General features: G+C 49.7%; 1 protein-coding gene across 1 annotated transcript; it reads left to right on the top strand.

Annotated features, from left to right (window-relative positions):
* The first annotated feature begins 15,065 nt into the window (after positions 1–15,065).
* Ky (kyphoscoliosis peptidase) lies at positions 15,066–53,400 on the top strand. Its single transcript, XM_048417469.3, has 11 exons — positions 15,066–15,261; positions 18,051–18,113; positions 21,613–21,675; positions 29,907–29,981; positions 32,504–32,566; positions 34,672–34,754; positions 35,986–36,094; positions 37,191–37,308; positions 45,436–45,624; positions 46,623–46,813; positions 49,211–53,400. The coding sequence occupies exons 1-11, from the start codon at positions 15,126–15,128 to the stop codon at positions 50,104–50,106; spliced, it is 1,986 nt and encodes a 661-aa protein (XP_048273426.1). The 5' UTR covers positions 15,066–15,125; the 3' UTR covers positions 50,107–53,400.
* Positions 53,401–60,362: the final 6,962 nt, after the last annotated feature.

A 60,362-nucleotide genomic window follows, 5' to 3' on the forward strand; every position in this document is an offset into this window, starting at 1 on the left:
ATGTGATGTCTTCCCTCAGAGTCAGGCAGAAGGTTCAAGATCTTCCTTTCCACCAGGGGGCATGCAGAGAGCAGGACTTTTACCCAGCCCACCCCAGAGTGCAGGCCACTGTCTTGCCACCTGTCCCAGAGGATTCTTGGCTTCTCTGTCCTCTCATCTTAAAATCTCACCTGTCTCCATCACTTTGTCTCCAGGTCCTATCCACTGATTCTGCCCGTTATCTCTTTCCTTACTTCTGTTTCAGGGACCCTATCTTTTCTTTCTCCTCCTGACTGCTCTCTCTCTCTCTCTCTCTCTCTCTCTCTCTCTCTCTCTCTCTCTCTCCCCCTCTCCTCTTCCTGACCCTATTCATGGATCTGTCTCTCTGCTCTGTGTGTCTGACTTTCTCCCTGTGTCTCTGAGTCTCTCCCTGAGTTTCTCTGTCCCTGCATCTGCCTTGCTGTCCCTTCCCTGTCTCCTGCTCTGGACGTTTCCAGGCCAGGAACAGATGGCTATTAAGCTTTGGCCAGAGGCCCATGTCATCACTGAGGCTCCTCCCTCAGTGGCAGCCTGTCAGAGACCACCTGGGGAGTGCAAACTGTCCTGCCACAAACAAGTCACTGTCACCAGTGATTCAGGGCCTGGCCCTGTCCAATCTCGGCCTGCCTCGGGTAACCCTGTGAGCAGCCAGCTCCCTGCCTGGCTTGCGCAAGGGCTGCTTCTGGGGCCAGAAGCCAGGAGTGGGCTAAAGAAGGGCATTGGGGAGACTTGCACACAGCAGGCCTTGCCAGGCCCAGAGGAAGCACCTGGAGGCACTGGTCATCTGTGACCTATGGTCACAGTAGTTGAAATGTCCTGGGCCTGTATCCTATCTCCATTCTCCCATATCAGAACATAGACATTGAAACCAGGCTGCTCAAAGTACCCGAACCCTGCCTGATTGATTTCTCCTGGACCTGCATGGTGGAGCCAGAGTGGCTTTGTTTAGGTGCCCTCAGGGCATGACCTAAAGACCATGCCAGTGTCCAATGAGAAGCCAATATTGCCCTACCCATAGCCCTAGCCATGTCCCACCATTCACTCTCCCTCCCCCCTTTTTAGGGTCAGACCCCAAGCAGGCTGAGAGCATCTCTGCAGTAGGTGAGGGAAACGATGTGGCATCCTGGCACCCTTTGTTTACTACCTGGGCCACAATCAGCATCAGGCCAGAATGAATACATCTATTCTTCTATGAGGAAATATGGGTCCAGAGAAATCAATTGACTCTTCCAACATTTCAAGTACCCAAAGAACCCTAAAGTTCAGATAGCCTAACTACACCCATGTAGGTACGCGCGCGCACACACACACAGAGAGAGACACACACATATACACACACACACATATACACACATGCATGTGCATATGTATGCACATGCATACTCCACAGATGAATGACCATAAAGCAATACCTAATCTATACCAGAAAGTAGTTCTCTACATAAACAGACAGGATCACCCCTAGAAGATTCCCTGCACCTTCACCTGGCACATGCTCCTGCACCCTAGTGTACCTGAGATAGCAGAGTGAGATGCTCGTGTGTGGCCTGTTTACATCCCTGCTCTTCCCCTACGGACATGATAGATGTCCTGAGGGTGAGACGAACAACTGCGGCTACATCCCTGCAGTCCTGCCCCAGGCTCAGGAGCAGTCTGATGCTGCCCGTGCCCTATGCGGCATAGAGCAGATGCTCCCCTGCCTCATTTGCCTTTTGTCTAGGCAGTAAGTAAGGTTCCTGGGCTACCTGGGGAGGCTGAGGCTACAGCTAGCCTGGAAAGTGCAGGCACTTCCGCCTTGTCATTCCTGGATAGTCTTTTAGAATACAAAGAGAAAACCCCTACCAGAGACCGCCTGATACAAAGGAACAAATGAGTTCATCAAGGGAACTGGGCTGAGTCAGCCTAGCAGGTCTGGGTTGCAGGAAGCCGAGCAGGCCGGCATGCAGGCTCCAGAGGGAAGCCTTGAGTCCTACAGTGGCCATGCACCCGCACCCTGCCTGCTACAGGCTGCCTGCTCTACTGCAGCCAGAGGCCCTTGGGCCTGGGAGCTCTTCCCCAGCCCTGTCCTCCCCTGTCCCCACCCCAGCCACCCGCCCCCTCCTGGTTGGAGGAAGGACAGGATGGCAGGATGCAGTGGGTGCAAACCCGGCTCATGTTTCCCTCCTCTCTTCCTGGCAGGGATTACATGGTGAGCGAGAAGGACAGCTGAGCTGGCAGGTGGGTGACCGGCCATGCCTAGGGGCAAGTTGGGGAAGAAGGACGGGTGGCTGAGGTAGCTCAGGCCTGAAGGAGCTCCTCTCCCATGCCTACGTCTCCCCTCCCGGCTACCCAGAGGGTATGTACATCAGGGAGGAATCCAAAGATCAAGTACCGGCTGTGCTCAGTCACCTCTCTTGCTGAATTCTGCTCCCTGAATGGGGACTCGCAAACTGCGTAGGTTTCTTTTCTTCAACAGGCAGAAAGACTGACCTCAGAGAATTGAAGACCCATGAGTTGGAGATGGGAAATAGCAGGCGTGGAGTGGGAGACGGGTGTGCAGCCCTAGTATCTCTGGTTAGCACTGACCCGCCTACCTCCCCTGGCCTCCCCCACTACCCTGGAAGAACCTTCTGGGCAGCTGTCGGAGGCATCTGTCTGCACAAACGCAGCCGTGCCCCCACCCTGCTATGGTCCCACAGCCACCTACTTACCTAGCATTTGGAAATGCTCAGCTTTGGGACAGAGGTTGTTAATCAATGACCAAGGACCCTTAGATACTTATTAGAATGGTTGGGGACAGTTTGGTGGGATCAAGCAATCAAGAATAGGTATGGACCTAGAAAAGAGAGGAATAGTTTGCCAGCAGGAAACTGTGACCTGGGTTCAGGCCTGGGTGGTGTCCTGAGGGAAGGTAGGAAGTGAACCTGCCCTTCTCATTCCCACCTCACCCACAGGAGGACGCCCTAGTAAGGCTCGATCTGGAAGTTGGTGTGTGGGTGCCCCCAGATCTGGCACAACATCAGCTGATAAATTCCAGGCAGAGAAAATCTAGCTGATCGCTGGAGCAGATGCAACCACCAAGGGGTACTCCTACCATGTGGCGAGCAGGTACAATCTGGCACCAGCCTCCACTGCTGCGCATGCTCTCAAGCCTCCTTCTCACAGGGTGGTGCTTGAGAAACTGAAAAGCCAAATCAAGACCCCAGAATACTTAGTGTCTGGAAGGCCTACTTCCGGGTTCAAAACTGGTCCTTCTTCCTGTGTCCTTACACAGTTGTCTGGGATACTTGTATAAGAATGCTAATACCACCCATCACCTAATCACCTCCCAAAGACCCACCAGCTATTACTATCACGGTGAAGACTAGGATTTCAATATAGGATTAGGGGTGGGAGGAACACAAATGACCAGGCCATAACTGAAACTCTTCCCAAGCCAGCCTGCCTGCCTGCCTGCCTACCTGCCTGCCTGCCTGCCTGCCTGCCTCCCCCATCTCAGTCCTTCCAGAGAGGTCCAAGAATCCTAATTAGTCCTCACTCATCTTCCTCTGTGTCACTCCATCCAGATTCTTAGTGACCCTCTGGGGTTCCTCTAAACTGTTGCCCTTCTAAGTGGATCTGCACGCTATTTTCTAGGTCAACTACAAAGAGGGACTCATGCACCTTTGTACTCCCACTGCATCCAACACAGGCCTAGAACATGGTGTCTGGTTCCAGATGGAGTAAAGGGGTTGTGATTGGATGGGGAGAGAAGATGGATGGATGATGAACAGATGGGTGAATGGACTGTGTCTGATAGAATGGATAGAAGGGTGGGACTGGCAGATGGGTCGAGGATCAGCGTCTGTGTAGAGATAGATGTAGGGGTGGATGAATAAGCAGCTAAGTGAAATGGATAGAGGTGGATATGTGGTACTCAAGTATTGAAGAGGATGGAGGATGGATAGGCGGATGTACAAACAGATGGCTGCAGTCGCATGCCAAGTTGGCCTGGAGCCAAAGCGAAGGCTGCAAAGAACTCTCTTCAATACTTTCACCCCAATTATTGTTCACATTCTGTCTGCCATTGCTGTCAAACCACAAACACGGGTGGCGGTGACTGATGGTAGCGGGTGTTGGGTGCTGCCTCCTTGTGCAGTTTTGCCCAAGCCCTTCACTTATTGAGCCCTGCCCCAGGCTCCATGCACCACAAAGCTCGGAGGCATGGGTGGAGAGCACACTTGTGCTTCCCTGGCCGCCTGCCCAGCCTCGCCCTCAGAAGTTGCCACAGAGAAGGAGAACTGACCGTCCCAGCAGAGCTTTTGCTGTCCTCACGCTCGACACCAAAGTCTGGACGCCGGCCAAGCGCTCTCCTCCCAGGGCAAGCTTGTATTCCAGCCACACGGAGGGTCAGCTGGGCTGACACTTCTATGTGGCCCTCAGTAAATCCAGAGCTCCTTGACAGCAGGAATGGTATCGTCCTCACTGCCCAGTCCAGTCATACAGTCCTTGACACAGAGTTGGCAGAGGAGATGTGTGTAGGCTACAGAAAGTGAACAGGCGTCCTAGGTACAGCTGGCTATTACGGCGAGAAAGCAGTGGTAAGCGCTCATCCGTGCTAAGACACGCACAAGCTCTGCTTCTGCCCAGATGGGTGACCTTACCCAGTCCCTGCACCTCTTTGACCCTCCATCTCCTCGTCTCTCCACTCATAGCAATGGATGATGCCACTCAGCTATCGTCTGTGTCCGTTTGAATCACACAGGGAACCGAGGTTGGTCTTTGGGAGCATCCTAGCCCAAACCAATGACCCCCAATAGTTCCCGCCCCAGCTCTTCCCCACCAGGGCAGAGCAGGGCCTGTACGGAGGGGCTGGTGGGATGCAGGCAGTGAGCATGCCCGGTTTCCAGGTTTCTGCAGCCAGGGTTATCTATAACTGTCCTGACCCCAATCTTTCCGTGTGAATTATGTAAAGAGGGTTCTCTAAAAAACAAGGCCTGTGAAAAGTTCCAGTATCCCCTCTCCACCCCTCATGTCATCTTTCCCAGCTTATTAAGGACCATGGCTTATTAGCTGTTCCCATCCAGCCCATCCTGTCCTGCGCCTGCACACGTGAGGCTAAAAATACCCATGGCTCCTATTAGACACTCTGCCCCAGGGACAGGCCAAGCCTGAGTCTGCACTGACACCAAAAGCTGGCTCTCTCACAGCCCTGGGATCCAGGCCACTAGGCTGTTTTTCCCAGTGGCACCCTCCTGACTGGCCCCCCGGGGGTCGACAGAATTGATCAAAAGGCTGTGTCTGTAGCTCTGTGTAGACTCTCCAAAGCCTTTGTCTCTACCTGACTCATCCGCCTGTTAGACAGCTTCACCCTGTCCAGAAAATGGTTCTTCTTCAAGAAACAGTTGTCACTCTTAGCATTCCCCAGGCCCTACAGATATCAGTCCAAACCTCAGCTTTCCTGGAAAAGACACATGGGCCTCTTTTCACTAAAAACATGTAATAACAAGTGTGTTTGAGTTTATAGAGAAACGAGGTTTCCCCAGAAACCATGGAGGAAACCCAAGCTTGCCTCTGTGTGTGTTGTTACATGTTCATGAATATGTTTACATGTGCATGCAGATGCACATGAATGTTTTGTACACATGATTGTAGATGTCAGAGGTCAACTCCAGTTGTCTTCCTCGTGCTTGTATAGCAAAAACTTTACTGGCTGAACCATCTCCCCAGTCTCCTGAATCAATCTCATCCTGTCAATAAAATGGACACAGATCTAACAGTCCAAGGGCTAGCTATTGTGGGATAGGCAGGATGAGTCCTCGAAAATAAGAGCACAAGATGTGAGCTCTACCACAGACCTGACCTGAAGCAGGAACAGAGGGTGGATGTGGTCTCTTATTCACAAGGAACATGCAAGGGACATGTCGATAAGTTGGTGACGCATGCTTGGCAAAGCTGAAGAGGCAACCTCTCCTCTGGCTTTCAAGTGCTACTGGATCTCTCTCTTGGCATTGACCAAGATATTTTGGAAATGGTAGTGAGAGACAAATTGATTCTCATCATCTCTATCCCTGGGAAATGGCCAGGACCGTCACAGAGCAGGACTCCAACAGTCAAAGTACTTGAAGTTTGGACCACATTTGCCCATGAATGTATGCAACAAGGTGGGACTTTAAGGAGCTATGGGACAGAAAAAAATACAGGAAACCAATTAAAGGACTCACAAAAGTTAGGCTGACATGAGAAATGACTAATGACAGGCTGGGGAGGCAGACACCAGAAAGGGCAGGAGTGGAGATTGTTTAAAAAAAAAAATCATGCTTTGGCTCTTGGCTGCAGAAAGGGTAGGGCTGTAGAAAGAGGACTAAGCAGTTCTCTGAATGAAGCTGTCCCCAATCTGTGCTCCAGAAGGTTCTGCCAGAAGCCAAGAAAGGCACCTTTAGAGCCACCTGTCCTCATTTAACCTCCCTCCCTGTGCCCTGAAGGTCTGTGAGAATGGTGCAGAGGAGCCACTGCTCCGGGAGGCTCGGTGATATCGCCAAGCTCAAGGGAGATGGGTCTGTCCAGTTTGCTTCAAACCTTCTCTGAGCACCTCCAGCGTGTAGCCCACAGAGGCACAGCGTGTGGGGAAAGCAGGAGGCTGAGGAGCGAGTGAAGCATGAAGCAATGGCCTGGTCCTCGGAGAGATTAAAGGGGTCAGAGGTTTGGCAAGGACTTCAGCAGGGAGTTCACTGTCAAAGAAGAAAGATCTGAGTAGAAGGAAGAGTGTTCTTCCTTCCAACTCGTGTTTAAATGTCTGTGCCATTGCAGTAGGAAACAGAAAGGAAGAATATGAGCCTTGAAGTCAATCACACACACACATACATATGTATATATGTGTATTATGTATGTATGTATATATATATATATATATATACACACACTGAACTGAAGAGATGGCTCAATTAGTAAACCTTGCAACAGAGGACCTGGGCTCAATCCTCAGAACCTACGTAAAAAAGCTAAGCAAGGTGGCTCATGTTTATAATCCCTGCACTAAAGAGGCAGAGATGTGCTTGTTGGCTAGCCAGCTTGCCTACTTGGTGAGTTCCAGGCCAATGGGAGACTCTATCTCAAAAACAGAAAAGAAAAAATGGTCATACTCTGGCCTCCACATACTTGCCCATAGGCAGGGGTGCACACACATAAACCCAAGCATAAATACACACGAATATACACATATACAAAGTTTATTCCAGAGGTAAACAAAATCCAATTAAAATCAACAGCATGCATTACTAGTCCTAATGTTAAAGTCGTATGTAATGACAGCGCCAATGCATGTGACAGGTGGCCTGAGGTTGACACATACAGCTAGAGAGTTTGTAAGTCTACACAATCTTTTTGGAAAGTCATTTGACATTGTATATATCTCACGCCTTAAAATAGTCATAACCTTTTGAGTAAGTGATCCCACTTCCAGGACTCTATTCTAAGGAAGGAGCCAGCCATGTGGCCAAAGGTGTAGGCACACAGACATTGACCGTGACATCACGCGGGGGAGAGGATAATGTGAAAGAAACTGAACTCTTAACATTGGGCAAAGAAGAAACCATTGTAGTCACTGATTAGCCTGTTAAATCATTTTTGAGGAAGCTCTTTGTACGGACGGGAAGAGGAAAAACTGTGACACCAAGCTACGCATAGGTACCAGTCTGTTGTTATTTTTATGGGTTTTATACTCCACTTATTATGTTACAGCAATAGCAGAGGAAAAGTTAAGTAACAGGACACATCCAAGTGAGCATTCCTAAATGACAGGATTTAGGTGGCTAGTTTCTTTCTTGTCCGGTCTTCTGAATTTTCCAACCTGGTCTTGAGTTTGGCAGAACTCACGGGCTTTCTGCTGCTGGAAGACCACCATGACTCACCCAGCGGGGTCACCTTGCTCTAAGAATTTGGCCTGGTCACCTTCCTGTGTCCTCTCACTTCCTTTTACCCTTCCCTGATGTATCCATGGAGAAAAGTACGCTGTGCCGGCAGGTTCCCTGCTAAAAGCATACGTTGTACAGACATCTCTGGGGAAGAGGTAAGTTTTCCTCTTGGAAGCTCAAGGGAAGTAAAAGGGTCCAAACTGGAAATTCTAAAGAGCTTCTCTCTCTGAGGACAAGCAGCAGCAGGAGACAGGACGCAAGGAAACACTCCTCTCAGGCGAGAATTTGTAGCCAGGAGTAAGCTCCCTGCCCCTACTCCATCTCCAAGGCAGCAGCCCGGGCTCAGAGCAGTGTGGGCGACAGCTGCCCATGCCTGCATGCCAAACTGGGAAGATAAAGCTGACAACAAGGCAACAGCCACACATTGTTTGTCAAGAGCACTGTGGTCTGAGAAATACATTATTAAACAAGTTCATCGTTGTATCAGCATCATGCAATATATTTCACAACAAGCCGGAAAAGGCATATCAGGGCATCTAAACCCTTCCCTCTTGTGACCCCTTTTCATCAGAAAAAGTTTTCTGCAATCACAGGTATATAAGTATATAAAATAATACAAATTAAGCATTTACTGACAATAAACCATAAAGAAACATACTTTAAAATAATTCATTATTATATGTGTAATTTTGCCATTTATTGAAGAGGATGGCAAATATTCATACTAATAACATAATTGTTATTTATTTTTACATAAAAAATTAAATTGTGTCTGAGTATTTGTTACTGCAGGACATAGGCTGTCTTCAGTGTTTTTTCAGATTTGACCAGTGTTTGGAGTTTAAGTTTTTTAAGACTCAAAATCTTTTTTTTTATTGCTTTTATTGAGCTATACATTTTTCTTCACTCCCCTCCCTTTCTCCCCGTCCCTTTCTACCCTTTCCCATGACCCCCACACTCCCAATTTACTCAGGAGATCTTGCCTGTTTCTCCTTCCTGTGTAGTTCCATATATGCCTCTTTTAGGGTCTTTTTGTTGTCTAGGCTATCTGGGACTGTGGACTGTAGGTTGGTTTTTCTTTGCTTACAAGTGAGTACATATTATATATGTCTTTCTGGCTCTTGGCTACCTCACTCAATATGTTTTTTTCTAGATCCATCCATTTGCATACCAATTTCAAGATGTCATTTTTTACTGCTGTGTAGTACTCCATTGTGTAAATGTACCACATATTCTTAATTCAGTCTTCGGTTGAGGGACATCTAGGTTGTTTCCAGGTTCTGGATATGACAAACAATGAGCACATGTCCTTGTGGTATGACTGAGCATCCTTTGGGTATACACCCAACAATGGTATTGCGGGTCTTGAGGAAGGTTGTTTCCTAATTTTCTGAGAAATCACCATACTGATTTCCAAAGCGGCTATGCAAGCTTTCACTCCCACCAGCAATGGAGGAGCATTCCCCTTACCCACATCCTCTCCAGTATAAGCTGTCATCAGTGTTTTTGATCTTGGCCATTCTTATAGATGTAAGATGGAATCTCAGAGTTGTTTTGATTTACATTTCTCTGATGGCCAAGGATGTTGAGCATTTCCTTAAGTGTCTTTCAGCCATTTGAGATTCATCTGTTGAGAGTTCTCTATTTAGGTCTGTACCCCATTTTTATTAGATTATTTGTTCTTTTGATGTCAAGTTTCTTGAGTTCTTTGTATATTTGGAGATCAGTCCTCTGTCTGATGTGGGGTTGATGAAGATCTTTTCCCATTCTGTAGGTTGCTGTTTTGTCTTGTTGATTATGTCCTTTGTTTTACAGAAGCTTCAAGTTTCAGGAGGTCCCATTTATTAATTGTTTCTCTCAGTGTCTGTGCTACTGAGGCTATATTTAGGAAGTGGTCTCCTGTGTCAATGCATTCAAGTGTATTTCCCACTTTCTCTTCTATGAAACTCAGTGTGGTTTGCTTTATGTTGAGGTCTTTGATCCATTTGGACTTGAGTTTTATGCATGGCAATAGCTATGGATCTATTTACATTCTCCTACAAGTTGATATCCAGTTATACCAGCACCATTTGTTGAATATGCTTTATTTTTTCCATTTTACATTTTTAGCTTCTTTGTCAAAAATTAGGTGTTCGTAGGTGTGTGGATGGATATCCAGGTCCTCAATACATTTGGATTCTATAACCATCAATGCTGAGATCATGGCTTTGTTTAAACAGGAAGGAACAAACAACATAGGAATATTTAGGGTTGTTTCAGAAATTGTTGGAAATGTATCCTAATTTCAAACAAAAATTTATTGCATTTTTTAAAATGCAATTCATGTCAGCAACTTAAGCAGCAATTTTTAGAATCAAATATTCTGACACATTACAGTAGAAAGGTAAGCTAATTTGATGTTTTTGTCCTGGGGGATAATAGTAGGAAAATATTTTTAAAAAATTATTTTATCTAAATAAACTGTATGTGCAAAATTTGCTATGCACAAAAATTTCAGCACATACAGAAGCATAACAGTTTATTCCAATTTATAATGTACAATGTAGCCTTGGATCTGAGCCAAGATATCTAGGGCAGCCCTGGTTGGTGTCTCGTGGTGGGATGGCATGCACGGTGCTACGTGTGCATGTCGTGTGTTCGGAACCAAGGCTGCAGTGAAGTCCCATAATGCATTAAGGGTAAGCACCGCCAGTAATACCTCAGATCAATTACACATTTGATTTTGAGTTAATTTTGGGTCATTGTACATTAGAAACATTTCATTGTCGCCAGGTTTTTTTTATACCTCACATCCTGTGGTCTCACTGCCCACTTAAGAGCCTTTGGTGTAGCCTACTACCTATTTCAGTTAGACGATATCAATAACCGACTATGTAAATACATGACAGATATTGAGAGATAGAGATACAGGTGCATATATAGAGTAGCCCATTGTCTCTAGGGTTGTGATGAACACATAAACACAAGACTGAATCAAACACAAGGAAAAAAGGTGGCACAGTCACAGAGCACAGTAATGGAGCAAGAAATTTTGTTTTAAAAAGAGTATTTACGTTAGCATATATAAGATAGCATTATGGCATTTTCAAACAAAGTCAGGTTTCTTTTATAGCAAGCTTTTTTATAAATAAGAGTACACCTTAACAAGAAAAGTATAGTGTAGGGAGAGGAGAGGGTAAGTATAGTGTAAATACATGAGTGAGTAAAATAATCTCTTACTATCATCAAGTATGTACTTTGCATAAATATATTGCTATGGTTACTGACAGATAATAGGTTTGCCTACAGCAGCATCAACAGAAACACATGTGTGCTGTGCTGTGTCACAGTTGTTATAATAGTGATCATGTCCCTAAGGCAGCAGGAATTTTTCAGCGCCATCATAATCTTGTGAACCCTCCCTCGTACATGTGGTCCATCATTCTACTGAAACATTGCTTATTCGGTGCAGACTGAATTCTGACTGCTCTGTGTCATTTGGATTCTGAAATTTCCACTTCACTGCAATTTAAATAATTAAGGATTTACCCAAAAATGGAAGTAACCTCTATCTTATCAGACCTAAACCAAGAGTAGAGATTCATTAGTTAGGTTGGAATGAAAATCTTTGGAGCCCATTATTCAATCTGGTATCAGGATGAAGGATGCCTCAGGGAGGAAAACATAAAAATTGAAACGGTAGGGATGTTTGAAACTGGACTGCAGCATAGGTGTATATGGCATGAGCTGGTCCAGGGTGTGAGTTGCAGGCTAGCTCCTTCCGTCTTGAAGATTCAACTGGAGTCAGGATTTGCGCAGATGGAGTGGAACCCCTGCCTAAATGCTGTGTCCGTCGCTTCAGTCTTCCCTTCTGCTCTCCTCATCCCACCCCTTCCTGACTGATCCATTCTAATGTCTCAGCCATCTCAGCTTCTCTATAATCCTCCCTCTCTTTCCAAGAACAGGTCATCAGAAAAGGGATCACAACTGAGTCAACCCAGGCCAAGGGATGGGATTCAAGCAGGGAGAGGGAGAAGCACACTCAGTCCTTCCTCCAAGCTCCAGGCAAGGGGCAGCTTTGCAAGCCACCGAAGTTGGGTCTTGTCACTAAGAACCATGAGGATAGGTCCAAGTGTCTGACAGCACCGGGATCCAGAGTCAAGTTGACATTATTTCAGGAGTTTGCTCTCACTGCAGTTCTGGAAACATCTGCTGACATCTGGATACATTCTAAGCCATTAAGATTGGGAAGGAGGTGCTACTGGCATCTAGTAGGATGCTGCTAAGTAGCCTACAACCCACAGGATGGCTTCCTACAACAAGGAAGATTCTGGCCCAAATCTCTGAGAATGAAAGCCCTGCTCCAAAGACTAGTTTACACACACACACACACACACACACACACACACACACACACAATTTGCCTGGACCTCTGGCTGGTATTCTTCAGCTAATCACTCTCCCCAGAAATGGCTCTGAAAGGGGCATTAAGCTGTATCCTTAAGAGCAACATTTGACATCATGACAGCAAGGGTGCGGTGTGAGAATGTGACCCTAAGCAAAGGGGCTGCATGTCACACCACTGACCTGTGATGATATTTTGTTGTGCTGTAACAAATAAAGCTTGCCTGAAGATCAGAGTGTGGAGCGAGCCTCTTAGCCATAGAGACCAGGCAATGATGACACACACTTTTAATCCCAGCACTCGGGAGGCAGAAGCAATCGAATCTCTGAGTTCAAGGCCACCCTGGGATAGTACACCAGACTGATCTCAAAGAGAAATAGAGTCAAGTGGTGGTGATTCACACCTTTAATTCTAGTACTTGGGAGTCACATGCTTTGAATCCCAACTCTAGGGAGGTGGAGACAGGAAGGGATATGGCTAAGTGGAGAGAGGAATATAAGGTAGGAGGAGACAGGTGCTCAAGACATTTGGTCCGAGGACTTGTAGAGTTGGGATACCCCATTCGGTCTGAGGATTTTGTAGAAGTAAGAACTCGTGGCTGCTCTGCTTCTCTGATCTTTCTGCTTTCACCCCCTATTATCCGACTGGATAATATGGGTTTTTCTTATTAAGACCAGTTAGAAATCACGGTACACTGACCCCCTTCTAGTTGCTCTCAGATAGCGGGCCTGCATTAGTTACTTCTCATCTCTTAACGGAATAGCTGACAGAGGCAGTCTAGAGGAGGGGGGATTCGTTTTCACTCCGTTTCTGGTGGGGAAACCATAGCAGAGTTCCCAGCAGTAGGAGAGGCTTCGGCCCCCTGCTGTTGAGAATGTGGCTGCTTGCTCCCAGCTCAGTGGCCAACCAGGATACAGAGAACTCAGACTGAAAGCAGAGCTGGTGCCAACCAGTGACCTACTTCCTCCAACTAGGCCCTGCCTCCTGAAGGTTCCACAAGCTCCTCCCACATCACCTGAGGGCCAACTCTCTCAACAGTTAACAGGTGGGGAACATTTCACATCCAAACCACAACACTGGCTCTCGAAGGACTAAGGCCACACCGGGAGACAGGGATGCGTGCAGATCTTCAGGTTCCCATGTCTGCCTGAAACAACTTCCAAGACCCCGAGGGTTTGCATAATCCAGTCCTTTCTTCCCCAGCTGGGTGCGCTAGTGTGTGTGTGTGTGTGTGTGTGTGTGTGTGTGTTGACACATATATAACCAGGGAACAGGACTCACTTTAGCAGAATGAAACCCGCCTCAAGTGTCATCTATCTCCCCTGTCCATCAAGAGACTCATCTGTCTAGCAACACCAGTTCAACATTGCTGGAAGCCAATGACAGACACCCAGTTGGAGAGGGGGCAGTGGTGACCCAGTGGGGCATCAGCCGTCACACACACCAAACTGTAAGCCACGGACATTGGAGAAGGATCTTCAGGATCTAAGGGTGTGCTCTCCACAGCTCCACCACTGACATGATTTTCTACCTGTATGCTTCCTCCCTTTAAAACGAGAGAAGAATGACAGCTCCTATTTGTAGACCACTTATGTGCCAGGAACTGTACAGAAATGCCATTCTCACAGGAGCCCTGGGAGGATTTTTATTACCCCAACGACACCCTGATGGTGAGAAATGGAGGAAAATGGCTGTCCCAAGGTCACAGGGCCAGCAAGTGGTGGCACCGGAGCTGGAACACAGCTTATATGCTAGTGGCTGTTGCAAGGACAAGGTCCAGAGCTCTCAGGGGTTGTATACCACGACAGGGTTACAGGGCAAGTCCTCCGTGCAGAGGTGGCGTCTTTCACCTGTGTAAACACAAATTGGGGGATTGTCACCCACCTGGTGGAAGCATGGTGCCAAAGGCTCCCAGGCAGAAACCCATGTAAACACCCTTAGACCTCCAGCCAAACGCCCTGTCTCTGTTGGCTAGGCAGGGCAGGCCTGGCTAAAAATAGAAGGGGTTCTCAGGTCCAGTTCCCTAACAGCCGCAGGCAGCTCCCAGTTCCCTGGCCTCCTCTCTCTCTCTCTCTCTCTTTCTCTCTCTCTCTCTCTCTCTCTCTCTCTCTCTCTCTCTCTCTCTCTCTCCCTCTCTCCCTCTCTCCCTCTTCTCTTCCTTCAGGCAAGAGCTAGGCTTCCCGAAGAAATGGAGATTTTTTTTTAAGACCTCCATCTCAGGCAAAATATGATTGTTAGTTTGATGCCCAGTGGACACGACCCATGAAACAGCTGTTAATGGGAGATGGGGGCCTCACCATTACACCTCAACCTACGAAAAGAACTATCAACGTCCATAATCCACCCAAGGGAACAAAGCAAGGCTAAAAGCGTGGCCAACATTTGCACACCCTGAAATTCAACCTTCAGCTCCTTGTCTTTCTTTTCCAAAACTAATCCAGCTCTGATCTGAAGTTTCGGGGTTGGCCAGTGACTTCTCTTTGATGGTGGAGATGAAGTCAGCTGAAGGGAGAATTTTGCTGGAGCCCAGGACCTGAACTTCCTTTGCACGGGAGGAAGGGTCAGAAAGTCTGCAAAGTGCGGACTGGGTGCAGTTCAGGGCCCGGCCTGGGGATTTTCTTTCAAAGGTGACTTAGAAGCACTTCAGGAGGGTAGCGCCCTCCCGGGCGGGTCGTAATGGTAAATTTGGCAGAGTCAGCGAAACACGGCGCCGGGCGGACCTGGCGGCCGGGCAGCGCCCTCTCCCGCGCCCTCGCCCTCTCCCGCGCCAGGCAGCGGCGAGCACGGGGCCATTTGCAGCGCAGGCAGCCTCGCGAGCAGCCACGGCGCCGAGCCGGGAAAGAGGCGGCACCATGGAGCTGAAGAAGGACAGCAACGCCGTGGCCATCGACATGCTGCTCATCGTGCACTCGGAGAAGCGGCGCGCGGCCCAAGCCACGCAATTGGACTCTCAAGAGGACCCGAGCGCGCTGCTGCAAAACCGAGGAGGTAACGCGCGCCTGGCCCAGGTCCTCTTGAGATCCCGGGGCACCTCAACCACAGGCCCCGGGGTCTGCCCGCCGGGGGGCGCCCCGAACGAGGCCAGTCCAAGCTTCTCCCCCACCGCTGCTTGTGCCGGGACGCCGCCACAGCACCGGTGTCCCTTGGCAACGCGCAGCGGCAGCCGCGCCGTGGTTGTCCCAGGTTGACTCCCCATGCAGGCCTATGGGTGCTCTGTCGTATCAGAAGCCCGTTTCCTCCCGTTATTCCCTGAAGTATGTGAACCACGTTGGAAAACGCTCTGCAGGAAAAAGTCAGGGCCTTAGACGGATCACATGTTGCAGAGGCCTAGTCCCCCGCACAGCATGCTGCACTCCATAGAGCACCAGGGGCCCCAAAGGATCTTGGTATTGAGTCAGACTTTGAGATAACTCAGAGCCTCAGTTTCTCCTTCCAACCCTTCCAGCCTTCAACAAATATAAGGCATGAATGGGTAAAGGGAATATGGGCTGGAGTGCGGTGCAGTGAGTTTGACGTCTCCTGATCGCACTTGAATTTAGCTTCAAGTTTACTGTTCCACAGACTTGATGGGAAAATGAAAACTGACAAGTGAAAGCTTATGGGGTGATTGCAGAAGGTGGGCTCCCCCTCTATTTGCCATATACACAACTTGAATAGAATATAAATGGTGACAAATCCCTGAGAAGCCTGGTGGACCTCATGGCGCTGTCTTAAAGGAAATTTCTGCGGCTAACTTTAGGGTCTCCGAGGCTAACCCTGCGCCGCTTCTTTAGGAGAGATGTACGGCAACTACGCAGAGAAAGATGGCTGCTGACTCCCCCTCTCCTTTCAGCTGAGTTCCTCGGGATGCCTTGTCTTGGCTTTTCTGGCTCCAAAACCTCTGTGTACATGGGAAGGCCACTAGACGGCCTTGACCCACCAGCGGTCAGGCTGCAGGCACCAGCAGTTTGGGAAAGGCTCAAGGCCGAGAGTGTTCACAGTAGTTAGAGTGTAGTAGGGACTGTGGGCACAGGAGCTGCTTAGCTTAATCAAGTCTCTAGTTTTTCTGGGAGAAAGGGGTAAGACCTGCTCTGGGTCTTTGGAGGAGAAAAAAAAATGTCCTCAGCTTCTTGATGGAAATGAGATGGCTGTTGTCGCATGTAACACAATACGAAAGACCGCTCCCCGTGTATAGCAAGTGAGGCCCAGTTCCAAGTCAGGGTAGTCCTCACTGCCCAATAGAGTCCCTTTGCATCATATCTGTCCTAAAGTCACCAGAGAGGGTAGAGAGAGAAGCCCTGAAGTGTTGGATATCAAAACTGCCCTCCAGGTACCCAAAGCCTACCAAAAATGCCCATGACCCCAGATCAGTATACATATTTTGGCACTGAGTCAAGGGTAAAGCACCCCTACTTGAAAGGCACTGGTATTTTTCAACAAAGACTTTTCCCAATGAAGGTTTCTTAAAGATGCCGCACAGTGGAGAGAACCAGGTCCGCTATTCCACACCAAAGTATAGTCCCCAAGGTCTGCCAACCCCAGAAGCCCTAGGCTGTACTGACCAGTGTGTATGGATACTTTGGGGCACAGCCTGAGAGAGAAAAGCACTGAGTCACAGTCCTTGTCCGGAGGCCTCGCACAAATGTGCAAGAACCCAAAAGAGCCCTGTCGACTTTCGGGTGTCTCTCCCTGTCCCCTGCAAGCTAGTTCCCCTCTGAGGTGCAGCTAGGGGAAGGCCTGAATCCTGTGTCAGAGGAGAATATAGTTCCATTATTGTCACAAGGCAGCCACAGCGGCCTTGCAGCAGAGAGGAGTTAGGGGGACACAAAGGCAAGGAGAATGGCCAGGGGTTTAGGCTGCAAGACTGGTGGGGTGTCTTTTCTTTTCTCTGGGAGTCCAGCATTCTCCCAGGTATTTCCTTAAAATAGCCCTTCCCACAAAGCAGACTGTGGGGAGACTTTTGCAGAAAATATCAGGGGAGTGCGGGGAGGCTGAGGAAGACTTGGGGGCTTCTGAGTGGGTGAAAAGTTAGAGAGCCAGCTTGGACACTGAGCTCCCGGGAACACTGCCACAACGTGTGCTGATCTTGTGATGGCCCCTCTGCAGCCACCAAGGTACATCAGACACTTTTCCTGCACCAGAAAATTTATTTTTATTGCAGTGGCTCCCACTGCCTGGACATGTGTCAGTTCTATGCCAGGAACTCGACCTCTCAGCTTCCACTTCCAGCCACGGCCAGGGAGAGAGCCTCCCTTCCCTTTTGCATTGCGTCATGACCAGAACTGAACACAGATGCACTGGATGGGCCATGCCTAGACCACACAGGCCCATACTCTAGCTGCAAGGGAGGCTGGGAAAGCAGGCAGCTGTCCCTTTCCACTCCCACAGGGACATGCGGTCTTTGTCCCATGCTCTCTCGCCCCACTTCAAGACGCCCCACACACAGAATTTGGCAGGCAAAGCAGAGAGAAAGCAATGCCTTCGTATTTATGCGCTGGAGGCATGAGAATGAGTATTGGGCATTTGTATAGCAAAAATTCCTTCTGGAAAATCCTGATAGCCAATCCCACCATCACTAAAAACTACTATTCTAACATCTTAAAGATGTTTTGAATTTAGGAGTCTCATTCATTCCCTCAAATGTGTCACATTCGAGGGCAGCCTATCTCAGATCCCACGAGAATCGGTCCCCACCAGCCTTGTTTAAGACAGATGGGTCTATAGATGGTAGAGCGGTGCATGGCACTCGCCCTAGGGCTGCCTCAACAAAAAGCCTCATGCTGGTCCTTGTTTCACAGGATTCCAAGGTGTCAGAAATGGAATCCGGAAATGGCAAGAATTGGAAAGAAATGGCTTTCAAGGTAAATCTCTTTTTTTTTCTATTTTCTATTCAGCTTTTATAACTCAATACCCTGAAAAATAACTGGAAGGTTGGGTTGTGTTCATTGGGAAACTGGCCGTAACATCTAATCAATAAGCAAAGACGGCTGCTTGCGACTCAGCCAGGCCTTTAGGCCACTGTGAGTCTGGAAAGCTCTCCTGGCATCAGGGGTCCTGCTTTTCTGGAGGTTGCAGCTGGAAAAAAAAAACTGTGGTGAACAAGCACCCATTTATTTGCTGGCCGGGCTATCGGAGAGGATTTGGCTTTGCTTGGGGTGGTGAGTGTGTTTCCACCAGAGGCAGGGCTGCCCATGCCACAAAAACCACACAGGTTTAAAATGGCTTTTGTTTGTTTCTGAATAGACTAGGATAGTGGCCTGCCTTGGAAGAGTATTACTTGAGGCCTGGAAAGAGTCAGTCAAGGGTGCTATAGATCCTTACTGCCCTACTTCCCTGGGCTCCACAATACAATACGAAGTCCATTTCCAAGGCTTCTTCTGTCTGGGTCCAGGCAGTGCTCTTTCATGATAGCCTGGAACTCTCTGGAACATGAAGGACGAGCCAATATAGTGGACCTTGTGTCCCTCAGAGACTGATTACCCTGGCTTTGAGAGGAAACCCATCCATGGTAATATGCATGATGGGAACACAGAATTCTGATAGAAATCAGACCTCTCCTCCCAGAACGTGGTTCAGGAGCTCCTTCAGATCCCAGCCATGTGGGCCATGGGTCAAACGGCTGACCCTCCACAAAGAGGGAGACAAGAGTACAACTGAGTGGATGACTCTGCTTTGTCAGCCTTCAGACAATGGCAAAAAGGAAAAGCAAAATACAAACCTAAACTCATCCTTGCTTATTCCTTCAACTGCTGCCTTTAGCATTTACCTTGTGCCAGGCGCAAGTTAAGTGTTGGAGATTTAAATAGATAACAAGCGGGTCCAGAACCCTGTCCTTGTGGGGTGTGCTCAAATGATTGCACTTTCCCTGTGTCCCTTACCTTGTTCAAAGGAAGGAGTCATCTTAGAGACACATACACACCCGCTAGGGAACTTATGCTTCTGTGGCCTGGCTAACAGATCCACGCAAAGGCTTCCTTAACTGGAGCTGAGAGGTAGGGAAAGACTCCGCTTGGGGCACTGACAGTTGACATCATAGTCAGTAGAGTTGTGCTGTGGGCCAGTGAGAAGCCTGAGTGAGATGTCAGAAACTTCCAGCCTTTGGGATGACCACCCAGAGCATATGCGCATGCCTGCTAGGTCCATGTGTGAGTGTGTAAGTGAGCACCACGGGCCACTGGTGGATGCAAAGAGAAAATCCTGTGGGTTGCAGCACTCTCTTGCCTTGGATGAGTCGCCTGGCAACCGTTTTAGGGCCTTTCAGGAAATACTGATGTCTTCTGCTTTCAGCATCTTCACAGTTGGCTGGGAGGTTGGGGAGAAGTCGTAACGGAATAGTAAGCAACTCTCAAGACAGTTATAAAAGACTCTGGGGTTCTCAGTATCAGTCCACAGAAGGTGATTTAAATAGTCCTTGCAAAAAAAATTCCAGGATTGAAGATGTGGTATAAATACAAGGCTCCTGAGAGTGTCTCTGGAAGTCCTAAATCCAGGAAACACGATGGTTCGGCCATCCCACCAATATGTGTAGTTTCAATGGAAGACTTCGTTTGCATTTTAAGTGGTGGACATGCATAGTGGAAAGAGAACTGCTTCTTTCCATGTTTTTTGATGTCAGGATTCAGGACACTAGCATTGAAACTGACCCTGTCTCATAGGTGCCTTGTCGGTACCCCAGTCACCCAGTCCCGGTAACCAGCAGGCTGCTCAGTCCTGGCAGTTGGAGGAGTTTCATCACAGAAGGAAGTTGCCCCGTGGCGTGTGCTGACAGAGTGTGCACAAATGTGACTGCGCATGGTGCTGACCCAAAGGGGGCACATCTATCCTCTTGTTGCCACCCTGTATACTCCTTGGGCTTGGGTGTTGGTGAGAGGAAGGGTGGGGAGCCTGGAACACTCCAAACTTTTGGGAGCAGCAGGTGTTTGAGCTGAGCCACCCCTCTCCATAGCTTGCCCAGCAACGGGCTTCCCCTGCTGTGATTGGCTGCTCTCCTTGGTCCTGGCTGAAGTCTGCCTAGCAGCACAGTGTCCAGTGCCCTACAGCCCTACAGCTAGAGAGAAACCACTTGTGCAGCCCTGACTATAAATACCCCATCGGAGCTGTGCCAGCCAATCACCCTCCTTGAGGATTCCCTTCCCAGCTCCTGTTTCCTCATGAAGGTACAGCCAGCCATGCCCACAGAAAGGCAGCCTCCCTGTCCTCGCCTAAGTGGCCTAGAGCTCTAGCCCAGCAATGCCACATCACCCCATGTTGACACACAATGGCAGTGGGTCTGGCCTCAGTTAGTCAACCGTGTTCTGGAAGCACTGGGGACCTGACTTCCACCTGTTCGTGGGAGAAGGCTGGAACATGCAGGTTCTCCGAGGCAAGCCCCTACTGTGTGGATCCCAAGTCTAGTCCAGCTCAGTGCCTCACCTACCTACCTTGATCAACTTCTGCTACACGTAGGCATTGAGAGGCCCTGAGTGGCCTATATGATTGGCTGCACTGTTGAGGACAGCAACCCTAGAGTATGCTAGTTCCCAGGCTGAACCACTGAAGTGAAGCTCATAGTGGGCAAGACGGAGGTAATGAAGGGTAAAGGGAGTAGTGGTGCGGGAACTCCCTTCTGCCCTAATCCTGGCCCTTCCCCAGACTCTTCCTACATCCATGAAGAAGAGTTCGGGGGCTGCCTCAGTAGGAGCAGTCAACAGTCACAGAGCAGCCACGAAGCAGAAATGAATTCATGTCTAGGAGAGGTAGAAAAGACCATGGGTCCCCATGATGACCTGTAGAAGGAAGTAGACATCTCTACTGACCCTATGGGCTATAAGGACTTGTAAATGTCCTCAGTGGGTACAGAGAACTCAAACACGTAGGGCGTCCTGTAATATTGCTGAAACAAAACCAAACTGAGTATCCTCCCATCTTCAAGGCTAGAGGCAAGTTGCTGCCTTTGCTCCTCAGAAGGAAGATGAACTAGGAGCTGGGACACTTGAGAGTTCAAGCACTGTGTTGGAACCTCCCAGCTCACTCTGCAGAAAGGTGTAGCGATCAGTCAGGCATCTCTGTGTGAGAAAATGCTTTGGAAATTGTGGTCAAAGTCTGAATTGGTGGTTTCACAGACCACAGGAGTGAACCCCAGCTTGGGCAGGTTTCTGCTGCAGGGGTGTGCACTTGTGGACTCACAGGAGTATGGCTGTGCTAGCTCAGAGATGTGCACACTGTGGCATTGCGCACCATTGGACCAGGCCTGTAGATATGCTCGGCCCCCACCAGCATACAATTGTATTGGGTGCACCCAGGTCCCTCTGTATCCCAACCAGGGAACATTAGACCATGGTCACAGTGGTCACTGGCACCTTCTTTGTCTTTCTTACATAGGAAACTTGTCAGAGAAGCAGTGCCTTCAGCAGCCTCAGGTCATCACTTCCTATGACAACCAAGGTAAGGAGACTCGTCACTAGCTGCCATACCTCCTGTGGCTGCGTGCCTGGCTCTAGAGCCCCAGTCAGAGAACACAGGATATAGAGATCAGGCTATAGGGAGTAACTCCTCTCTGATCCATGGAGGTTAGAGCATCCTTTCGTCTCCCAGCCTCACAGAGGAAGAACTGAGAAGCTGTGTGGTCCAAGTCTTCCCTTCTCCCCTGCCCCTCAGTCAAGAAATGAAGCCCCTGGGTCATGGAACCCCATCCTCATCACTGCCATTGTTACAACTACTGCTAACACTCACTGAGTGCCAGGCATGTGTCTGGGACCCAATGGTATACACATTGAATTATCAAAGCAATCCTACCTGGGTGACAGTCTTGCTGCTTTACAGATAAGGAGACCAAGGTTTAGGATGGTTATCCACCAAGAGTCAAGGTCAGCTCACTGGTACCCTACCCTCCAACCCTAGCAAGGTCTCAGCTGTTAACCTTCACACAGCTGAGCAACTCCCTGGAAACCGATCTCCCGCTGGCTCACAGTATCCAAGTCCTCCTTTATCCTGAGTCACAAAGGTTCCTTGACCTCTGCTGAAGCTGAGCCTGCTGAAACATGCCACTTAGTGCTGAGTCTGCAGCAGCAAGGTGAAGCCACCTGGTCCTTCCTTGAGTGTCCTCGTTTTCCCAGTACTGCTCTGGGTGCTTGGAAGTGGCAGGCAGGGGCACTGCTGGCCAGGCCGAGTCTGCTGTTAAGAACATGAGAAGGAAGTGAGGGATCCAAAACTACTGCTGGAAGAGAACCTGATTAGAAGATTCCTGGAGCGGGCAGTGGGGGAGGTGGTCTCAGGCTCAGCCAAAAAAAAAGGCTGCCATTCCTGATGCCATAACATAAAGGAAACTATGCCATACCACCCAAGGGACACAGGCATGCCTCCTCCTGAGGTCCACGTACCAATGCAGGCCATAATACATCTCTGAGACTGACTTGGCTGCCCAGCGCTCATGACAGAGACACCTTGCTAGAAAGATCATGAATGGGTGGCCATTTGTGGGGAGCAAAACCAAGGCTCCTGCCTGCAGAGCAGCAGGAAAAGACTGAAGGAGAAATTAAAGCGGGAGGGATGGTGGGGGCGGGCTGTAGAACGGTCTCCAATAGCCCACTGGCTAAGAACAGCAAGAAGATTTTTGTCTTAAGCTTCTGGGAGTCTGAAGTCCGAAGTCAGCTCCTCTGGGTAAAAGGCAGGTGTCGGCAGGCTGGGGCCTTTGAAGCTCTGGAAGGGAACCCATTCCTTGCCTCCTGCTCCTACAGGCTGCCAGCATTCCTTGGCTTTATGACTGTCATTCCGGTCTCCGCTTCCATTATCACATCGCCTCCTCTCCTTATAAGCAGGCAGTTCTTCCTCTTATAAAGTTTTATGTGGTCACATTTAAGGCCCAACCAAATAGCCCAGAATAATCACGCTGAGATCTATAGTTAAGGCGCGTCTGCAAAAGCTCCCTTGCAGTCAGAGCGCCTGTGTGGATAACCTAAAAATTCACAATAAGGAAAACTGTCAACAGAATAGATGGGTCTGGGGTGTGGCTTAGCGTTCAACTAGCATGCATGAGGATTTTGGGTCTGATCTCCAGCATCCCCACCCCCGAGAAAAGAGAACAGGTGAGCGATAACTGAGACATACTATCTGAATGAAGAAAGAGGCCGCGGGAAAAACACAAGGGCATATAGGAAGAGCCTTTTAGCTAGAAGCCTTGGTGTGAAGACACCATAGGCGGGCATGTGTCTGGTTGGTGCCGAGAGTGGGTGGCTGTGGCCAAGGGAACGAGGAAAAACCCCGTGAAGGGAAAGACCCTGTCAGTCCCACAACAACTTTCTTGGCAGGTACAGTCACAGCATGGACCAGAGGTAGGACACCAGGAGTGTGCCAGATAGGAAGTTAGGCACCTTTCATGGTTCCTCATTTCTTCCCCTCAGCCACAATCTATGAGAAGTTACCGCCTCTCAAAAATGAGATCCACTTTATGGATGGAAAAATGGAGAAACTCAGGCACAGAGGCATCCAAACATCTTGCCTGAAGTTACGCAACTCGATAGAACAAGTCAGACCCAGGAGTTGAGCATGCCGGTGTACCTCTCAAAGCCAAGTGGGCATAACTTTTGTACCACACTGCCCCGCCCCTGCAAGACAGGGACCTCTCTAGTAGGTTGAATATAACCTCTCTGCCCCACCCCAGCGAGAAATGCAAGGCCCTGGTTCAGAATGGTTCAGCTTTGCCCCTGCTCAGCAGCTTGTTCAGTGGTCGATTTTACACAGCAGGTGATGAAAATCACCTTGAAAGCATGGATCTTAGTACAGACGGGCTCTGGAAGATGGCTGCACCGTGGGCATGGGAGTTGGATGACGGGAACGAGATTGCTTGACGCTGTGACCTCAGTCCCTCAGGGTTGTGGCTGAGGAGTAGATTCTGAAATCACACCCATCATGCTTGTTCCCAGCTTGCACAGCTGACTGACTGCCAACTACTGCATCCTGGACACAGAGAGCATGCGTTTTGGAAGATGTGGCTGTGCATGGTTCATTTGAGAGTGCCCTTAAGATGACAGATGCTTTAACTAAGATTTTCCTGACTTTCGGTGTGACAGAAAAGTATGTCCAAGACTGTATGTCCAGGCTGTGAGTGTATCAGCACGTATAGAAAGATTCAATGGTGCCAAGCGTCTAACGTAAGTCCTGGGACTCCTCTGCACACCTGCCTACCCTCACATGCATGCATGCACACACCCATGCACACATGCTTGCCTGGCAGTATTTGTTAATTGATCGATGCTCCAGGCAACCATTTCCAATCAGTCAGAGTTAATGAACAACACAAAACCTACTTACCAGGCCCACATTAGGTATTCTGAGTAAATTAAGCCTCTAGACAAATACCGATTAAAACCTAGAGCCATTAGGAGAGGTGTCGTGTAGGAGATACCACCTGACTGGGTGAATGGCAGGCCCAGGACAGTGCCCACATGGACTTGGTACCCTATGTGCATCTCTGTTTTTAAAAGAGAGAAGGAGAGTCAGCGCTATTAAGAAAAGGGGCAGCCTGGAAGCCACTTCATAGGACTAACAAGAAATAATCCCTAAAATTCTTTAACTAAATGCCCAAGGCTGCAGTTTCAGGTTATTTGGATGGCAAATGAATTGCTGGGGAAGGGTGCATTGAGGGAGGCCAGTCAGGCCTCCTTGTCAGTTGCTTGGTGGTTAAAGTCGGTTGCTTGGTGGTCAAGGTCAGTGTGATTGGCATCTACTTGTGATCTAGCTGACTTGAATTTGGCCCTAGACCATGCCTCTCTCTAATGAGAGCTGGGAAAGGATTTTTTTTAATTATTAAAACCTGAGTTTCATTTAATCTAAAAGTGAGGTTGGTGCACTGTCTCCCTCTCTAGTGTATACTGTCCATCTTGACACAGAGTGAGGACCCCAGGCTGTTTCTGGGGTATCACAGGATGTCTCTCAGATGTTCTCCTCAATCTCTGGGGGAGCAGGAGGAGCACATGACTCCAGACTCGGGGTGAGAGTTTGACTGCATTCGGAATTGCACAGTAGCATAGCCTAGGGACAGCTGGGTTCTGGGCAGGAGATAAAACGAAGATTTGCAGAGAGGAGAGAGGGGGCCCAGAAGGTGACAGAGCTGCTGGGCCATAGCCCCACTCCATAAACATGAGGCCACCTCCCCATCGGCCCCAGGGAGCCTCAGCAGTGATTTGTTTCTTAGCAAAGAAACATGGCTAGATGAGGAGTGACTGGGCGTACCTAAGTTAGGAGAACCGTCAACCTCGCTGTTGTACCCCAGGTCAACGAGTTGCTCCCTTTCACAGTTCCTTCAAGGGTATGGAGGTCGTTTCAGCCCAGCAATCTCCAAACAACCCTAGATCCAACAGACCTGTTTACTGTGGGGCTGGAAGCACTTTGGGTGACTGCCCACAAAAGAGAAAGCGCGTGGGGGAGCATTTCACACTCCATCTCCCCTAAGACATCTGTAGCCACACATGACCTTGGAACCCCTTCAGAAAGAATTGCATGAGAAAGTGACGAGGCCACATTGACCTGGCCCACAAGGGAATACGCTGTGGGTGATGGTGGCACTGATCCTCTGGCCAGAATGAACTCGTGCCCCAAGCCCTGAAATACCCGGCATCTTCACCACACGATCACAAGGCCGGTGTTCGCTGGCCCTGAATGCACTAGATACTATACTTTGAAGCTGTATGTGGGGCTAGAGAGATGACCGGGAGGTTAAGAGCACTTGCTCCACAGTCATGAGGACTAGAGTTCAGATCACAGCACCCACGTGACAAGCCAGGCGCCCTCTCAAAGGCCTGTGACCCAGCTCCGAGACTGGCAGAGGCCAAGGGCTCTCTGAGTCTTGCTGTCTTCCAACCTAGACAAAACAAGCTCCAGGTTCAGGGAGAGACCCCGCTTCAAAGAAATAGGTATAGAGAGAAGGAAGATACCTGGTGTCCTCTCTCAGCCTTTACACACACAAACATGCAGGCACACGCACACACATGCACACACACAGAGATACACACATTAACTAACTTATTCGTTAATAAATAATTAAATATTTTAAATGAATGTTAAGCCTTTTGGTCTAGGGAGAACACATTCTACTTTTGGTCTCTTTGGCATGCAAAGCAGGCTTTAAGAGTACATAAGAAAATCAATACTGTTTCTCCACAAAAGAAGATAATTGCAATATATTTAACAAAGGATTAATAAAGGGAACTCTTCCTTACAAAATCATTGAGGGAAATATTTTATATATATATATATATATATATATATACATGTATGTATATTTATAATCAGAGCACAAAACATAAATTCAAATAGCAAGTAAAATCTTTTAAAAACCAACTACACTAAAAAATTAAAGAAATACATAAAACAATAAGGTACCCTTCATTAATAAAAATTTAAAAGATTTATGAAAGCAGGTGCCAGTGAGCTTAGCAGGCATGTTTGTGTTATCCACCACCATGGGGCTCAGCTGCTAGCGGGGCTGGTACCTTCCAAGCCTACTGGTCTGCCGGACAATCACTGTCCACGCCATCCCCAGCTGATCTGGGCTCTTGGCTGGGCTGGAGCATGTGCTGGCTGTCAGCTGGTGGGCTGGCTGAAGACCAGCTGGTTTCAGATGGCCTCACCTGAGCAGCCCTGCTCTGCTCCCTGTGGTCTCTCACCCACAGTCTGGTGCACACACGGCGCTGTGGTCGGGATGCCAAGAGTGCAAGCAAGCATTGCCAAGCCTCTCCGGGGCTGAACTCAAACCTTGAATAGTAACACGGCTTTCACCGCATGCTAGCTGGCCATACTAACTCTTGAGGGCTGCCCACGTTCAAGGAGTAAAACAAAGCACTTCTCTTTGGGAAAAAGACAAAATGGGAGCAATTTTTCCATCAACTACAACAAGAATGGGGGGAGCATCATCCCCCTACCCCACTGGTGGAATCATAGATCAGTGGAACCATTCATGGGAAAGCTGACCAGTGTCAAATAAAAGCCTTAGGAAATCCTCATTCCCTTCAATAAGCTGGAGAACTTACCCACAGAAACTGGTGTGCAAAGTGTTAAAGATGCCTGTATCTACACTGGGCAGTGGCACACGCCTTTAATCTCAACACTCGGGAGGCAGAGGCAGGCGGATCTCAGTGAGTTCAAGGCCAGCCTGGTCTACAGAAGGAGTTCCAGGACAGTCAAAGCTGTTACACAGAGAAACCATGCCTTGAAACAAAGATGTCTGTGTCCCAATGCTCACCACAACATTGTTTATCATAGCAAAGCACTTGGGAACTGCAGGGCGTCCTCCACACACCGGGAATCTTAGCGAATACCCCATGAACACGTGACATGATGTGTATTCCACTGCCAGTGTGTGACATCCACCACACCACCGCAGGCCACGCCGCCTGACGGCGCTGGTTAATACTTCTCCTGGTGGCTGATTTTCATTTTATTGGTCGCTTCCATCACTGAGAGAGGAGCGCTGGAACCTCCGACTAGAACATACACTTGTCCGTTCTTCTTTATAATTCTGTGAGTGTTCATCCACGTATTTTAAAGCTTTGTATTCAGGTGAATATATATTTGACATTGTCTCATCTTGATAAGCTGGCTCTTCCCCACGCCTTTATAATACTTCTCTATCTCTGATTCGGTCCTTGCTCTGAGTAGGCCTGTCATTGAGCAAAGTGTCTTGGATTCACTGTATCTGAAAATGTCTTTATGTCATTCTCCCGTGGTGTTTTTATTGAACAGAGATGGTTAGTTTCTTTCAGAGTTTGTTAAAGATTCCACATCCTTTTGACTTCATTTCTGATTTAAAAAAAAAAATCTGTAGCAATCGGAGGTATAATGTATCACTTACCCTCAGCGCTTTCAGGAGAGTTTCTTTTTACTGGTGTGGTTATATCATGTCTGGACTTGAATCTTCTTTTATTTATCCTGCTTGGGGCGCATTAAACTTGAGCCCATAAGTGTATGTCTTTTGTCAAATTTGACGGGTTTGTTATTCTTCAGATACTTTTCTGTCCGCGATTGAGATGTCAGTGACATGAACGATGGGCTACTAACTATGGTCCTGTGGTGCTGTTGGCTTTCCTGGTATTCAGACTGGGCCCTGTGTACTGTTCTCTGGTTCTTTTCTTTGTTGTGGAGAACATTGTAACCTGTCTTCTATTTCAGTGTGAAAATCTTCGCTTGGTTCTTGACATCTTCCATTTCTTTTGCTGAGTGTTGTGTCTTTCCATTTATTTCAAAATGTCTTGCCCCTTACTTTCCAGAGCATGGCTGTTGTGTCATTTTACCATCTTTGAGTTAAATGTGGGTTGTCATGGGACTGACATTGGTTAGTATCTTTTCTTTCTCAAATTGAGATCTTCCTGGGTGTTGTGCAGAGTATCTTTAAGTGGTGGCCTTTGCAGGGCCTGCCTGCCTGCATGCATGTGCCATGCCGTGGCCAGTTCAGAGTGAGGACATTGGTCTTCCCCAGAGTTGTTTTCAGACTGTGGTACAGTACATGGGGTGAGACATGTGAAGGACAGCTCAGAGGTGGCCACAGGAGCTTTAGGGAGTTACACCCTGCAGTCTGCCTTCACCACCACTTCCGTTTCCTCCAGCCAGAAAGCTGGAGCTTTGGTCTTTTCACTCTATCATATACTCTTTAGAGTACAGGAACAATCAGCAGGGGAGATGGAGAGGGAGGGAGGGAGGGAAGGAGGGAGGGAGGGAGAGAGAGAGAGAGAGAGAGAGAGAGAGAGAGAGAGAGAATATGCATGCCATGTATGCCTGACAATTAACCTCACAGCTGCTCACATACCTGCCCATGGGCTGAATCAGGAAAATGTAGGATAAAAGGAAAACATGGCAGAGGGTGTTCCAACTCCCTGTGACAATTAGGTGTCCCATTCTCACTCTTCGAGTAGAAATTGAATTTTTTTTCTTGAGTACTCTTTTACATCCATTGTGGACTTCTGGGTTGGGGATGCCTGAGACCAAGCATAGGTGATGGCAGAGAGGAAATAGAAGCTAAACTCAATACTGATGTCTCATACCATGGCTTAGTTCAGGGTTCTCTCGCTGTGAAGAGACACCTTGACGGCAGCAACTCTTATAAAGGAAAGCATTTAATTGGGGTGACTTACAGTACAGGGGTTTATTCCATTATCATCATGGCGGGAAGTAAGGCATACACACAGGCAGACATGGTGGAGAAGAAAGAGAAGCTGAGTTCTACATCTTTCAGGCAACAGGAAGTGGTCTGTCTCACTCGGTGTGGCTTGAGCATGTGAGACCTCAGAACTCACCTCCACAGTGATACACTTCCTCCAACAAGACCATACCAACTCCAACAACACCACACCTCCTAATAGTGCCACTCCCTTTGGAGGCCATTTTCTTTCAAACCAGCACACACCCTGGTCATTGCCAGCCCACCCCCATTCTCTTATACCACTAACTTCCCAGGGTCTGCAAGTGTTTCTTCCCATGGATTCTACTTAGGGTGATGGCGGCATTAGAAGGGGTAGAGAGAGTGCTTGCTTTCCTTGTTTGAGTTATTCTGTAAAAACCCAGATTATCTACCTAGTCAATACAAAGATCTACAATGAGGTGTGTTCAGTTCTTTGAACATCTGTCACGGGTGGTGTGCCCTTCCTGGCAGCATTTGGTTGAAGATGTCACCTCGCCCTTTGCAGGTACTCAGCTGACGGTGGAAATCCACCCCCAGGACGCCATGCCCCAGCTACTCAAGAAGTTCTCTTTGGCGAAGCGTATGTATCCGTACAGTGCCGCTCGATAGAGGGTTGTCAGGGAGAGTGAGTGAGTCAGACTCCAGCTTGCACATCTTCTGAGAAAACTCAAAAAGGGGCTTGAGCCTACAGCCTGGTAAAAGGTGGAAGCAGGACTGTCCTGTCCAGGCCCGTTGCTTTGTCCTCTTCTTGTTGCTGTGGCCACCTGACGAGAATCAGCTTGAGGGAGGAAGGCTTGGTTTGGGCTCATGATTTGAGGATACACTGCCCATCGTGATAGAGAAGGTCTGGCAGCAGGAAGCTCCATGATGGCAAAGGTGTGCAGCTGGACTCCTTACTGCCTTGCATGGTGAAAGCAGACAGGAAGTAGAAGTAGGCTCTAGAGACTCAAGACCTGCCCACCAGTTACTCACCTCCTCCAGAGAGGCATCTACATCCTTCCAAAACTGATATCAGGTGGTCAAACACATAAGTCTATGGGGGCATTTTATAGTCAAAGCCCAAAAACCAGAGCCTGCTGTTCTGTGTAACATGAGGGGCCAGCTTGTTGGGGTTTCTGTCCCGTCCGGTACCCCAAAGCCAACAACTCCCAAGGAAAATCACAGACAGGACCCCATAAGATTATAAACTGATTGGCCCATTAGGTCAGGCTACTTATTAGTTCTTATAACTTTTGTTACCCCATTATCCCTATCTACATTAGCCACACGGCTCAGTACCTTTCTCAGCTGGGTAGCTTACATCTTTCCTCTCCAGTGGTCTGGGCAGAACTGGCAGAGGGAACTTCCTAGAATACTCCCAGTCTCTTTGCTCCACCTCTACTTCCTGTCTGGCTTTCCTGCCTATACTGCCTGCCTGGCCAATCAGCGTTTTCTTAAAATATGATTGACAGAATACAGATAATTCTCCCGCACCAGTTCTGTGTCTCTGTGATAAGGTCTAGGCAATGTGGCATGCAACCAATGGTGCCTCCCCTCCCCAGACTGTTGCCATCAGTGTTCTAAGATGCCATCTGTGGACCGCCCAAAGCATAGCCTACACAGTGCTTTCCACACCTCAGCTTTGTGACTTTCATGCATAAACTAGTATTCTTCCCAAGAGTTTCAAGCCAGCAAAGTGAGACTCAGCCAGGAGATATGACCATCCAAGAAAGTTACCTAACCAAGAGAGAAAAACCCAGGCACAAACCTGAAACCTCACTTTACCTATCGTGTGTGGCAGTTGTCAATCTGTGTAGGCCGGCAGGAGCACAGTGATACTCCATTCCTGCCTCTTGAGCTGACAGTAGCCATATGAGGAAAGCAAGCAGAGGAGGGAAGGCTGCAAGAGCAGCCAGGCTCAGGTCTCTCCCATGCCCACTCAATGAACCCAAACCCCCTGAGATCACCCTTGTAGTCCTCAACAGTCAGGACCCCAGAAAGGCAGCCTAGCATGGTTCCAGGGTCCACTGTATGGCTTCACTTACCCTTCTTTTGGATTACTTTTTTTTTTCATATAGAAAAGGAAGAAAATAAGTAAATCTTCCTTGCAGGATTATTCTGAGTTCCTAGTAAGTGCTAACTATTTTGAACCCTGTCATTCCATCTGAAGATGGGGGGAGGTTTCCAAGAAAGAAGAAGAAAAAAAGAACCTATTTCTGGGAATGGCAAGCACCTTCTCAGCTTTCAGTTCTTGTATTTACAGCCCTAAGTGGCCTCTAGGGGCTGAAGCCACCTGCCTTGGTGAGGCCGCCCCCAGCTTCACATGCTCTCATTAGAGAGACCGCATCTTCCTGACCTGGCTTGGAACCAGTGGCAAAAGCTCCTTTGCTTCTTTCCCAGGGACTCTCCTGATGGCTACCATCCCACCTTAACCTCCCAGAATTCACCACATCACCACATCACCAGGTCACTTCCTCCGAGGGATACATGACCTTCTGGGCCCATACCCATTACCTCCTTCTGTGCCTCTGTTATCATCCTTACCCATAGTCAGCTCTTGTCTTGGGGTGATCTGGAAGGAGCTAGTTTGTACTCTCAGTGTGTGCAACTATGTTGGAAGATGGCAGACGTAGAGGAAGCGGGGACCACTGATCCAGTGGTCCTGATGGGACATGTGGGCCTGACGAAGGGTATAAAGCACTGAGATCCAAGACCATCTGGCTCAGCTCAAGGACCATAGATCCCATCCCTGTTGTTCAGTTCCTGTGTCCCATCTCTCCTCTGCCCCCATGGACCTCACAGAAGGCCTGGCCACAGTGCAGTGGTGTGCGGGAATGGGAGTCTAGCCACAGTGCAGCGGTGTGCGGGGATGGGAGTCTGGCCACAGTGCAGGGTGTGCAGGGATGGGAGTCTGGCCACAGGGCAGCGGTGTGCAGGGATGGGAGTCTGGCCACAGTGCAGGGTGTGCGGGGATGGGAGTCTGGCCACAGTGCAGGGTGTGCGGGGATGGGAATATGAGGGAAAGCGTGAAGAGGCTGAGCAGCCAGGACGGCCGCCTAGCGAAGCATCAGTGCTTGCTTTTCTGTCCCTTCTGAAGTGTCTCTGACCTTTGGGGTATTGCAGGTTTACAAGGTGACAAAAATGGAAACATGAGACCCCGGCAGCCTGGAGGGAAAGATGCCCATGGTAAGTCCCGGGCCTTCTCTGGGGCCTCTTGAGAAAGCCATGAGTTGGCCTCATGGTCCAGTCTCCAGCCAATTGGTACTGGCTTACTGCGACATCAAGTGTCTGAAACGATCTGTGGATTTGGGAGAGTGTCATGATTGACTAGTAATGTCTGCCATGGACCCAAGTATAGGGGAAAAAAGCTATAATGTCAGATACCATCCCAGTGCTGAAGAACAATCCCTTCCGGTGACAGAGCAGTCCTCTGCAGGAGACACTAACATCCGAATTCAGAGTGATGATAATTTGGAGCTGGAAATGCAGCTCAGTTGGTAGAGTGCCCACCTAGCACATGTGAAACTCGGGTTCAGGCGTCAGAACCAGATCAACTGGGTATGCTGACATACTCCTGTAATCCTATAAGCCTAGCACTCGGAGGACCAGAAGTTCAAGGTCACCCTCTGCTACATAGAGAAAACAAGCCTGAACTAGAGACCCTGTCTCAAAAAGAAAGAAAGAAGAAGGAAGGAAGGAAGGAAGGAAGGAAGGAAGGAAGGAAGGAAGGAAGGAAGGAAGGAAGGAGGGAGAAAAAAAGAAGAAAAAAGTTAGCCTTAGATGGAAGACTTGGAATATAGTCATGGTAGAAAGCTTACCTCCAATGCACAAGGTTCTGGGTTCAATCCCTACTGTCACAAAAAATGCACATAAGTAAATATAATGGAGCGTCAAATATCCATGAGATGGGGAGCATGTGAGCAGGAGGTTAAGGCAGAGAAAGAAACACTGAATGGGGTGGTATGAGGTAATATGTGGTTTGGATTGGAATCCTGCTCTTCCCTCTAATCTGTCTTCCTAGGCCTCAGTTTCCCCCACTTGGTAGGCTAGATACTGTCTACAGCTCCATGTACATCTGCCTATTTTTGCTTTAAAATGAGAATAAGTTAATTAATGCTACTGGTGTTTTAAACGTCATCCTACAAAATCCTGTTTTTCTATTTGAATCTTACATAATCTGCTCAGGAGGTAGATTTAATGAGGCATGAATCATTGTGGGTATTTTGAATATAAAATATCAAATATTGTAAAAAAATGGAGCCAGGAAAGGAGGAACTAATACAATAGAATTTTTAACCCCATTTTAGAAGTGCTACCCTACACAGGAGCAAGGAAGAGCTAAACTGAGTGTGATGTGAAAGACCACTTGGTACCCACTTGTCACTCTGGTGCTGTTGCTGGGCAGTGATGGGAACTATTCTGATGAGAACTCTGAGAAGTGGGGCACTCAGCAGGAATTGGTCAGTTGTCCCCCTTCTGATGGAGGTGGTTGCAGTACGGCTGCCTTTGGACCACAGTAGCTGGGCTCATGGTTGTCTGCATTCATTGAGATATTCCAGCTCCAACTCCATGGGTAATCATGAGTCCAGTGATGTCAGCTCCTGAGTCCTACATCTGTCTCCCTGCACTGACTGGGGCTCTCCCACTGTATCCAATGGGAAACCCTAGGTAGCTGCTGGCCACAAACCAACATCAGTGTCCAGTTTCTCTCTCCCTTGCTACCCCTGTGGCCTGACTCAAAGTTTGATCCCCCACAGGGAGCCTCCTATGGGACCTGGGTGGCCAACTTTGCCAGGCTTTCTTGTACCCAGCATGTACAGCAAGTTCATGCTCATGGGACTCTTCCTGAGTGACAGTGCCAGGGTCCAACAACACTGTTGAATATGTCTAACAGAAAGTTTAAAAAACAAAAACAACCTAAATATCAGAGAGGGAGGGAGGGAGGGAGGGAGGGAGAGAGAGAGAGAACAGAGAGAGAGAGAGAGAGAGAGAGAGAGAGAGAGAGAGATCCGTAATTGTCTGGGCACAGTTGTATTAGCCAAGGTCTTTAGCACTGAATCTTCAGGATCTTCAAAATAGTCTCAAGTTCCTGTGGATCTTCAAGACAGGGATTGCCACAGTTCCCAAACCACTTTGCCCAAAGGAACCCTGCTAAGGAGGAGCAGCTCTTGGAATGAGCGTTTCAGCATAAGGAAAGTTAAACAGCCACATACCCTCCGAGTGATCGTAAGGCTTGGGCTCACAGCCTTCCTCCGCTATCCCCTGATGACCTGGTTTCCCTATGTCTCCAGCCTACCCCTGGGACAGGTCCTGCTTGAAATCTATGCCCCTGGATCTGCGGCACTTTGAGAAGCTTGATGCCTCTGCCTCACAGGTAGGAGAACTGGCCCCCTCGTTAAGGGCCCCAGTGGTGACTTAGAATTCCCTAAGTCATGATGACAAACCCACTTCCAGGCCCCTCTTGAACATGCCCTGAATAAACCAGACAGACGGTTTAGGACTGTCCTTTCACGGCACACGTTTGTCACTTTCCTATGGCTGTGGTCACATAATGACAAGTTAACGAAAGAAGCTTTGCTTGGGCTCACGGTTTGAGGAGCCACAGTCCGCTGTAGCAAGGAGGAGATTGGCAGTGTGAGCATGGGGGGACTAGATACATTGCAACCCCAGGCAGGAAGAGAACAGACAGGAAGCGGAGCTGACTGTAAAACCTCAAGGCCTGCCCTCCAATGACATACTTCCTCCAGCAAGACTATGAATCCTAAATGTCCCATAACCTTCTGAAATGATACCACCATCTGGGGACCAAGTGTTTAGATACGTGAGCCTATGGAGGACACTTCATATTTCAACCACAACAGGATGAGTGGGGAACAGAAGGCCCAAGGATTGTGTTAAATACATAGGTGCTATCTTAGTTGCTTTTTTATTGCTACGATAATACACCATGACCAAAAGCACCTTGGGGTGAAAATGATTTACTTCATCTTAAAACCTGTAGTCCATCATCCCGGAACACTGGAGCAGGAGCTCAAAGCAGGAAGCCTAGAAGCAGGAACTGATGCAGAGGGCTTACTGGCTTGCTCCCCCTGGCTCACTCAACTTGCATTCTTATAGTACCCAGGACCACCAGCACAGAGGTGGCACTGACCACAGAAAGTTGGGTCCTCCCACATCAATCATCAATTAAGAAAATGCACCATAAGCTTGTCCATAGGCTAATCTGGTGGGGATATTTTCTCAAGTGAGGTTTCCTCTTCCCAAATGACTCTAGCTTGTGTCAAGTTGACATAAAACTAATCAAGCATAGATATGCTTTAGTAACTATTAACTATGACCACAGGCTGCTGAAGCTACCCAGATGCCCACATGACTGCCCCAGATGGAAAGAGAAAAGCTGAGGTGGCTCTAGGACCTGACACTCAGCTGGCCAGAGCACACACCCTGTCCAACTCCCCCACCTCTACGCTTACCCCCAGACAGCCTCTGTCCTCCTGGGCCCCACTCCAGCTTCCTGCCTGCAGGAAGAGTGGCAGGCCATAGGAGGCAGTGTTAGACTCCCATACTCCCCAGGTGCCAATGCAGGCTGCTCCTTCTGCTCACAGGTAACAGTCAAGAGTGGTCTGGATGAACTGGTGAGTGACCTGCTCCAGGAAGCCCACAGCGATCTGGAAAAGGTCCGCGCCATCTGGATCTGGATCTGCCACCACATAGGTATACCACCAGGGGGCAGCACTGGGAGCCCTGGATTCCCCTTTCCCCCAGACTCCTGCTTTCGTTGCCTCCTCGGTGTGAGGAGTGAGTTAGGTCAGGGTGAAGGGTTCCCGAGGGCCCAAAGTAAGCAAAGAAGGTAAAAGCCATCCTCCAGACCTGGGCCTTCACCCCAAAGCTGCCTGGATTCCTAGTGAGTCTGCTCTACAGAGATGAGAACCTGGAACAGGCCATCTCCAAGAAGAGTGGCCACAGGCTGAGGAGAACACAGTGGTTTGAACACAGTAACAACACCAGAAGGTCTTAAAACAAATTCCAGGAAGGGCAGGTGCTCACCTCCTGCCTCCTGCTGTCCCATCCTTTTCCTTGGGCGCTGGCTTCCACCTCCTCCCAGGGTTTTCAGAGCCATCTCAGGGACCTAGGCCTGAGCAGCTGCCGACTGCTCCCCGTAGGACAAACTTGGGAATCTCACCAGGTCCTGACAAGCCACAGAGGGGACTATCAGGCTGACACCTGCAAATGGGGACATGGTGACCCACCAAATGGTGGGGTGGACCCTTGGTCCTTTGACATGAAGAACAGGCAGTGTTCCACCTGCCTCTCTGACGCTCTTTTGCCCTCCAGGTATAGTTTAGCAAACGTATTCACCTCCCCAAGGTCTGAACCTGAGGGAGGCTGCCTCCTCCCCTACACCACTGTCAGCTTTTTATTTATTTATTTATTTCAGACAAGGTCTCATTATGCAGCCCTGACTAGCCTGGAACTCTCTATATAGACCAGGCTGGCATTGAACTCACAGGGTTCTGCCCACATCTGCCTTCTGAGTGTTGGGATTAAAGGTAGTCACCATGAGGGCCAGCTGGCCCTTTCTGCTTCAGCCTCGACCTCCCTTTTGCCACCTACACAAAAGGTGGCATGTTCCATATCTGGCTAGGTTGGAGTTCTGTTTCTGTTCATGCCAGTTTCCTCCTGAGCACAGCTGGAGATGGAGGCCATGCTGCGTGAGGGTTCCGGGTTCCGTGGCTTCCCCTTCCTCTCTGAGCTGGCCTCAGTCCACTGGGAGCCCTGCGTGCTCACATCCCCTTCCTCTGTCCTCCAGAGTACGATGTTGAGGCCGCCCAAGAGAAGGACCGCCAGGCCTTCAAACCCACTGACATCCTGAGGACCCAGAAGACTAACTGTGATGGCTATGCTGGCCTCTTTGAAAGAATGTGCAGGTATGAAGGGCAGCCTGTGATTGGCTGGAGTCCCGGGGCTATCTCTGACTGTGTCCTTCTCTTTCTCCTAAAGCCCTCTGTGCCTCTGCCCCATACCAGGCTCCGAGCTTGAGTTTGCAAACTCTTCTTGGGAATCCAAGTGAGTCCTGAAAAGGTCAATTTCTCCCTTTTTAACACCAGCGTAATTGACTTTGAACCATCTGCCGGGCTTCGCCATGCATTAACATAATGGCAGATGAATGCGCAAAGATAATTTGGTTATAAAAGGCCCCTTTTCCGCCTTCTCCCTTCTCTCTGCAGCTGAAGGTTAAAAGAATGGCAGGCCTGGAAGCCAGAGGACAGTGACTACTGATGCCGAGGGGACTGTGAAAGGCTGTCCTTTGGGGAGGGGCAGGGGGAGGGACTTCTAGACGAGTCTACGGAAGTCTACCTGGAGAGACCCATTGGTAGGAAAGCTTGGGAGCCAGGTGGTGGTTCTGGCGTCTTTGGGCCCCATTCTAAGGTATATGGGCTGAGCGTCTGGCACAGCTGCAGGCCTAAGTGAGAGAACGGGCCATGTGACTTTCCAGTAACTCTAGACAGTCTCAAGGCTGGAGGAGCCATACTGATCCCTATAGCTCCCTATGCTCCCCTTTCAAAGTCTCCTGGGTTCTCCTGGGGAACAAGCAGGAAGTCCTGGGTGTCACCAGAAAGTCCCTTCCCCAGAAAGTGAGTAAGTGACTGTGTCTACAAACTTATGTGTGTTATATTAGGCTCCTGTCTCATAGCTTCTTATTTTGGGCGATACTGAAGAATCCAACCCACAGCCTTCCCCCAAAAAAGCAAATAATCCACCACCAAGCTACATCCTTCCTGTGATGTGCGAGGCAGAGTCTAGCTATGTAGCCCAGTCTGGCTTTGAACTCGCCAGCCGTGTGGCCCAGGCTGGCCTAAGTGCTGGGATTATAGGCATACAGCAACTGTTCTGATAACAACTCTTAATATGTTTATATCTCTATCTCGGGGTAGGAGTGCACATACATGCCATAACATCCATGTGAAGATCAGAGGTCAACTTCCAGGAGTTAGTTCTCTCTTTGTAACATGGGGTATTGAACTCAGGTCATCAGGCTTGGTGGCAAGCGCTTTTACCCACCGAGCCATCTTGTCAGCCCATTAATAGCTTTTTTTGAATTAGAGAGAAATCGCTCACTGTACATAATCTGCAAAATTGTACAAACAAGGAAAAGAAAACTAAGTGGCCCCGAATCCCCCACATGTCAATCGCGACAGAGACGCCCTTGTCCTTCCTGGTTCTCAGCAGAGTTATTCTCTGTTCTCCTTTCTTCCTCTGCCTTCCTCCCTCCCTTTCTGCCTTTCCCTGGACATCGAGTCGTCCACACAGCAGGCCTTCGGCAGGCATTTACAGCGCGAAGAGAAGCGGCAGGATATGCCCGGCAGACTTGTGTGTTTTCTTTTAAATAACCGAACACCCAATACGTTTTCAGTGCCTGCCTGGCATCTTTCAGAATATGGTTGTTTTCATAGGAATTTGTAGATTTGAAAACAGTTGGGGTTTTGTGTTTAATTTATTCATTTTTTCACAATTTCATGCATATATGATGCACTTCGATCAGATCTCCCGTGGTCCTCTCTTATTCTCCTCCCCCTCCCTCAAACTGAACCCCTTCTTCCCAACAGGACCCCCCCTCCTGCTTTCACATCTTTGGGGGCCACTGTGTTTAATTAGGATTGTCTGCATGAGTGGGGTTATTAGTTAAACAAGGGCAATTCACCACTGAGAAATATGACTCTCCCTCCTCCAGCAACCATTAACTACCAGTAGCTTCCCAGAAAAGGGTGGAGCCTTGTGAGCCCCGCCCCCGCCCTTGATGGACTGTTGTGGGCTCCTTCCAGCACCACTATAAGACTCTATAGGTAGCCACTAAGTGTCCTGCTGAGCACTTCTGTATCTCACCTAAGCCTCCTGGCTCCCTGTGCCACTGGTACCGTGGCCCAAAAGGCCTGGGCTCCAATCCCTAACTAACCACTTCCGGGTTTCCAGTCCTCAGTTTCCTCATCTGTGTATCAGGAACTGCTGCTTCCATGGTAACAGTAGGACTGTTGGGAGAAGGGAAAGTGCTGTTTGGAGGTGCCCCCCCACCCCGTGGACTTTGCAACCGCTTTTTTTTTTTTAACTTTCCCCATCTTTCATAAGTATAGGAACACTTTTGCAAACTTTCCTACAGAATCCGCCAGCCCACCCACATAGATTCAGAAAACTGACGCTTGTCTTGATTGAAACTGTCAGCTCTCTGACCTGGTTCAGATGCTTAACAATGGCCACATCCTGCCCTGCAGCTGATCATTAAAATACACCCCAACATTTTACATCAGTTATAGACTCAACCGAGCAGTGACCAAGCCCCAAATCCCTTGCACTGTGGGGATGCTGAATAATAGCTCCCAGTTCTGTGAATTCCCTTCAATGTTGCTGTAAAGATCAGTAATCCATTCATGCATGGCTTCCCTAAGTCCCTTCACCCCTGAAATAACTGCCAGACGTTTGGCAAATTTATTAGCGGATTCCTTAATAACTGCAGACACGCAATCCACACTGGCTGATTTAGTCTGCTGGACTGTCAGGGTGGCCTCTTAGAGAGGGTTGTACTCAGAGGCCAGCGCTGTTTCCTGCCCAATCCTCTGCCTGCTTGCAAGGCCTCATTAAAGACTGATTTAATAAAGTGCTTTGGTAAGGACTTAGATATTTCCAGGCGTTACCCGTTTCCCCCCGTCTTTCCTGAGTTTCCAGTATGACGTGTTTTGTTAGTCCCGTTCCTCGCCTGTGCAAATGTTGGTCCAGTTTCCTTCTGACTTTCTATCATTGGACATTAAGTCTCTCTTTAGCCTCCACTGCCCACAGCCTTAATTGATTCTGCCTAATCTCCTTGCAGGGGCCAAGGTTAATTCCCCAGGCTCCTGCCACCGAGTCAGCCTGCAGTAAATTCTCTCCCCCTGCAATCACAGCCCGAGCACCACCAGCTGGCAGGGTTTCCAGAGATTTGAGATAACCAGGAGTTTATTACCAGTCTGAGGCTTTGACACTGAGCAGACTGGTTGTCACCAATCATATGTCAGCAGCATTTCCATCCATCCATCTTCTAGTGTCGCAGAGAGCGAGGACAGCAGCATGTCTGCTTAGACGACTGCTGCTGGCCAAAATGGCCGCCATGGTCATCCAAACCTCTCGGAAATGTGCATTCCCCTGGAGCTGAGTAGTCTTTTTTATTCTTTTTCATCAGTGTCGGAACCTGACCCCAGAGTCTTAGGTATGCTAACTAGCTGAGAACTCTATCCCTGAATTGTGTCTCCAGTTTTTATTTGGAGACTGCATCTCTCTGAGTTACCCAGGCTGGCCCTCAACTCACTCTGTCACCTGGACAGTTTTCCTGCCTCAGTCTCCCGAATACCTAGGACTAAAAGCCTGCACACCCAGGCCTGGCTTGAATGATTTAATTATTGCCAGCTCTGACTTTGTCACATAAGACCTCTGAAAGGCACATCAAAAACTCCCCTTCCTTATAGATACACTGACGGAGGATAAGAACTTGAATTCTGTTACTATAGCAAATCATCTTTTAATTTTGCCATGTATCACTGAAAGCCTTACAAATTAAAACAGAATCTTGGTCCGTAAAAGTCCTGGTGCAATCCTAAAGCTCTCAGACTGGCTTTAGGACTGCTATGCCCCAGGTTTACTTTAGCCATTGGCTTGCTGTGTCCTCCACCAAGTCAGGGACCCTCTTTCTCGGAACCGCTGCTAGACAGGAAACCTCCGTGATCACGAAATGGACAGATATATAGCAAGGATAGAGACATGCCTAAGTTTGTAAGAAATCAAGTATACGTGTTGTGAGAGATGCCATTGCTTCTGCAGTATAGAAAGCACACTTTCTCAACAGAACAAGGAAAGAAAAGCAAGTTTCATTCACCGTGGTCAGAAGCTGCTGTGCACAGACTGTCTCTGCCTGCCCAGCCCTTCCCCCACACTGCCAGTAGGGCCTGGCCACTCACAGTCTATAGCTGCATCACACAGATCCTGTGGCAGGGCCTGGACCATGTCTGTATCAAACGACCATCATGGTGTTGGCCCATCACCTCTCCAGTCAGTACCCAGGAGCACACCCCAGCAAGCTGGCGTGCTCAGATTTTTGTAAGTGACAAGGAAATGCCTTCGTGGAAGCTAAGGCAGTTAGAGAAGCCAGCCAGGGTCACCGGATAATGCTGCCTTCCGTTTGCCTGTATCTCTGCTCAGTGCATATTCGACAGGCCCCAGGGGATGACCAGCTGTGCTTCTGAAATCTCCCTGCATTGATTGGGTCCCTGGGTCCTGGCCCTGATTGGGGCTGAGCTACAGCTTTTCTCCTGATGTTTTGGGTGTCTCAGGAGACTTGCTCATGGGTCTTGCATGCAAGTTGGCTTTGCCGACACCGGTACTGGTACTGTTGGAACTGTCTAAAGGAAGAGGTTCTACAGCCTGAGGTTGTTAAATAGATGGCCTTGGTGCTGGTTAGTCAAGCTATTCACCGGTGGAAACATTTCTCAGCCTCGATGGCTTCTTCAACAATTCTCCCAGCTCCTATTCCAGAGTTCTCAGCACTTTTCTTTCAGTCTGGGGTTCTCAGTGACAGTTCCCAGAACCCCCTGCTTTACAAACATGAGCACTTCCAAGGCAGCTGCTGAGCCTCTTCTCGAAACAATCTCTTATTGGGTCTGTGATGTGTCATGTTGTGCTGTGCCCCGGTACCCACTCCTGTGCTTGGCACACCATTTATACAGTCAGTGGTCTTTCAGTGACATGAACGAGTCACGGATCGTGCTCTGACCAGCAACCAGAGAGGCTGGAGGCAAAGCTACTAGTTCTACAATCATTGTTTTATGCATATGAACTATTTTACTTCCTAAAAGGGCTAAGGATTATTGACAACACTCTACACTGTGACTTCTGTCCAATTCATCTTGCACATGGCTGCCAGATAATAAAATATCCCCATGCCATACTCCAGCAGTGCATAAACTTACAGCTGAGTTCATTTTTCATCTTAGTTCTGCCACAGGCATTCCCCACGGCCCTTCCTCCCTCTCCTCTGCCTGTCAGAGGAGAATCGCCCCCTGGAGATCACTTCATGCCAACCATCCCTTTTGCCCATAATGAACCTAGCAAGGTCACTGCAGGTGACTGTTCAGGTAGGAATAGAGTCCTGATTCCCTGGCTACACCTTGTGGCCGCCCATGCCAGCGTGGAGCAATACAGGTTTGTGTCATTGCTGTCCTTTCTTCCTCCTGGGCGAGGCCAGGCCTTTCCTGCTACTCCACACTCGCTTCTTCAGCTCTTCCCTCTTCTTCTCCTTCGGGTGGAAGAATACCCCCCAGCACACTGTTTAAAACCGGCTTCTCCCAGGAGGAAGTCCAGACTGCTTACATGGGTGCGCAGTTTGCTCCAGCACCCAGAGATGGCGTGGACGCTAAGTGGTCCTCCTTCCTTCCTTCCTTCCTTGACCCCGGTGCTCTGAGCAGAGGGAGCCACCGCGGCCGAACCAAGCCCAGCAGTTCCCCTCACTATTTGCCCGCACTGTGAAAGGGGTCATTTCAAACACGATGGACTTCCCATGACCCTCTGCAGCAGACTGACATTTATACACACAACGTTCTGAGCATCCGTGGGAAATGATTCACTGAAGGGTATAACTTGTGTGTGTAGATTTTCCCAATTCTAAAAGTAACAGAATCATTATTTTAAAATGTTGGTAGGCTCCCCTCCCCTCTTTTCACACAGTACTGGAGATTGAATCTTGGGCCTCATGTATGCAAGGCATCCATTCTCTCCCTGAGCTACAGCACCCCCCCCCCGCCACCCCAAGGAAAAAATTAAGATGCAGAGGAATTTAAAGAAATAAAGCCACCCATAATTCCGTTACAAAGAAATCAAGGATCTCTCCCACGCCCTGTCCTCACTCTCCACACATATACACATTTCACCCAGAGAGTCTGTCTGCAGAGGCTTCCCGCCCTGAGAACCTTCTGCTCTGGGACTCATTTTGGACCATCACCAGCAGAAAATCCTGCCATCCGGGTCTAGCTGCTCTTGGTGTCTGTCAACAGGTTGTCCCCAAGTGCCCCTGAAGTATTTTCTACAGGGCCCGGCTGCTATAATCTTACGAGATGAGCTGGGAAGTAGGGGCCTGAACCCTCTTTGATGCTGTGGGCAAAAGGACAGGCCCCACCAAATATCATCCCCTGCGAGGAGTCTCAGTGTGAGTGGTCTCGGCGTGGCTCTGCAGGTAGAGGGAGGCTAAAGCTGATGTGGTAGCATGTGTGTTTATCCGCATGGGAAGCAGTGTGAGCCGTGAGGGTCTCTTCATCTTCATGATGACACATTTGCCCCAGTGACTCAACAAATAATGTGTGATTATTCTGTATTCAATGTGACACTCTGCTAAATATTCATCTCCATGGGAAAGCCTCTCCCTATCCGCACAGTGAACGCGTGAGCATCTTGCACCACTACTCTAAGGCCCTGTTGTTTAAAGTGATTGGGGGATTGGGACCCGATGCATCCAGAGGCTGCCCCGCGGAGCAGGCCCTGCTACCTGCAGCAGGCATCAGAGAGAGGCTCGGGGTCAGCACTGTGTACAGGGCAGGGCAGTTGCTGGGGCAGAGGGGCCCCACTGCGGACTCACTTTGGATATCCAGCACTCCGTAGGCTTGTGTGTTTACTGAGCTGGCTTTCTAGGAACACAAGAAAAGTGTTGGGGCAGTGCAAGTTTTCCTGATTCACAGAGCCAACACCGGGGCGCTGGCAGCATTGGGGCCAGCAGCTTCAAGTGGGCCAGACTGGCACTGCCCGTTCTTCCAAAGCCATGTTGGGGGAGGAGCTGCTGAAGAGGAGGATCAATGGGTGTTGGGAAGGCCCTTCAGGGACCTTGCTGGTTCAGCCTTGGAGTGCTGGCCACAGCCCAGATCTGCTTTTATGTCTCCAAAAGTGACTGGCACCCATCTCCCATAGTCCAAGTTCCCCAAAAGTGGTGCCTGCTTTGCAAGAGGAATATGCTGTTAAAAAAAAGAAAAGAAAAGACCCCAAAGCCAGGGCCAGGCAGTGTTTCCACTCATCACAGAACAGAGAGAGACTGCAATGGTGACTGTCTTGGTTAGGTCACTATTGCTGTGACCCATGACCCGAGCAACTTGGGAAGGAAAGGGTTTGTTCAGCTCACACTTCCACATCACAGTTCAGCATCAAAGGATGTCAGGACAGGAACTCACACAGGGCAGGAATCTGGAGGCAGGAGCTGATGCAGAGGCCATGGAGGGGTGCTGCTTACTGGCTTGCTCTCCATGACTTGCTCAGCCTGCTTTCTGATAGAACAGTCCAGGGGTGTTCCCACAATCAATCCCCCCATCAATCACTAATTAAGAAAATGCGCTACAGGCTGGTCTGCAGCCCAATCTTATGGAGGCATTTTCTCAGTTAAGGCTCCCTCCTCTGGTGACTTTAGTTTGTGTCAAGCTGACATAAATCTAGCCAACACAGTGGCCCAGGCAGTCAGTCAGTAAAAGGCATTAATGCAGCATGGTGTCTTCTGTTCTCTGCTCATGAAAACCAAAACTGAGGGCCAGGTATCCTGGCAGCCAATCAATTCTCCCTAGGCCAGTTCTAGATATACCAGTTTGCCTGCCCCTCCCATCCCCATGCAAATATGCTTGGGAGAGCATAGGCAGGAGCTGGGTCCCAGCTACCTCATACCCCCACCACCAGCACCCACCCAAGGTGTCCTGACTTTCCCAGCCTCTGTGTACAGCTCTTCCACGTTGTTTTTTCTTTTCCAAGAACATCTCGGTTTCCCTGCTCCCTGTGTTCTTGAGACCACCCTCACTGTTGTCCTCATTTTCCCTCCTGAGGAGCTGTGCATCAGATCATGTCAAACAGGCCCTGGGGAGACACTTCAGAAGTGAGCTGAAGCATCTCAGGGGAATAGCAAACAGCAGGGTTGCTGCCAGTCTACACAGACAGGACCTGGCCAGCACTCTGATTTCCCGTCCCCACCCCTAGCACTCAAGCCCTTTCTCAGACCCATGTCCCAACCCCAGGATCGCTGGTGTGCAGTGTGTCACCGTGCCTGGATACTCCAAGGGCTTTGGCTACCAGACTGGACAAAGTTTCTCTGGAGAGTTCGACCATGCCTGGAATGCTGTGTACCTTGAGGGCCGTTGGCACCTGCTGGACAGTACCTGGGGCAGTGGCCTGGTAGACACTACCACCTCCAAATTTACCTTTCTGTAAGTATGAGGCTCAGCTTTGCCAAGTGCCTGGTCTGTGTGTGTTATGGGAGGGGGGCACAGGTTGAAGGAGAGACACAAGGGGAAGGGGAGGATGGGCTAGGCAGCCTTGTGTGGCTACAGTCTCCTTTCCCCAAATCTGGCCCTGGATCACTTGTGAGGAAGCTGGAGGTTCTTGTCACCTCACCATCCACAGCTACATCTCTCCTCAGACTCCCCATGACTCCTTTCACCTAAACACAGAAGGCCATTGGGTTGGCCACAGGCTGTGTGTGAGCAGGGGCGGGGCTAAAGAACCTCACTGCCAGCAGCTAAGTGCTCAGATGCTCCATCTTCCCTCCACTTCCCATTCCAAGAGGAAGGAAGAAGAAGGATGTGGTTGGCAGAGAGGAGAACTGTAGGCGGAGCTTAGCCACCCCGGGGGCCCCCATGATACAGGCTGGACCATGGTCATCCTTCAAGGCCTGGCCAACCCTGAACTTAACCTACAGCCAAGCATGACATTCCTGTGGGTTGTTGTCCCTTGGCCACCTTAATCACCTTTATTCGGGAAACTGGCTCTTCTCTCTGATGTGCGCAAGTGAAACCTTGGCTCTCCCATGCTTATGCTACATACCTCTGTTACCCTCAACAGTGACCCCTTAGGCAGAGCAGAACATCCCTGAGCTCAAGCCGAGTCTCTCTTTCCTTCTCATTCCCCTACTGCACAGCTTCCCAGGCACAGGGACAAGAGGGGTTCCGTGGGGAACTAGAGGGCTGGCACCTTGCCTCCCCACCTCCCTATGCCTTCACTGCCCACACCCACTGAAGAAGAGTCTCCAGTGCCCACATTCGGACCACAGACAATACCCATTCCGTTCTATTGTAACCCCCCTCCAGTGGTTGGGTCAATCAAATAAAAGTGTCCCAAGTGTCTCCTGTGAGATTTCCAGACACAGGTAGGGGTGGTCAGAATGACCCCTACACATGGCTCCTAACCAGGTCTTCCTCCACTCCAGCTACAACGAATTCTATTTCCTCACCCACCCCGCCCTGTTCATCGAGGACCATTTCCCAGACAACAAAAACTGGCAACTGCTGAAGCCACCTCAGTCCCTGAGGCAGTTTGAGAATAACATGTACCACAAGAGTGAATTCTACAACAAGGGCATGCTGAGTGCCCACCCAGAAACGCCCATGATCCGGACAGGTAAGGAGAGGCAGGTGCACAGGCGGGGCACTAGTGACCGAAGTCCTCCACTAGAGGGGCCCAAGGGAAGCAGACCACCAGGCTTAGCTGTCTCCTGCGGCTGGCCTGAACTGACTCTTGGCACCCCCTGACACACCATGGGGGACCATGGCAGGGGGATGTTTGCATACTCTGAAGGTCAATGAAGGCCAAGACCTGATCCCAGAATCGCAGTAATGAGTCTCAAAGGGCTCTCATGTTTCCCATGATTCCCTGAGAATCCAGAGCCTGGTTCTGCTCTAGGCACACAAGGGAACTCAGGAAGGCTGCTCAGCCCACGTCCCCCTTCTCATCAGAGCCCCACCCACTTGTCGGCATCAGTTCTGCCACTAGAGGGCCTCCTTGCATCCCAGACAGAGGCCTGAGCTCCTAGAGGCAACCGACTAGGGTGACCTGAGGGATAATGGTGTTGACCCCACCCTACACTGCAGGGTGACAGAGTAAGGGGTGCTGCCGGGGGCATCAGGGAACAGGTACTTCTTGGCCCTTGAACTTGGCCCATGAGTTTCTTGACCTGGATACAGGACTCCTGTGGTCTCTGGCAAGTAACAGACACGTGGCAGCTCTGGCGGCTGAAGCAACAAATCCTGGCTGCTCACTCTGAATCTCATTTCCTGCACCTGAGGCTGCGAGAGGTCTACGGTCTCTGTTGTGAGACATTAAACCGTAAGAAAGACTCGAGCAGACCCCAACAGCGTAGTCGTCACGTCGCTGGGCTGAGTTTGCCTTTTTGGGAGACATAAAAATGTAAACACCAGATTTCTTAATTTATACTAATCTAAAACTCAATTCCATATTCATGCTACATATTGAAAGAATATTTCTTGGTGGTTGTGAGTTGCCTTAAGAATAGAGATGGGAGAGAAGCAAGAAAGGGAAGCTGGGGAGCAAAAAGGAAGGAAAGGAAGAGACCTCAAGACGGGGGAGGGTCAGTGGGTCAAGAGGGAAGGAAGAAGCCGGGAGAATAGAGAGGTTCCAGACATGGCTCCTCCAGAAGGCCTTTGGGGTCCCTGGCACTTCACCTCCTCTAAGATGCTCAGCACACTTCTGCCAAGGCCTCTCCAGGACAGGCACCAAGCTCTTCCCAAAGAACCTAGGCCCAGGCAAAGACAGAGCATGGAAAACTGCTCTCAGGATTCATTCTGAACATGGTGGGTTCTCTGAAAGTACCCTCCAGCATCCCTCCAGCATGTCCAGCTCACCTGAGGGCTGGTGCAGGCTCTCCACAGTCAAGTCTTCAGGGCAAGTCCTTGCCGAGAATGGAGCAGAGAATTAATAGTGACTGTGAACCAGACAGCCTTCTCTTTTGCCAGCCTTCCTCCATGGAGGGCTGGAGAAGTTGCTGGGGTAAGAGATGGGGTGGCCAGCTTCCAACAGAAGGCCAGGCTCTCAGAGGAGGCACTGTCCTGAGGAGCCAGGGAAGCCCAGATAGGAAAAAGACCTCACGAGCTGCGAAAGTCAGAAGAAAAACAATGACCAAGATAAAGAAACACAAAAGTGCAGGCCGAGGCGGAACTGAAGTGGGAGGGGATGGGGGCGCTAACTTGCAGAAACCTAGTTCAGAAACACGGCTGTGGCACTTCTAGGAGAGAAGCAAGCAAGTGTGAGGAGAGGAGAACAGAAAAATACCCCGTTAACATTCCTGGGCACAGATCCCTGGAGTCAAGTGATGCACTCATGTGACGGCTGTTGACACCGTAAAGCATCACAGGCGGGAGCGCAATATGAAAGTAATGCTTAAGAGTTGCAGGGGCTAGAGAGACAGCTCAGTGTTTAAGAGAGCTTGGTGCTGCTCTCCCAGAGGACCTGAGTGCTGTTCCCAGCACCTTTATCCAGCCCAGGCACTTGTAACTCCAGCTCCAAGGATCCAGCGCCCTCTTCTGGCCTCCACAGGCAGCCACACAGGCAGCATTCACGCAGACATACAAACATGCTCAGAAAAATAACTCTTAAAAAGAGAGAGAGAGAGTTGGAGGAGATAGTATCCTTTCTGTCCATTGATCTAGCCCCTTCCCTGCTCTGGAATAGGGTAAAATATCCGGACAGGCTTCACCTAATGTAAACCAAATGGGATAGGAAAGGAAAGAAACACATATGGCTGGAGCAGGGTTTTTCGTGGGCCCCTTCCCCCCAGTTATCAGCTTTTTCAAAACTATTTACCTAAATGAAGCAGAGGAATGCCATATTCAGCGACATCACGTCGGCAAAACCAAGCCTGTTAGAAGCATTTACACCACAGACAGGGGCACACTCTGTAGGTCACATTCCCCCCCCCCCCCCGCCCACCCCCGCCCAACCCCACCCCCAACCCAGCACCCGTTGGGCCCATGTCACCTGACACAGACTTCCTCTCCACAGTGAATGGGAAAGCCACGATCACCATCGAGAGCTGTGCCCCAACCCTGTTCATGTTCATGCTCAATGGCAAGCAGGAACACGGGCTCCTGAGCCTAAGGAAGAACGGGATGAAGTTGGAGGTGTACCCTCCAACCATGGGCACCCACAAGCTACAGATCTTCGCCAAAGGCAACTCTGAAATCTACACCTCAGTGCTGGAGTACACACTCAAGTGCAACTTCGTGGACCTCTCTGGCCGACTGCCCGCGGAGCTTCACCAGCCCGTGGGCCCCAGCTGGTTCTCGGAGCAGATGGGCATCACGAAGCCCTCCCACCCCGACCCCATCATCCACACCAGTGATGGCCGCTGTTCCGTCAGCTTTGGCGTGGAGGAAGGCATCAGCGTCCTGGCATCCCTCCATGGAGATGACGGCCTCGTCACCGAGGAGACGCAACTGCGATACATCTTCCAGCTGAACCGAGAGAAGAGGACAGAGCTCAAAGTCCAGCTTCCCCACGCGGGCAAGTTCGCCCTCAAAATCTTTGTGAAGAAGAGGCAAGAACAAGGCAACTTCGTCTTTGTCTTCAACTACCTGTTGTGCTGCACCAACACCAAGGTGAACTGGCCTATGTTCCCCGAGAGCTTCGGCAACTGGGGGCAGGGCAATGAGCTATTGGAGCCCCTCTCAGGCGTCCTTCCCGCCAACCGCAACGTACCCTTCAAACTAAAGCTGCACGGTATCGCCAAAGTGCTGGTGAAAGGGCAGGACACGTGGCCCCTGACCCTTAACCCCGAGGGATACTGGGAGGGCAGCTGCAGCACAGCCGGCTGCCAAGAAGTCTATGTCATGGTGCTAGAGAACGCTAACCACAACTTCTACTCCTACATCCTGAAATACAAAGTGAATGACCAGTGAAGGGCTAAATACCCGCACCCTCCCAGGGCCAGGGCCAGCCCTGCCCAGGGAGGGCCCAAGCGAAGTGCAGAGAGCCTGGGACACCACTAATCTGCATGAAAACACTTCTAGGCCTCTGCCTCGGTCTCCCTGCTCTGCCACAGGCATTGAGGAATTTGTGCTGCTGAGGGCTTCGACTCAGTGCGATTGTGGATGAAGGGACAGAGGCAGAGGCCCTTTAGAAGAAAAAGGTGCTATGTAAATCCAAGGTATTGTGAAGTGTACACCCACGCCCATGCCTGCTCTTGTGTTAGTGTTAGTACCTTGCTGTAGAGTTGGGTGGGAAAGCAGAGATGTTGCCCGCCCTGGAAGCTTTTCACACAATGCCTAGAGAATGATGCTTGAGGCTGAGTCTACCAGAGAGATCAGTCACCCAAGAAATACAGTCCAAACGCTTCTGGACCCTAGGGAATGGTGGACCCGCTCGTCTTCCTTATTCTTAGTGCCTCTTCATTAGCCACTTCACGCTCTTCAAGAGCTTGCGAGAAGGGAGATGTGGAAAAGGAGTTAGCTAACCATCAGCCAACTCGAGGCTGCTCTCCCCCGGTCCCTGTGAGCCTCTGGGAGGTGACAAGGGCAGAAAACAGCCTCGTGCACACAGGGATGTCCCGGGTGGGGACCAGAGGTGGAGTGGTGTCTTTGGGAGTCCAGCAACCCACAGGTAAGGGTGAAGATCCCCGATTCATGTGCCTACCAGAGTTCAGCCCAGAGCCTAGGGATGCCCCCCAGCCTGAGCCCAGACCCATCATCAGTTTCTCACAGGAGCCTCACACACCTACGTGGCCAGTCAGGAGCCTGGCTGATGACCGTGAACAGAGACCTGAGTCCTGGGCAGGCAGACAAGTCCCAGGGAAACTTCAGCAGAACCAGGGACAGTATATGATAATAGAATTCTGCTGCTTCCAGGACCCTTACAAGCAAAACTAGGCTGAAGGGACCACCACGTGCCCCTGGAGAGAAGGTTGGTGCCTGTCCCTGAGAAAGCCCTATCAGAGCCATTTTCCCTCCTGTCTTTCTCTGAGCTGACAACTCCTGCCCTGAGTTCAGCCTTCTGTTGGGAATAGTTGAGGGCCTCTTGCTTGCTCAGGCCTGTCCTAAAAATCCTCAGCTGCCTAGCTGGCCCTCAGCAGCACCTGAGGCTGGTGTTTCCATGGCAACGGCTGAGGGAAAGGCAGGCAGCAGCAGGCAGCAGGCAGGGAAGGCCTGAGAAAGGCCCCAAGAGGCCACTACAACCCCATCCTGGTGCAGGAATGCCCTCCAGCATGGTCCCCACCAAACTTCGGGGTTCTAGGCGTCTGCTCACTCTGACAATCTCAGGACCCCCATCCCTCACTTCTGAGAGCCACTCCACATGTCCTCAGGCTCCCCTGCAGCCAGAGCCAGCCTGGGATACTCATAACCTCCTCTACATGGCCCCGCGTTGGATTCTGGGACTGTAGAGGTTAACACGAAGGACTCAGCCGTAGCCATCCAGACCTCTGGGTGGGTCTGGATCCGGAACCCCAAAACTTCAGTCCTTCAGCCCCTTCCCCACAGGTCCCCCACTGCCACCCACCTGGTACCAGGCTGGTACCAGGTGTGATTAGCACGTGTGATTAGCACGGCTGCTGGGGGCTGAGCTGCCTTGGGCTTATGTCCTGGGTCCTCAGGCCGTTTTCACCTGTCAGCATCTCGTCACTCACTCCTGGAAAACGCACAAAAGCCAGGGAGGCATCACCACTCTGCACCACTAGGCACCACTACAAGGTGGAGTGGAAACGGAGGCTTTTGCACAGCCTGGAAACAGCCTTTCCTCACCCCTTGTATTTTATGAGCAGAAAGAAGTGTGCTATATTTTAACAAAATAATAAGTGCTTCTGCTATTCCTGCCACACACTAGACACAGCCCTGACTGCCGCTGCTGGCCCTGCAGAAGATGATACCCACGTTTTTTCAAAACAGTATAATTAATCTACTCGGGAGCTCGTAGAGGATGCTACCCCCAAATAAACAGGAACTGTCCTCAGGACCAGAGACCCAGGCCACCGGAGCGCAGGGGTCATTCACACGACCCTCCTCGTTTAACCAGGCAGCCCCTTTGTCAAGGCAACTGTAGGAGCACTCAGAAAAACGCCTGCATTTCTTTCCACTGAAGTAAAGATACATGAAACTAAATCCAATCTTCATGAATTTTTACACGCATGCTGCCCAGGCTGGAAATTTGGAGGCTGCGTTTTTGAAGGCTTTTTATTTAAATCCCCCTCTTTGTCTCCGGGTCCACGAGTCCCAGTGGCCGATCGAATGGCACGAGCGCCCCCTGGTGGTCAATATGCGAAGTTGGCACCGCTGCAAACCGTCAACTGTTAAAAATCACTAGGTGCTTTCTCATCCCTCGTGGATACGCCGAGGTCAGCGTTGCCATGCAAACTGTGAGAAGAGCCTGGGGAGACTTCCTGGCTGGCATGGTGAGGAAACACAAAATGTGATGAGAATTAAAAGTGTTTCGCCCAGAAATCTTTTCCTGAGACGGAAACCCTGGACACAAGCCTGCCTGGCCGAGGTCGCTTTGATCACCACACTCATTGCTATGCCAATGACAGGCTGAAACTGATCAAACTCAGCATTGTGCCAGGCAAGCCCCAGGATGGGTGCCAGGGTGCAGAAGGATGGGGCGTGGTGGGGCAAAAGGGTGCAATTAACCTCTTTTCAGTTCGCTTTAGAAGTGCCACCAGCTCAGCTGGACTGCTCTCCGGCTGATTGTGAATATTCTGAGTTCTCCATATGTCTCATTGTCCCACCAGGATGGACTTCTCACAGCCCGCGGAGATTAAAGAGACGTAAATAGATTAAGTGAAGCATGAAGGATTTGAGCTAGACATAAAGAGCCATTTCCTGTCGTGAAACAGGGGGGCCACGTTGCCAATAGTCTACAAGATTCTCAAAGAACTTGAAAAGGAGAAAAGTTTCCCAGTGTTCTGGAGTTTTCTTTGCCAATGGTTGGGTTCTCTATCCACTAATTCTTGAGCTACACTGGTTGACCTGCAGTAAACGCGGGGTTAATGGTGTGACCACATCACTCACGACTGTCAGATTTCTAAGGTTCTTTACCTGCGGTCTGTCATTTCTTGTCGTTTGGAGTAAGCACCTAAAGCTGCAGAGGTGACTAATCCTTCTAACACACGTGCTGGATTGTGTGGGTCGCTGCTCTTGACGCTCTCCTCACATTGTTGCTGGGGTTGTTTTTCAATAAAATTTATATTCATTTTTATCCAACAATGTAATTATCGATCCATCCTTATTACAGCTTTCACAAGGAGGAAAGGGGGGAAAAAAGAAAAAAACACTTTCATGTTCAAAGGATGCTTTTAAAAAAGAAATCAATGTCTCTGCCATTTGAATGCGATGGTGAGATGCAAATGGGATGCTGGGCAAATAGCTATTGCACATTAAAGAAAACATAATTAGGTCAGCCCCAGCCCTCCGAGGCTCACGTGCCTTTGAAGAATCTGAAGACGGTGTTTCTTTCATTGAATCTTGTTTAACTTAAACATTTTCAAGTCAGTCCAAATTTCTTTTTATAGTGGGAGAAGAAAAATGTGCCAAAAATTTGCCGGTCAACCTACTTTTTGGGCTTTGAATATATAATATGTTTCTTGATATTCATAGACATACAAGAAACTTTCCAGGTTGCCTAAACCGATTACTCATAAATTAGACATTTAGGGGACTAAAGGGGAAAAAAATGAAAATCCCAACACCTCTGAGAAACTGCTGTAACCATGGAAACCATTCTCATAGCTGTAGTGTGAAGGGCAAAAAGATTTGTGTTCCCAAATCTGGGCTTATCGCGTCCCTCATTGCTAGACACAAAATGAGATGTGTTACACTTCATCCTTGGGGTGGGGGTCCACAGTGGACTGTGGTCCGTGGTTGGACCAACCTTTAATGGCATGCTAAGAAGTCAGAACAAATCATCTTTGGGCCTTCCGATCAGTCGGAGTAACTCTTGAATTATTGAAACAGGCCGGAAGTTCCCACCCAGGGCCTGGAAGAGCTTGACCTCCCGTGTTCCTTCCAGCCCAGAGACTTTCTGAGGCTGTGTTCCTGGGAACATATGATGGCAGGCACCAGCCTGAGATTGTCAGTGAAGCAGTATCTGAAGGGCCCTGCTGTGTTAAGAGCCTGCCCCCTAAGCCCTTGGCACACTTCGCTGCAGGCTTTTCTCTTTGCTGAGGACAAGGGGATGCACGGGGCCCCGCCGATGGACCACAGGGAAACAGCAGCCCCGACAGATGTTGGTTCTCTATGATTTGCAAACAAAACTAACAAAGACTAAGTTAAGAGCCCCACTGGACAGTCCTCCCTCGGACATGTCCCTTAGGAATCTCTTCCAACTTATTCTCAGACCTCAGTTCAGAAAAAAAGTATTCAAAAACCACCCAAATTCCCAAGGAAGATGCATAGGGGTGTCCTGTGACCCCTTCATCCTCCAGAATGATATCTGGTCCACCTGGAGGCTTCTCTGGTCTTGTTCCATCATCCTTTGTATCCACTGTGAGTGTTCAGGCCCCCACACTCCCTTGGCACAACTGTTTCGTCCTCTGTGTGCCGGGATGAGCCCTGCCTATACCCATCACCATCCACACTGACCGCGAATCTGAACGCTGATCCCACTGAGTTGTGTTAAGACAGAGTGGGTCCCATGAGAACCTCACTATCTCTAGAGAAGGCCCTGGTGGGCAAGGGAAGTTTTCAAACAAAAACTGAAGTCTACAAAGCCTACCACCTTGAACACACTTGATCGCATTTGATCTCAGAAGCTAAGCGGGGCCAGGCCTGGTTAATACTTGGATGGAAAACAAAGGCCGGCTTTACCGGAGAATCAAGAGAGTGCCCAGTCACCTCCTTCCCGCCTGTAGACAGGGTGCCACGTGCTTCACTCCTGGGACACAGGAAAGGCAGCTCCCCTGTCCATAGCCAGGGAGGCTGAGGAGGGCCCCATTGAGCAGTGAGTAGCACCCGTAGATCAGGCCACAGAGCAGTGGCTCACAGACTGCCACCCTGTAGTCCCCCTGGCCCAGCAACAATGCTGATCATATATTTAGGCGCACCAGTGAGAGCCAGCACTGAGCGTTAGGAACGCAGTGTCCTGGAGGCGATGCCCTGCAACATAAAAGACCAGCAGTCAGGACCAGATGGGCAGCACCTCAGACTGAGAGGGTTACGGGAGGAAACTCCAGAGCAGAGGTATCCCAGGAAGTCTCCAGATGCAAGGGGGCTGTGGCAGTCGTCCTTAGAGTGATCAACAGGAGACGTCACAATCCACAAGTCCTCTTGCCATCCTGCTTTTGTGCATGCTGCTCCCTGTTGGGCTGACCTCTTCCCTCCCTCTCTCCTGGAAAAGCCTTGCCTGGTCCCTCAGGAGTCCTCTGTGTTCATGCCACATCTGTGACCCAGGACTCTGCATGACACGGCCATGAGAGCGCCTAGGAGGTTCCAGGGAATGCAAATTCTTTTTTTTTTTCATTCATTTTTATTGAAAAAGTATTTTTCATACAATATATTCTGTTTACAGTTTCCTCTCCTTCCAGATCCTTCCAACCTCCCCACCCACCCACTTCCACATCTTTTCTTTCTCACTTTTTAGAAAGCAAATGAGATGGCCAAAAATATATATATATATATACCCAAAGCATGCTGGGACAAAACGTCTACAAAAAATACCATGGAGTTTGCTTTGTGTTGTCCATCTACTGCTGGGCATGGGGCCTGCCCTTAAGTGTGGTTGGTGTAGCCAGTAGGATTCCGTTGAAGAAAACTAGCTTTTCTTTTGCAAGTGAGTAGCAATTGCAGGAGGCTTCTTGGTTAGGTCTCAGAGCCCTAGTCCATTTCCCCTTCTCAGTACGGGGAATTCTTGGAACACACACTTTGGTTCGGCTTTCTGGTACCCATCAGGTGTTTGATAAAGGTGCAATCAGTGTTTCCTTGGGGAAACTCAGAGGGGCTCTGAATGGAGGTGAGTGGCCACCAAGCTGCCGCCATTCCCAGAGTATTTGCAGAGACTGTTTTCATTTTCCCAGAACTGGCATCATAAGCTGCACCACGACAAACTGGCCCTCGTGGCTTCACTGGGCTCTGCCTGCCACGCCCTCAATGGCGAGCGAGAGAAGCCAAGCTTCTCAGGGAAGGATCCCAACCCACGGAAAAGGAAGAGCTGACTTGGTCGGTGGTGACTTTCACAGACATGAGTGACCCTTTTACTAAGACCAGCTACCTCAGTTTACCCTTGAGGCTCTATAGAGGCATCCAGCAAGCCTGGTCTACAGAGCAAGAGCCAAGGTCACACAAAGAAACCCTGTCTCAGAGGGGAAAAAAAGAAAGAAAGAAAAGAAAAAAAGAGGGCATACACTTAGTCTGTGGAATGTCACTTGAATGCAAAATGTCTGTGTGGCGGGAGAAAGGTGATCACCGTCCCGGAGAAGACAGGCTCAGGACTCCTAGCTGGGACTGACTCTCCAAATTGCTGTTCCCATACCTAACTGAAGCTCTGTCTGTGTAAGGGAGATCTGTAACACGAGCTTCATACTCCTGTTTGACCCCAAGTTACACAAACACACTAAGGCTCCCGTTAATTGCTTCCTCGTCCACCCAAACAGAGCTCCACCAGCAGCCCTAGCTGCGGCAGAGTCTCTCAGGCCCCAGGAGAACCTATTATCTTATGGAGAAAAAAAAAGCTGCAAAATGGCCAGTTTTACTAATTGGGACTAAAAGGCACAGTGTTTTCTACTGGCAAAGCAGGAGTGTGCTGGACTGTCACGGAAGAACTCCTTATCCCCCTCTCTGTCCCCACCACAGGCCCCTCTGTGCATATGTATGTGGTACGCATTCATGTAGCACAAGTGGGGACACGCTTGGGGGTGTACATGTATTCACACGCATGTGGAGGCCCCAAGTGAACATTAAGTGTCTTGCTCACTCACCCTCCACTTTATTGAGGCAGGGTCTCTCAACTGAACCCAGAGCTCACGGGGCAGCTGTTGTAGATTGCCAACTCGCCTTGGGGAGTCCCCAGTCTCCCCACTTCTGGGATTACAGCTACCTGCTCAGCTTTTACAGGGGTCCTGGATGTCCAAACTGTGATCTCCAAGCTTGTACTTTATCCACTGGGCCATCTCCTCATCCCTGCTCACGTTTTTGTCTTTAACAAGTTTGCTCTTGGAGTTGCATAGAAAATGAACAGAAAGCGTGATTGATTGGATGGCAGAGGGTGGCAATGAGGGTCTGGGTGTGAAAGGGCGACCTCAACAGGTCTACAAAGATATTCTAGCTGTCTGTGACTCGGAGATGTTTCAGTAAAGTGTTTGCTATGCAAACATGAGGAGCCAAGTTTAATCCCCAACATTCGTGGAAAAGGCCAGGTGAAGGGCCACCAAGGAGGTAGACAGAGATGGGCAGATCTCTGGAGCTTACCAGTCAATGAGCTAGCCCAGTTGGCAAGCCTCAGGTCCCAGTGAGACACTTTGTCTTAACACAAAGGTAGATGGCACCTGAGGATGACTTCCTGGTACATGCACGTACACACATACACACACTCGCATAGGTAGGGTACACACGCAAATACACACACACACACACACACACACACACACACACACACACACACATGCAAATGCTTCCTCTCTCGAGAAGACTATAGAAACACATCTGAACATCACTGCCTGGACTAGGTTTATGAGGACTCTGACATTCCCTCTGAGCAAGTAGCAAAGAGCCTCATGGTGAGCAGAGGTCACAGATGCTGGATGGGCGGGTCACTCTGCACATGCTCACCCACCTTGACTAATAGCCAAACAGGAGCCAAGACCAAAAGAGTGAAGGAAATTATTTAGCCTCAATGGGGATGCTGGCTCCTGCTAAGTCAGCCCACTGCCTGAGAACCAGCTAGAAACCAAACAATAGGTCCCTGGAAGCTCTGGCGGTCTCTTCACATCCCTGGGCTCTGGGCAGGGTCAACATGGCATCCCCACTTAGGGTACATCACATCGGAGAGGAATTGGAATGCTCGAGCCAAATTCACTGGCTACTGCATCTCGGATTAGGCACTGCCCTGTATTCAGAGTGAGTGGTGATCTGAAGGGAGTACTGACTGGTCATTTCAAAATGAAATAGTAGATTACTGTGTGGTTCACGTGGCTGTTACAACATCTTAAGTAGTCATTTCCTCCTTGCTCCCACCTAAGTCCGGGAGCAGATGCACAGCCTTGCCCTGGGCTGCTCCTATGGGAACAGATCTTCACGGGAAGCGAGAGCTTGCCACCTGGCTCATGGTGGTTACCTCCAAGAAACAAATCGGGGCTTGGGCAACTGATCAATGGATCCCAGGGAGCCCTATTTCTCAGGGAATTCACCCGCCTGGAGCTTTGCGGACATTGCCAGGTGACTGCCTCCATGACACAAGGCATTAGCCATCATGTTACCCTGGCTCTGCAGGGGACCCGAGCAGGGACAACCCCTGCAGGGTAGTGGAATTGCATAGTGGCTTAGGGAAGAGGGACCAAAGAACAGCCACAGCCAGGGATGGCCAAGAACAGCTGTGCTGTGTGATCAGCAACAGGAGAGAGGTGCCTGCGGAGCCTTGCTGAGACAGAGGACGGTGGTGACAGGGTGAGCAGGCTTTTGTTTAGAATCTGAGCAGGGTGTGGTAGCACGTACTGCAATCCCAGCACTGGAGGTAGGAGCAGGAGCTGAAGGCCAACCTGGACTACAGGGACAGACAGCTAGATCCTGTCTCTTAAGGAGAGAGGAGGAGGGAAAGAGATGAGGAGAGGGGAAAGGAGGCTGCGGGGTAGCAAATGGCCCACTGAACATGTTGCCGATATATTTGTATGTATATGAACACCAAAGAAACCTGAAAACTAAAGTTGACCATTTTGTTACCTTATAAAAAAAAATAAACTGAAGGGCCAGCAAGATGGCTCAGTGGGTAAAAGTGGATCTGAGTTCAACCCCAAGAACCCACGTGACAGAAAGCAAGAACCAGCTCCTGATACTTATCTTTCAACCTCCACATACATGCCATGGCATGTACATCTGAACTCACACATTTCATGCACACACAAAGGGTACCAGTAATCAATAAATAGAATCCTTAAGTGGAGCGAATCCATTCCCCCTGGAAGCACTTGGAGGCCACTTATCCTCCTCCACGACCTCCATAGCCCCATCCTGGAGGGCCTGTGTAGGTGGCACACACCCTTTGTACACAGTGCCGTAAGACTGAGATGGCACGCCATACCTCGCAGGATGAGCACCAGGAGCAAAGTGGTGTTAACCTGCTCTGGGAGGTAATCCCCTCAGGTGATAAAAGCTCCACTTGTCGTTCTTTAAAGCTCAGTGAGAATGTAAAAGTCCATTTTGAAAAGACGCCAATGATCGTCTTTCCGGGAAGATGGCCTCTTAGCTATCGGTCTCGCCTGACTGAAAGGCTCCTTGTGCCATCAGGAACCATTAGCGGATGATTGAAGCCTCGGGTGTCCCTCTATAAACATTGATTTAACTCACTGAAGAATTTTTGGTTCCTCCTTATCCAGCACTGGCTGGCCTGGGCTGCGACTCAGATTCTGCTTGCCAACAGACAGGAATCCATGAAGGTGAAGGGTGTACACCCCAAGTGGGTTATTCTGCCCCTGCCACGGGCTCAGTCAACCCCTACCTGACCTGGCAAGATCCAGTCCCTCCCTGGTTTTCTCATCAGAGAGGTGCAAATCCCTAGCCTAGTGAGTATGTGGATCCCTAACTTAGTGTCTTAGCTAGGGTTTCTATGGCTGTGATGAAACCCCACAACTAAGAGCAAGCTGGGAGGAGAAGGGCTGTTCAGCTTATGCTTCCCCATCCCAGTTCATCATTAAAGGAAGTCAGGACAGGAACTCAATCGAGGCAAGAACCTGCAGGCAGGAGCTGATGCAGAAACCATGGAGGGGTGCTGCTTACTGGCATGCTCAGACTGCTTTCTGATAGAATCCACTCACCCCCCCCCCTTCAAACACTCCAACAGTTAGTCCATATAGTTGGTTGATGTTGAGGTGAACCATCTCATAGCCCTGGTTCCGGGCCTGGGTGGTAGCTGCGTTGGTCTGCCCACCAGCTTCTTCTCATCGCCCCACCCAGGGGAGCCCTCCAGCACTGCCTCAGCTAGCTTGCCCAATTCAGCCTGCAGCAAGGAGTGGGCCGGTTCTCCA

This window comes from Myodes glareolus, chromosome 4 (assembly GCF_982192425.1).
Source record: "Myodes glareolus chromosome 4, mMyoGla1.1, whole genome shotgun sequence".
Taxonomy (NCBI): Eukaryota; Metazoa; Chordata; class Mammalia; order Rodentia; family Cricetidae; genus Myodes; species Myodes glareolus.

Excerpts from the sequence above, each read along its gene's own strand:
- Ky (XM_048417469.3), top strand. The coding sequence starts at position 15,126 with ATGGAGCTGAAGAAGGACAGCAACGCCGTGGCCATCGACATGCTGCTC. Across the intron at positions 32,567-34,671 it reads TGGAGGGAAAGATGCCCATG|CCTACCCCTGGGACAGGTCC; the intron begins GTAAGTCCCGGG and ends CTATGTCTCCAG. Across the intron at positions 46,814-49,210 it reads AACGCCCATGATCCGGACAG|TGAATGGGAAAGCCACGATC; the intron begins GTAAGGAGAGGC and ends TCCTCTCCACAG.